This window comes from Cibotium barometz, chromosome 34 (assembly GCF_041138505.1).
Source record: "Cibotium barometz isolate CiBa-2024 chromosome 34, ASM4113850v1, whole genome shotgun sequence".
NCBI lineage: Eukaryota > Viridiplantae > Streptophyta > Polypodiopsida > Cyatheales > Cibotiaceae > Cibotium > Cibotium barometz.
Window position 1 is genome coordinate 48,014,269 of NC_141079.1, and position 72,089 is coordinate 48,086,357.

Here is a 72,089-nt window from a genome sequence, read left to right on the forward strand (position 1 = left end):
AATTTCTCAATCTTCCCCTTGGCATGGCTGAAAACCAAATCCAAATTGTTGAATTCTCAAATGATATTCAATTTTGGATTTCTTTAATTGTATAGAAAGCTTATGATGCCTGGTATCGAAGTGTGTGGTCATCTTTGACCTAGTCAAAGCTGTAATACTTTGTTTTGACTTTTCTACAAATAGTTTGGTAGTAATTTGCCCTTTTAACCCCCAAAACGATATCCGATTTGGCTCTATAGGATGGTCTAAGAGTGTACTATCCAACTATGAAGTCAATTTTGGTTTAGTCATAAAGTGGATCAAAACTGTAAAAAACAAGGCAGTTGATACAAAATGTGACCTAGCCGGTTACCCGGGTGTTCGAATGGAGAGGTTAAGGGCTAGAATTAAAGCTCAAGGGATGGGGAATCCAACCCTATATTCACTTTTGCTACAGTCCAAAACCTCTTCATAGAAATATTTATTTACTAACTTTTGGAATACACAATCTCTCTTAAAGTTAATTGCTCAAGGCTCCATGGTGGTTTGTCTCCTCACGTGTACATTCCATGTAATGAATGCTAGGATGTGTGCACTCCATCCCCATTGAGTGCAACTCTTTCTTACATTGGTATCAGAGCTAAGCCTTTGATCCATATTTTTCTTCTTTCTTTCTTTCACTTCTTGCAAAAAAACTTCAACAAAAGGTATGGGAAATCTATTCTTGATGGTGATCTCATTGAGATCACGATCATCAATGCACATACAGAATGTCCTATCTTTCTTCTTCACTAAAAGTACGAGTGAAAAAAATGGTGTTTGGCTTGTTCCACCCACAAGAAAGAGTTGCACTCAATGGGGATGGAGTGCACACATCTTAGCATTCATTGCATGGAATGCACACATGAGTAGACATACCACCATGGAACTAGAGCAAATAGATTCAAGAGAGATTGTATATTCCAAAAGTTAGTAAATGAATATGTCCATGGGCTTATATACTTAAGCCCCTTTCAACACTATACTTATTAATGTCCTTTTACACTTGACCATGGCCTTTGTCCCATAGCATTATTTACATGACATTAGTAACTTTGTTACACATCCAGTTTCATTCAATTTAGAAAACTTTAAAATTTATAGTTAAATTAAGAATTTGATAAAATCACTTTTAATTTTCTTAAAAATTGACTATATTAACACAAATTTCCCTCATTTTTGTTCATTCCTTGTTTATCATCTTTGAGATTCATGGCTCGCCAGCGGGCTTACAACTTTGTCTTTGCTCACATGCAAGGCCCAACCTCAACTTTGTCTTTGCTCACATGCAAGGCCCAGCCTTACGTTTACAGCTCACCGCAACCCCACATTAGTTGAAGGATGAGGCCAAGTCCCTGCCTCAGCCTTAGACCTCCACCTCCACCCCCACCCTAGTCCTAGCCCCATCCATAGCCACAACCACACAACCACAATAGCTAAGATAGTGCAAACGAATATGGAGGAGGCCAAGTATTGCAGCATTGCAAGACAAAGCAGGCACTATCAAAAGATAGTGCACAATTTAATTCCTAAAACATCATTCTTGCAAGATGAGTAGTATGAGAGATTCACGATGACTTAAGGTTGAGGGGTAACCATAGCTTTGGGGATCACTAAGTAGATTACTAGCTACGAGATTGCTAGTCAGCACACGCACTGGTGGATGCTTTGCAGAGGCTTACTTGGTGGATATGTTCGATGATACTTTGATAGCAGTTATACATGCAAAGTAGATTACCACCTGTGAGATCGCTAGTCAGCACATGCACTGATGGATGCTTTGCAATGGCTGCAAAGGCCTCTTAGTGGATGCTTTATAGGTGGTTGCAGAGGTCTACTTGGTGGATATGTTCAGTGATACTTTGATAGTAGTTAACATGCAAAGAGGGTCACCATCATCGAAAAGGATATGCAGCTAGTTCGTTGCTTGTGTAGATGGAGGGATGCTCCTAGAGATGACAGCTCTTTGTGAATTTATTTGTAATCGCATAACTATGAAGCCATCAATATGTAATTTCATGACTTTGATGAATATAAAGACCCATCCTTGTGTTGTGCTTTTATCAATTTTAAATCTTGTGGTAAATATTGTTTAATAATTAGTTTGTTTAAGTTATTATTACTTAATTGTGTACAATTTGATTTTACTGTATCAACCACAAATTGTCCCATCATATCAAGTTTAATTTTTAAACACTTAGACACAGAATCAAAAAGTTAAAATGTTGACCCACCAACACAACTAAGCATACAATGAAAAGACATAAAAGAAACTAGATTTTTATTATTGTAGAATTCACAAGAAACCCATGATCAAATTATAAAAGAGAGGCAATGTTCTCTGCCTCTTGCTACTTGGCTTGCTCTGCTGAAGATGAAGGAGGGGCTTTGATTTGTTGGGAGAAAAATTATATCCCTTGTAAGCTCCCTTTGGATAGCTAAGGGATCATGCATCCTTGTAATAATGTAGCCAACTGCCACAAGTGCTTGTAGTGCACCCCCCTACTTTAAGTAGAGAAACCGTAACTTCGAGCATCGTAAGAGCACAACTTTCTCCAAGCTGGATATTGTAGGGATAGTTTTGAAAGCAACAACCTTAGTTAATGCCTTCAACTTTACAAAATTGTGAGCCATTTAAGGAGCATGTCTCATGGAAGACAATGATATTGTTTCAGCTAATATATTCTTTTAAAGTTGAGTCTTAAACTCTTCCTTACATTTTGGATTTATCGGTTTGCGTGGATGAGAACTCATTAAGATACAAGACGTACTGCAAACCAAAAGTGAAAAATTATGTTAGTACATATTCCAAAATAACGTTTACACTGCCAAGTCCCAAAAAATTAGAATTTTTTTTGTTGTTGTTTGATTTAATGCAGATTTAGGGCCTCACCTGATGCTAACCTTCACTTGGGGCCCTTCTAGGGCTCTGATCAGCTTGAAAAATTTTATGGGGCCTCTACAGGTCCCAAGGATCATGCATGTCAAGTTTGGATTGAATCAAGAAAAATAAATCATGAAATTTTCCTAATTTACCTGCTCGGCTTCATCTTGCAAGATCGTTGCTGCCTAGAATAGGCCTTTTCTAGTCCCCACCATTGGTATCTAAGTACTTCTATGTCGAGGATCAAACATCTCCTCTTGTAGCCTTTCAAATTTTGCATCCGAAATCTCGTATTCACAGGAGTATCATTTTCAATAGATGTGTAGACGTGGATGATGGCTAAAACATCATCCAAGCTGGCACCATAGTAACCGACTTCATTTAACAATAGGTGGAGCATCGAAGTCAAAGAAGTCATCTCTAGTATCTTGAATAAACGTGCAGTACAAATCGTCTTCCCTCATGTAAAGGAGCTCCAAGAAATCTTGCATGAGCAAGTACTTCTCACCCTCTATGATGATGGGTGTCAGGGATTCAAGAGGTGGGGCATGAAATTCTATCTGTGTGTGTGCTATTGGATGACTATTTGTGATAGTTCCATACTTTGTTCAACCTCTACTCGAGGGTTAAGAGCTGTCTCTACTGGATCTTGATCTAGGTATGTCAAGCATGGGATGTCAGTAATAGGCTCATAGTCTTTAAGATCCGCTTGAATATCTATGGATAAGATGTAAATTGCAAGAGAAATATCTTTTTCAATTAGATTAATTAGAGTATGCTCTTCATAGAAGGTAGGAACAAAGGTTGTGAGGAGGTCTAGGGAGACATGTGACAGGGCTCTCCTGATATTCATGGAGAAGAGGAAGTTCATAGGGATCCACCTAGAAGTAGAGTTAGGGATGGAGAAGGTAATTCCATCACATCCTAAATGACACTTCGCCAAGACAGAGTTCTCAGCCCTCTAGAGTAAACGACAAGCTCTCAAGCTCTATGTTTTTGCAAAGCCTAGCATAAATTGGGTCTATGTGAGAGGTAAGCGTAACGAGTGTCACTAATCCACTCATCAAAGGCTACGTGAGGAGTAGTCATGATGATAACAAAATGCATGATAAAAAGCGAGGAATTACATGTGAGGAAGGCTAGAGAGAGTGAAAGCAAATGAAGTTATAATGATAACAAAATGCATGAGAAAAAGTTAGGAATTACATGCAAGGAAGGCTAGAGAGTGAAAGTAAGTGAAGATATAATGATAACAAAATGTGTGAGAAAAAGTGAGGAATTACATGTGCGAGGAACACTAGAGAGTGAAATCAAGTGAAGGTATAATGAAAATGAATGAACTTACTCATACTAATATGTATATGAATAACTTATAGTAATATTTAGATTTATAACTGGACTTACATTTATACTAATACCTATATATGAAACTATACTTATAATTATAATTAATTTTAAATATATACATAAGTACCTTATACACAGACGTATAATCAAATATTGAGTTAAAAAAAGCTTTATTTTCCATAACTTAAAAATTAAAATATAAACATAAATTTTACAAAATCCAAAAATTCATGTCATTACTTTGAGATGGGAAATGCTTCAACTACTCCACAATCTGAAGGATGTGAGAGGCAATGCATTTCTTGCGTATGTAATAGACTTTTCATGTCTACTAACCCTTCTACCATCTAGCTTAAAATAGAAGTTTATAAGACCATCATTTTAACTTCAACGATATCTCTTGTCTAAGAAAGGCCAGAGCCTAATTACTCTCTACATTGGATGAAATAAAGTCATGGCCCTCTCTCTCTCTCTCTCTCTCTCTCTCTCTCTCTCTCTGCTTTAGCTTCTTCCTCTACTTAGCTATGGAGCCTTTGCAAGCTGTGTGTATAGCCCCTTGTGAAGCTAGAAAACGGAAGGTTAATTTACACATTCATATTCCTGAAGAGTATGGCAGCTCTAAAAATACTCATCCTACTGATGCACAATCTGTCCAAGCTCGTAGGATAGCTAAGGAGAAAAATGTAGATCTTTGGGTTGATGGGCATCTCTATCCACTTGACCCTCCATTAAGAGCAAACCCTTTTTTTCGTAATTTATCATCTTTTATTGGTGAAGGAGAGCTTGGCTTGTTAGGATACACTGTGCAGAAGATTGACTACAACAAGTGGAGCTTGGCAAACCCATATTCTCCAATCTCAATTGCAAGCATCATAATTCAGCCTTTTACAATGTCAAGAAGGACTTAAAACATCATCAGATAAAATGAAAGAGATCCTTGCAGAGAATGTGGAGAAGGATGCAAAGATTCAAAGGCTAGAGGAACTTATCAAACAACTCAAAGCAACGCCAAATGGTGCTTGTGAACGCAAAAAGACATTGGCTGGTATAGAATCTCTTGCGTTTAAAGGTGGAGCACGGAAAAAAAGAATTCGTACAACAAAGTAACATAAACTTTAATTATGCACTTAGTAATTTAAACAAAATAGTCATGATTTGTGTTTTGCCCCAGGAATTTTTTGCAACAAGAGGTGTGTGGTTCTAATGAAGAGGGATGGAAGGATTTGGTCAAGGCCATTTTGAATACCAAGGATATTCTCTCAATTATTACTGACCCTCATCATCCTAAAATACGCCAAGCTGTTGTTAGCAATGTAGTGAGCGAGATTACCACCTCCACCATCGATTCTTCATTAATTCAACATGCTTGTGATGCGACTGGAATCAGCATGAAAGGGTACCAAGCAATCCGTCAGGTTGTAAAAGATGCATTTCTAAGACAAGGAATCACTGGCACTTTATTTCCTACACTCAAGGTGATTCACAATGTCAAGCGTATCAATAATGACGATGTGCATCGAGCCATAGGACAGTTTTATCACATTGAGGACAGACTAACATTAGACACAGGGTCGAGCAGAAAGAAAATCAAGACAACAAGTATAGAATTTCACTATGATGTTTACAATAACATCTTTGTTCATATTGAGAGACTACAACAAGCTATGGTGAAGTTCTATGGTCTTTCACCAGAGGTGAGAACTTGCAATTGCTACTATTCATGTTTTTCAGTAGAAAATGAAGACAATTATTTTGTTTTGAATATTGTAAATTATCGTTTATTTGCAGTTTTAGGGAGCACACTTTCATTTGTGCTCAAGCTAGATGAGTGCCAAATTGTGAAAGGTCGGAAACTAGAATATATGAGCATTACACTCATGAATGAGGCCATGATTTGTGCATGGGAAAAGACTACCAAACCAAGTTTTAGTGTGCAATCTGAGAAAGAGGTCTCTGGTGGCTTGGTGCATTCGAGGTGCCGAAGGAGACACATGAGGTATTGACATGGATGTTTGAAAGGACTCCCTGGATAACAGATGTAATCAAAAAGCAAATTGATGGTCAACTTTTAGATGTAGAAAACATAGGAAAGTTCAAGGTGGATTGGCATCTTGGGAGAGATTTGAAGACAATTAAATGCATGATGGGTTGTGCTCAAGGCGCGACATCAAGATGGCCTTGTCCATACTGCAATGCTCAGATTGATATTCCTAGGTAGAAAAAGACAAATGGAAAAGGTATACAAAAGGTTCTATTGGAAAGGATGCCTCAAAAGGTCCCAAGAAAGGGAAGAAGCAACAAGAAGATGCAGTAGATCCAACCGAGTCAACTGATGTGATGAAGATGAGGAACAACCAAATGCAAGATGGGTGGAAGGTGTCATGTCTCGTGATATGCTAGGAGAACCAAACAGGAATTCAAATTGGAGCCCCATCATTAATTTTCCACTAAAGAATATTCACTTTTGCACACTTCATGCATTCATGAGAATCTTTGATTGATTGCTTAAGTGCCATATCGATTATGCATTCACAATGCCTACACAAGAGAGGAAAGTTGTAGCCCTTGGTAAATTAGAGCATCTTCTGAATTCTCTGGGCTGCCATGGCAAAAACGTGAAAATTGGAGTGAATAAGAAGGCCTCTGGTATGTCATACGAGGTTGCTAAAAAGGTCTCCATGACTGGATCAAAGGCAAGGAGATTTTTGGAGAAGCCAGCAAACATAGAGAATTCAAAGAAGACTTGGGGACTCTGGAGAGACCTATGCAATCACCACAAATGTAGATTGTCCAATGCCAGCTCTTGTAAATATGCGCAAATAGCTTTGGATAAATTTCAATAACATGGTTCGCATTATGAATCAAAGTAGCACAACTGCCCAAGAACGAGCATCATTCTAACAACATATCATAGAATTCACCAAAAGTGTGCTAGGTGCTTGGGTGGGGAGAGAGTAAAGTAACACACGATGTGGTAAGTTATACAGTAAAAAAATAAACTGGTATTTTAACCTTGACTTTTTCTAATTAAATTCTATTGTCATGTGTATAGCACATAGTTTATGTGCATAGTGCATATTTCATGAACAAGTATGGATCGCTCGACATGTGGAGTACCCAAGGGATGGAGAAATCACATTATAAAGCAAGAGGGGTTTATTTTAAAAATACAAGACATGGAGGTGGAGCTTCTGTAGGAGGAACACGTACAAACTATCTACAAGAGATGTTCAATTGGTTTTATCGCACAACCTTTGGAAGGATATTGGTTAGGGAGCGGGCCCAACAATCTAAGCTTGCACAAGAGGCATGCAAGGCTGCAAAAAGTCATGCTCGGCTTGAATGGTTGCAGACCAATGCTCCCCATAGGCATGGTGCTTAGCGTGCACGAATGAGGAGACAAGGGAGGCGTTGGGTTGTGCATGCACCAGCATAAATCTAGATGTGATAAGGCTAAGAAAATAAGTTTAGTTAGGTTTTTTTTTCCCTTAAAAAAACTATTAATAGTTCCTTCTCTCATTTCATTTTCATTTCACTTTTTTGGAGAGCTTGAGCTCAAGATCTATGTAGACACCCACGTAAGTACACCAACACATCACCATGTTAGCATAGTCGTACATGGATATGGCACGCACTAAGAACACCGCACGTGTTACCATGCCTTCACAAAACACAGTGCAAGGCACCCAACAACCACATACTGGCGACACCACAAAAGAGAGTGACCCCTTGAATTCTAGGACACGCCCAATGGGATCACTAGAGTCCACCAACCCTCCTCCCCCACAGCAACACCAATGCACACACATGCAGGCCCTTCTAGTGGGAGGAAGCATGTGAAGAAGACCCCACAATGCAGCCACCCGAGAGATCAAGACAAAGAGGCCAATGATGAGTAGTTCGACTGGGTTGGTGAAAACATTCCTACATTGCGCAGCACCATAGGTGGCAAGACCCTACTACCAGGATAGGGTCTCCTACCTACTCAAGAGGAACTTGATACACAGGTACCACAACAACAAGAGGAGGAGGATTCAGACTGAGAGAGACCAAGAGGAGGTTCCTGCAAGTGCATGCAAGCGTAGAAAGGTCAAGCTCTTCAAGCCAAGGAAGTCCCAACCTCGCCAACGCACTAACACAACACAGAGAGCTCCAAGGAGAAGGATGCGCCAAGGGCATAGGGCTCTACAAGAAATCAAGTTTTATCAGAGGAACACTGAGTTGCTCATAAGAAGAGCCCCTTTTGCTCGCACAGTGAAGGAGATTCTCCAACGATATAGAACAGAGTTCCATGTGCAGGGGATTGCCCTTGAAGCATTGCAAGAAGCCTCCGAGGCTTTACCTTGTTGGGTTTCTTAAAGACACCAACCTCCTTGCAATACATGCAAAGAGGATTACCATATTTGCCAACAAGGACATGCAACTAGCTCGGCGCATTCGAGGCAAGCGAGACACGATCTAGAGATCTTAGATGTTAACCTTTTTTTTGAAGCAACTCTTTTGTTTCAAACCCCCCTTTGTAACAAGCCTATCTGGCTTTCATTTGTAACCTTTTAATGATTAAAATTTTAAGTTTCTCTTACAATGTCTTGGTGTCATCATGTTTGTTTAACATGGAGTGTCTATCATGTGCCAGTTTGTCACCCAAGGCATCAGAAATACTCTTGGAGGGCTGAGGAAGCTGTGCCAGAACAGTGCGAATTTGGCCTCTGCAAAAATGGTGATGTAGGCTCAAAATTCGCACTGTTGTGGCACTTCACCCCTAGCCACTCAGAATCATTTCTGATGCATTTATAATGAAGTTGAGCACACTAATTGTGAGAAACAGTAGTTTATAAGATAAAAATACCTTTAATCATGTGTAAAAATATAGTGTTTATCATGCAATACATCAGAATTGCTCCTGGAGGACTGGGGAAGCTATGCCAGAACAGTGCGAATTTAGGCTCTACAATGGCGGTGTAGGCTCAAAATTTGTACTGTTCTGGTACTGCTCCCCCAGCCACTCAGAATCATTTCTGATGCATTTATAATAAAGTTGAGCATTTATAATGAAGTTGAGCATTTATAATGAAGTTGAGCAACTCAGAATCATTTCTGATGCATTTAATGAAGTTGAGCATTTATAATGAAGTTGAGCCACTCAAAATCATTTTTGATGCATTTATAAATGAAGTTGAGCATTTATAATGAAGTTGAGCACACTAATTATCAAAAATAGCAGTTTATAAAATAAAAACATCTTAAATCATGTGTAAAAATATAGTATTTATCATCTAATGCATCAGAATTGCTCCTGGAGGACTGGGGAAGCTATGCCAGAACAGTGCAAATTTAGGCTCTACAACGGCGGTGCAGGCTCAAAATTCGCATTGTTCTGGCACTGCTCCCCCAGCCACTCAGGATCATTTATGATGCATTTATAATGAAGTTGAGCACAATAATTGTGAGAAATAGCAGTTTTTTATAAGATAAAAATATCTTAAATCATGTGTAAAAATATAGTATTTATCATCTAATGCATCAGAATTACTCTTGGAGGACTGGGGAAGCTATGCCAGAATGTGCGAATTTAGGCTCTGCAGTGGTGCATGCTAAAAATTCGCACTGTTCTGGCACTGCTCCCCCAACCACTCAGGATCATTTCTGATGCATTTATAATGAAGTTGAGCACACTAATTGTGAGAAATATTAGTTTATAAGATAAAAACACCTTTAATTATGTGTAAAAATATAGTGTTTATCATCCAATGCATAAGAATTGCTCCTAGGAAGCTGTGCCAGAACAATGCGAATTTAGGCTTTGCATTGACAGTGTAGGCTCAAAATTCGCACTGTTCCGACACTGCTCTCCCAGCCACTCAGGATCATTTCTGATGCATTTATTATAAAGTTGATGAGTACATTAATTGTAAGAAATAATAGTTTATAAGATAAAAACAACTTTAATCATGTGTAAAATTATATTGTTTGTCATCCAATGCATCAAAATTGCTCCTGGAGGACTAGGGAAGCTATGCCAGAATAGTGCGAATTTAGGCTCTGCAGCGACGGTGCAGACTCAAAATTCGCACTGTTCTGGCACTACTCCCCCAGCCACTCAAGATCATTTCTGATGCATTTATAATAAAGATGAGTACAGCAGTAATTGTGAGAAACAATAGTTTATAAGATAAAAACAGCTTTAATCATGTGTAAAATTACATTATTTATCATCCAATGCATCAGAATTTCTCCTGGAGGATTGAGGAAGCTATGCCAGAACAGTGCAAATTTAGGCTATGCAGCGGCGGTGCAGGCTCCAAATTCGCACTGTTCTAGCACTGCTTCTCCATCCACTCAGGATCATTTCTGATGCATTTATAATGAAGTTGAGTACACTAATTGTGAGAAACAATAGTTTATAAGATAAAAATAGCTTTAATCATGTGTAAAATTACATTGTTTGTCATCCAATGCATGAGAATTGCTCTTGGAGGACTGGGGAAACTTATGCCAGAACAGTGTGAATTTATGCTATGCAATGGTGGTGCAGGCTCAAAATTTGCACTGTTCTGGCACTGCTCCCCTAGCCACTCAGGATCATTTCTAATGCATTTATAAATAAAGTTGAGTACACTAATTGTGAGAAACAATAGTTTATAAGATAAAAATAGCTTTAATCATGTGTAAAATTACATTGTTTGTCATCTAATGCATCAAAATTGCTCCTGGAGGATTGGGGAAGCTATGCCAAAACAGTGCGAATTTAGGCTATGCAGCGGCGGTGCAGGCTTAAAATTCGCACTATTCTGGCACTGCTCTCCCAGCCACTCACGATCATTTCTGATGCATTTAAAATGAAGTTGAGTACATTAATTATAAAAATAATAATTTACAAAATAAAAATACCTTTAATCATGTATAAAAATACATTATTTTGAAAAGATGCAGGAGAGAAGAGAGCTTGAGCTCTTGCAAGCACACACACACTCACAAAACCCTAAAAGAGAACACACAAGAAGGTGAGAGGCTGAAAATCTTCTTCTTCTTCACTCAACACTCAACACACCATATACAAAGATAAGAGTACACACCATATGAAATGGTACTCAACCAAATACATAGTAGGGTTCTCTATAGTATGAACCCAACTAAATGAACTAGCGCTATAACTATGCCAGTCTCTAGAATGGCTATCACACAGCGTGTCATCCCACTGGCCGCATATCACCCATGATCTCACCAACCATGCCAGTGGTGTAAGTGTGGAGCCTATCCCCCATGCGGGTCATCAATGTCCACCGCCTCACTAGATAAGCTCGATATCTCAACATATTTGTCATCCAATGCATCAAAATTGCTCCTGGAGAGCTTGGGAAGCTATGCCAGAACAATGCAAATTTGAGCTCTACAACAGCGGTGTTGTAGGCTCAAAATTCGTACTATTCTGGCACTGCTCCCCCAGTCACTCATCAGAATCATTTTTGATGCATTTATAATCAAGTTGAGTATAATCATTTTTGATGCATTTATAATCAAGTTGAGTATATTAATTATGAGAAGTAGTAATTTACAAGATAAAAATACCTTTAATCATGTGTAAAAATACATTATTTGTCATCCAATGCATCAGAATTGCTCCTGAAGGCGTGGGGAAGCTGTGCCAAAACAGTGCGAATTTGGGCTCTACAGCAGCGGTGCAGGCTCAAAATTCGCACTGTTCTGGTACTACTCCGTCCCAGGCTCCCAGGGTCATTTCTGATGCATTCACAAAAACATTGATGGTACAAAATAAAAAAAACAATGATATACTTGATGAAAATAAGTTTGTAAAAATTGTATTGTATTCATAATAAGAAATGATACATCATCTTTACAAAAGCTTTCTTACAATATTGAGCTTCCTTCTCTTGTTATTGGGCAAAGTGTGCTCAAGGAGTGATTGGGCTATTTCTTAAGGATCCTCTATGCCTATGCTTTTCGCTATACCTATACGAGCAAGAAACTTACTCCTAAATCTAGAACCAAAAACATCAAAGGCAAGGGATTTTTTAATTAGAACTATACATTTGGTGCTCTGTGCGCCATAGAGGCTACACAGAGCACCTTAGAGAGGGCTTTCAAAAAGAAGAGAGTGAAGGCAGATTGAGGGGTGTAGTCCCTATGGATAATGGTGATGCCATCCACAGGAAGTCGACCAAGATAATGCGCTAACGCAGCATCATGTCCATGGACCTTGGCCTGGTCTCTGCTGTGCCGCTGCCTCTCCCAGCAGCAAATGCGTCAATTTCAACCACCCTCTGCAATCAAAGGAAAAATCAAAATACTTTCCTATACATAATTACAAATGTTTCTAGGTTGTAAAAGGTCAATTATTACCTCTTGCTCAATGTCTTCTTTTGCCAAAGTGCTGGTGGGGGGGACGGAGAGGTCAATCGAGGACTTAGCCTCATCCTTTTTTGATGCTTTAGTCTCCTCCATTGCTCCAGCAACAGCAAGGGTATCCTTTTCAGCCTCTAGCTTGTCTTGTAAGGTTGTGAATTCCTCCTCTGGAACTAGGGCTTGCTCCATAGTCTCAACCACAGTTTCCTTGACCAAAGCAACTATCTAGGGCTTGCTCCATAGTCTCAACCACAGTTTCCTTGACCAAAGCAACTATCCGTGTGATAGATTCTCCAAGGGCTAATATAGCACTATCTAGGTGAGGACCGAGGCTGGATGTATCAAGGTCCACCTCACATCGCGTGTAATGCCCAGGCATTCATCCATTCTCAAGCCAGCTATCTTTTCAAGGTCATGAAGAAATAAGTATTCTTCACCTTCCACCACAATGGTGCTCAAGAGATTGATCTAAAGCTCTGGTAGCACCACCTTGCTCTCCTAGTGTGGGGAAGATGGCCCCGCATCTTTTTACTACAGTGGGCTATTCAACTGTAGATTGTGCACCCTCTGGAAAGTGCTCTGATGCAAGCTGCTCTTCTACACACTAGCACTCGTTCCTACTGCCTGCACTTCCTTGTCATCCCTCAAATACCCTGCCAACTGCAATGCAAGCATCTCTACCTCCTCATCCGAATCCTCATTCTCGTTGATGAGGAATGCAAAAGTGGCAAGCCACGAAAGGAACCTGGTTTCTAAATTGCCCTTCCCCAACCTCTTCACCTCCTGCTTATTGAAGGTACAGTAAGCTCCTGCGGGGATGCAGATGTCGATGAAGTATTCAAGGCGCTGGATGTAGGGGCGGGCATGTTGTTGAATGTACTTAAGCAGCTCAATAGGCACCCATCGATCATTGGGGCAACGGGGAAAGGAGATGGAGTGGAGGGCCAAGTATTGCTCCATGTATGCAATCTGCGTCTCATAATGTTGGGACGCAAAGGCAAGCGACTTTTCAAAGTCAATTTCATGAGAGAACATGACAAAGAGCTCGCTCTTGCCCGCCCACGGAGTGGTGGAGAGGAACTCACAGAAGTTTTCAAAGTGGGTAGCCATGTGAATGCAAAGAGATAGTGTGAGCTCGTGCTTGGTTTCTATCGCGTGAAAATGAGAAAGAAGGCACCTTTGGCTATTTATAGTTAAAATTTAAAGTTTGGCCTTTTCACACTAGACCGCTAGACAAAAAAATTATAGTTTGCAAGAATATTAAAATTTTAATTAAATAAAGATTAGTTAAAAAAGAGCCTGCTACAAAATTACAAGCATGTCATCTAATATAAAATTGTTATAATGTCTTCATTTTTTGCCCCTCTTGTGACATTTACTTCATGTTGATCTCCGTCTCCTTGTTGACTTGAAAGCTTGTCATTGCCTTCACCTCAATCCTGAAACTCTTGCCCCTCACGTGCATTAGAACAGAGGCTATTTTCCCATATACTCAGTTCATCTTCAAGCTCTTCCACATGCCTACTATGTGTTGGTAGGGCTATGTACCTTGCTGCTGGAAAATTCAAGGTCCCCCATTTGCCATGATTCTGAGACCATGGTTGTCCCCTCCTTACGCTTCCCAATCTATAAAAATATAGAAAGTGGCACAATAACCAGAAAGTGTAAGGGTTAACTCTAGACATGTAGTGGAATCAGATATACCTTTCTTCTCATCAACTTGAAACTTGACTCTTCCACATTGTCAAAGCCCATGATGCTAAAGGGTTGATGCAGGTCCGCTAGGCTCCAATGCTTGCTTGTTGCTGCCACTCGCTCAATCCATCCATTTTGCATCATCACAGCTACCTCAATAGGCATAATTTCTTCTTCTAAGGCTTGAAGTGGGATCCATGTCCCGTGCTTTTGCATCCATCTTTGGTAATGCAGACGCATGTACAAAATAGAGCGTGCCTTCAAGAACCTGAAAGACACACTGACAATTTGAAGGAAACCTTGGTCGTTGGCCTTGAATGTATAGGTCTCCAAGGGTATACACATGTTGCACTATGGCAACCAGTCCTTTCTTCTTAGTATGCTTGAAGCCTTGTAGTAGCCGCCCCTTCCAACGATGTAGCATATTCCCCAGTTGATGCACTCGTCGATGTGGTCCCTTAGAGCTTGGCTGCATGTAGACCCAAGCCCCAACCCTGAATCTTGTTGGAGCCCAAACTCCATTCTCATCTCTTGTGTTATGCAGCACAAGCTCTTCCACCTTCTCCCTAGGTCTCCTCACATTATTGGGTGGAAGAGGCCATGGTGGTAAGAAAAGAGAAGAAGGGAAAAGAAAAGCTTGTTTTACAACAGAAGAGTGGAGAGGAGAGAAAGTTCAAGGTTTTCAGTGCAGCGATGGAAAGCTTAAACGAGTGTTGTTTCTTCAACCTCTTGATCCTTACCCTCACCAAAGTTTCCTATAGCATGTGGGTCAACCATGACAACCTCTTTTTCAACCTCACAAAGGTCCCACATTCCATCAACAACAATTAGAGATCTACGACAAAGTCTTATGATAAAGTCATGCATTTCCATGGTCATAGAGTAAGGAACACTACTAGTCTTCTAACAAGCCAACACATTGCTCACCCAAACTGGTTTCCTCACATGTCAAGGCTTCATGACCATGTTATCTAAAAATGCAATTGTAAGTGATATAGGGACATGATTGCCTATTGGAAGGGGCTATGTTAACCAAAGTGGTTAACATGATCCACTCTTCACCATTCTCTACAATTTAGTGATCTTTATATCTATTGTATCATACCAGTCCATGGAATCTCACTCGTAGTTTTACTTTGGATTTGTTTTAGTCTTTCTTCAACCTATGGTTAGGCACCCATTGTTTTGTGACATTTATTGTTAAATTTGCATCTATTCAATTGTAAGCGGGTGCCAAAAAGGCAACATGCTTCATGCTCAAGTATTATGTTCACGTAGGAGATAACCTAGACACATGCTTGTCTCAAGGAGGTCGGGGTACTCAAAAAAGGCAACATGCTTCATGCTTCATGCTTCATGCTCAAGTACTATGTTCAAGTAGGAGATAACCTAGACACATGCTTTTCTCAAGAAGGTCGGGGTACTCTTTTATGAGGTGTGGACACACAATCTTAGATATAAGTGACTTTTTGCTCGTAATGAAAGACACAGGCTTCTCGAGCATGAAGATCTTGTGTTCTTATCACTATACCCTCTACTCATCCTCTATTACATGTGTGTCCTAGTGTGTGTGTGTGTGTGTGTGTGTGTGTGTGTGCGTGTGTGTGTGTGTGTGTGTGTGTGTGAGAGAGAGAGAGAGAGAGAGAGAGAGTTTTGGAGAGGAGAAGAGAGTGTGAGGAGGGAAATCCAACAATATTCTTCATGGTGGTGGAGGCCCTTGGTGGTGGAGCTCTCTCTAACCATTGGTGATCTCTACAGTTGACAATTATAGGAGGAGTGCAGTTACAAGGCTAATCCTCGTGATGCCATTAACAAGGAGGTGAGTGGAAAAATCCCTCTACACCCTTCATCATCTAGTTATTCCTCCTAGATAGGATCTTCTATGGTAGAGCTCATCCTAAAGTACCTGAGGGCTACAAGCCTGTTAAATGTTCCGATTGGTAAGGGTTGTATATTCAAATCAATAGTAGTTTCTTCCATGTTTACTGCATTCCCATAATTTCAATAAACTCTTTCGTCCCTCTAATCCTACTGGATGTTGTATCAAAGGATTCTTGGTGAATGATAAGACCAACAAAATAACACTTTCTTGTGTTGTGAACCTTAGCTTAATTGTGATACGGGGATCTTTGATTATTAGCTACACTATCATCTGGGAACATCTTCTCTCCAATAATTCTTCCCAATCTCAAGTGCATTAAATGGTTCTGTTTGAACCTCTTAAGTCAAGATTTTAGAGCACTTGGAAGATACTCTAAACCCCAAAAAAGTTAAAAATTTTAATATGTACATACATGTTGAAAAATATATATGTGTTTTGTTTTAGTTTCTAGACATTATAAATGTATTTGTATGCATACAAATACAAGTTTATCTTATATGCATACAAGACAAACTAATATAATGGACTAATGGAATTATATGGACTACTTGTTTTTGTGAACTTATTCAACATACAAGTTGAAATGTCTGACTAGCATCATGGATTAAGAAAAGTGTACTAACTTGTTTTGTGGGCAATTGTAATTATCTACGTACCAATACATACATCATCCCTTTTTGAAGTGTCCACATATAACTTAATAGGTATGGATAAGAATGACATGTGTGACACATTGTGATCAGTCTGTATGATTTGCCACATGTCAAAATCTAAGGTCATGGATTAGATGCAATACACAAAAGACACACTAACAATTGCCAAGTGGACACACAAACAACTATAGCATTAGGTGATTTATAGACTCACAAAGGGCCCTTTAAGGATGTTGCCATATATATATAGGCAGTGATGTGTGTGAACACACTTAGGACCGTCGGGCACTTTTTCCCTCTTTAGGAGGTTTTTTCCCCCGGCTTGTATATACGCCCATCCTTCTAGGGCTAACTTATCTTTTGTACATTGACACAATCTAATACTTTGTGTTGTGTGCATTCTTGCTCCTTCTTCTCTAAGCTTTGTGTGCTTTCCTGCAACCCTAATTCCAACAATTGGTATCAAAGCAGGCATCGGCTCCCAGGGCTACGCCGCCAGCACCCTCTGACTCACGTTCTCCGATTGAGGTGAGCTTTCACGAGCGCTTCCAGGTCCCTATACTGTGCAAATAAGGCCCGTAGGGCTTTGTGTTCTCAGAAATCGCATCTGAGGTCGTTTCGGGAGAGAGAGAGAGAGAGAGAGAGAGACTGTTAAAACTTTGCTATTGCAGGTTTAACACAAATCCGCTTTTCTAAGTAGAAAATGATCTTTTTGATATACAAATATACTAACATGGAGTTTTTCATCAATAAATTACAATTATGAAAAAAAATTAAAAAATAATAATTTTTGGGGTCCCCACAATTTTGGGATTTGACAGTTAATTATGTTTATGGGGTTGTGGGGACCTGACACTTAGTTATGGATGTACAGGCTTCTAACAGGCTTCTGACGTGACCCTTGAATTACAAGCTTTTGGAAGAAAAATTTTATTTTCATCATACATATTGGTTGGGTGGTGTTTGTTCCACCTCAAAATGTAAAAAAATAAAAAATAAAAAATTTTCACTTTTTGGGGCCCACCTAAATGCGAGAATGTTTTGCTGATGTGGAAGGGAGATATGGTGGGAGTTAATGAGAAAGGAGATTTCAAACTGACAAGAAAGATTCAATTTATAGAGAGTGAAGATAAAAAATTCAAAAAGTATGAGAAAAGTCAAAAAGTAAGAGAGAGAGGATAAAGAAAGATCGAAAGAAGAGAAGAAATAGAAGGATGCGGGGGGTACTCTCACTAATGTTGCAGCGGAGTCACAAAGACTCGCGGAAGAGGTGGCCACCAAAATCCGAACTTACCAGGAGGCACTGAAGGAGAATATCCTAACTCATATAACACAGGAACCCCAGCAACATCTCACTCCCCTAGCCAACCCTGCCCAAATGATATTTACTGACTTATCTCCTCTCAAGGATTCCAGTCTAACAGACACACCCATAGAAAGAGTTCCAGAGGCAGCAACACTCGTACAAGTTGAAGAAACAAGAGAAGAAGAGGCAGCACCAACCCAAGTACAAGAACCTGAGAGGCCCATGGGAGCCATCAAATGACAAAGAACTCCAGAGCCGTCAAGTCCAAGGAAGAGGAGGAGATTGGAAGAAGATGAGGAGGGACTACCACAGCTTGCCTCCCTGCAAAACATCGATTACCAACAGTTCTTGCTGCAGGAGACTATAGAGGGACTTGACGAGCTACTTAAACAACCACCAACTAGGCTGGAGACAGGAATAGGAGTTGACTTAGTGTTGGATATTTAGAGGGATCACCTTATGCACCCTTGCCTTTTGGATCACTAGAAGTTCCTTGATCCCTCTGAGAGCTTTGTTTGATTGGCTACTCAATAGGATCACTTGGTCTAGCTTGTCCACCTCCTCTTTATTGAGATATCAAGCTCAACTAGTGCTACGGAAACAATGATGACCCGCCTAAGTGATAGCTTTCACACTTATGCCACTGGCATGGTTGGTGGGATTATGGTTGATATGCCGCCAATGGATGACAGGCTATGTGGTGACAACCACTTTGGAGTATTAGAGTTATGGCATAGTTATAAAACTAGCTCATATAGTCGGGTTCACACTATAGACCAACCTTTATATGTTGTAGGAGAGTACTTTCCCTTTATGTATTTACTCTTATCTTTTAGTTATAGGGTTGTAGAGAAGAGAAGAAGATAGAAAAAAACTCAGTCATCCATCTCTCTCTTATGTCTTGCTCTCTTGTGTGTGTGTGTGTGTTTTGTAGGCCACCATAATCCAGCTTGAAATATTTTCTGGCCTGTTACTTCTCTAGAAAAATGGCCACCACTTACACCTTGGTGTGCTTCCATTAATACGGCTTGTTGCTTATGTGCTTGTACACATCGACGTATTATTTGATCAATGCCCATTTTGTATAATTGGCCCGCACTTACCAAATTTTTTTTTAACCATGGAGAGCTAAATGCTTCTGATGATCTCTAGTCATATCTTCTAGAAAATTTCCTTCTGTTAAGAACATAAGCATTTCGTCATACCAATCTGGAGCTACTGCAATCCAGAACAAATTCGCATACGATAATTGATTTGATACACCTTCTGGAGCTTCTCCAATGTCAATGTGGGATAGAAAATCAGTACTGCATGTTGATTGCCTGGTGTATGATGAATAATGAATTCAAACTCTTGCAATATCAGCATCCATTTGGCTAGTTTGCCTGATAAATTAGGTTTAGTGACCAAAAACACCAGAGCCTGATGATCCACATGAAAAGTAAACTTGTTGCCCATAAGATAATGTCGGAACTTCTTCACTAAATAAATCATTCCGAGTGCTTCTCGGTCCATAGTAGAATAATTCTTTTAAGCTCTGGGCAGCATCTGGTTGGCATAAAAAACAATGGACCGAGTGCTTCTCGGTCCATAGTAGAATAATTCTTTTAAGCTTTGGACAACATCCAACTGGCATGGTAAATTGGTGCATCAGCAGATTCTTGCATAACTACACTTCCAATTGCCACATCTAAAGCATCAACAAAGACATGGAATGGTCTATACCAATCTAGTTGTTGAACAATTGGAGCGACTACCAACATCAATTGTAAATATCGAAAAGCTTGCTTACAGGTATCCGCCATACATACGGAACATTTTCCTTCATAAGAAGATACATCAGATAAGCCACATTTCAAGAGTTTATCAATTTCTTTCTTAACTTGCTTTGCATAATTAGGGTTCATTCTGTACCATTGTTGGTTGATTGGAATGGTATCCTCCTTAAGATTAATATGATGTTGATAAAAATGAGGATCAACTCCCTTCATATCTTATAACTCCAAGCAAATACATCCACATATGATTTCAATAATTTCTTGAGATTTTGTTTAAACTCTGCATCAAGCTTACTCCTGATCCAAACCATCTTTGGATCCTTTGCATCACCCAAATTCATGTCCTTGAGATCATCTATTGTGACCCATTGGATATGTTTCATGTCTCTCTCATGATTTTCTTCTTCCTAGATGAGAGCTTGAACTTCCTCTGGTAGACCCGTGTCATCCAAGATGGTGCTCTAGGATGTTGGGGACTTAAACATATCCATAGTCGGCGGACTATAATGGGAAACAATTTTATCCACATCCACTTCAAAGAGTGACACTAAATCTGGATTTTGGTTAAGGATTTCTTCCTCTTCATCCGCCATCAATTCCTTCCAACGAGTTCAATCCTTTAGCACAAATTGGGTAGATAGATTGTTGTAACATATCACAGGACAACACTTGTACACAGACTTGCTTCTTCCGGTTCTAGATTGTAATCTGATTAGTTGCTCTTTGCTTGTCTCAGCCATGGCCTTCCCAAAAGCATGGGATAGGATCCGACAACTCCTTCCATTTTCAACACAATGAAAGCTATTGGGAAATCACATCCTACTATTTGGATTTAGGATTAACCCAGGCAGCCTCACTCTACGCTGATCTGCTATTCGGATGAGAAATGGAGCCAATTCCAAGTTTTGCTCCAAGATCCCCAGTTCTCAGTGGATTTTATCCATGATAATATTTACTCTAGATCCGCCATCAAGAACCACACCTTCGATAGTCATCTCATGTATCTAAATTGTTACTTTTGGAACTAGCTCATCCTAATCCACAGCTGGTTGGACTTTGAAAATGGATTGATCCTCTTTGTCTTCCTGAATATGGACCATTGTGGTTGGAACCTTAGTAAGGTAGTCTTCTCCCACAAGCTTCTGGATTAATTGTGTACGGTAACTAGGTACTAGACACAACAGCTAATATTCCACACATCTTCCCAGAGGTTGTACTCAAAACCTGCTATCTTTCCACATCCCAATTATTTTTTCTTTCTAGATTGCCAGATAGTATCATTTTGCTTGACTAACTTATCTTCACCGGGGTTTGTTTCCCCATTTGATCAAAGCTTTCCGCTTCATGTGACTTGTATATAACTTCACAGCTCTTTGGCGGAGTATATACAAGTCACAAGAAGCTTTCCGCTTCTTGTGACTTGTATATAACTTCATGCCTCTTTTGTGGAGTATGGTCCAATTGGACATCTTTCCTGCATCTTGTGTAGACTGGCACTTTTCGGCCTCCTTTGTTTCACGCATCCCCAGTGCATACTGGCACTTTCCAGTCTCCTTCGTTTCACGCATCCAGTGCATACTGGCACTTTTCGACCTCCTTCGTTTCACGCATCCACAGTGCGTACTGGCACTTTCCGGCCTCCTTTGTCTATTGTAAGTTCCTCTCGGATGTCAGATTCTTCCCACGCCATCTGCAACTGCTTCTTACTTTGACCTTCATCGGGCTTCCTAGAAGAAGGAACGACAAGCGTACTTGCCTTACAATGTGTTACTGACTACAAAGTGGGACTTGCCATAGGGATCTGGGAAGGAACCTGCTGATTGCTCTAGACCCCGCCCCTTGTGCTTCTTGCACAAACTTGGCAACCTGGTCCTAGAAATTCGTTTGGTCTACCCAATTCGTGGGCTTGTCCTTTGCCCTTAGCAAATCATGCTTTTCTTTTGACATTGGCTCATGTGAACGTGTCATTATTAGTACATCTATTGGTGGACTGTCTCCCACTAGAAGAGGCTCAATCTAGACCATATTAATTGCCAGAGCTTGAGAAGTAGAGCCCTTCGCCTGATTTTGTTGTAACTCCCCTTGATGGCGCTTCCAGATTGGACATTCAGACTTCCGTGACATGGGACTTTACAATAGTAACACTAAAAAGTGCCTCTGGGTACACCTCCAAATATGGTGGGCCCATAAGGACGATACGATGGTGCACTAACATTCATTGGATAAACAGGTTCCACTTGTTGGATGGAAACATTGGGTTGCCTTGGACCTGTAGCTCATGGCGGCAGAACGGACGATGAACACGACTATTGTATCGGAAAGCTTCTGTGCTGTGTGTATTGGTCATTCTCCCTTCCTTAGAGCACTTGTTGGCACACCAAACTCTAGGACAAAATCCAGATCCAGTCCCTCCCACACTTCCTTCGGTGAACTTTGCCAATACGGCCCAACACTTCCTTCGGTGAACTTTGCCAATACGGCCCAACAACCGTTTATCGAGTTCCTTATCCGACTTCTGGCTCTGCTTCTTCCGGTTCTGGTGCTTGAAATCTACATCCAAATGCAAATCTGGGTCTGCGTATAAAGTCTCCTCTGCTTCCTAGTCATCATCCTGAGGAATCCAAGTTGTGCTTATGCTTTCCCTTCTTAGAAGTGCAACTCGTCAAATTGTGCTCATCATCAGCACGTTGGGCGGCTTCCACCAATGCATCAAAGCCCCCAATCGTAAGATCTACCAAAGAGACAGCTAGCTTCTTGCACAATCCAGGAGTAAACCATTCCCCTGTCAAATAAATTTGGTCATATGGCACGTGATTGTTTCCACAAACAAAATGATTTGAGAGGGGGTAGAGCACAACATGGTGGACATTTTGCACAACATGGTGGAAATTATGCAAATGATAGAAATTTTGCATTAAGCAGTAATGATGGCAGCGCAAATCACTTGTTTGCCATGAAACATGCTATGGGATCTATGATGACAAATGGTGAAAGTGATGACACTTGGTATATGGACTGTGGAGCATCAAACCATATGACTTGTCATGGCGAATGGTTTGAGCATATGAAGCCTATGGATGTGAAAGGCTATGTGGAGACAGGAGATGATACCCAACATGCTATCACACATGTTGGAAGTGTACCATTGGTTATGCACAATGGTGAAACAAAGTCTATGGCACTTGTATGTGCCTTCTATTACAAAAAGTTTGGTTAAATGGTCGAACAGGGTTTACAGGTTCGTTTTTTCAATGAGCATGGTTGCTTCCTTGAGGATTTCAAAAATGGATGTAGAGTCATTGCCAACAAAGACAAGAAAGAAGGCAGGTTATTTAAGTTGGATGTTGGGATTCCTGAGTTGAAATCAGCCATGTTCTCTAAAAGCTGAAATGTGGTACAAGACATTAACATGTGGCATAAAAGGATTGGACATGTGAACATACAAAGGTTAAAGAACATGCAGGCAAGAGGCATTGTTAGTGGGCTGCCTAGATTCAAGTATGATGGGAATATGCATGTCTGTGATGCTTTGCCAGTTTGGAAAGTAAGCAAGGTTGCCATTTCCTAAAGAAGGCAATATGAGTAGCAGGCCACTTGAGATAGTTCATAGCGATGTATGGGGTCTTGCACAAAACCCATCCATTAAAGGCAACTTGTATTATGTGACATTCATTGATTATTTCAGTAGAATGACTTAGATTTACTTTCTCAGAGAGAAAAGTGAAGTGTTGGGAAAGTTTATGGACTTCAAAGCTTATGTAGAGAAGCAATATGGCTCTTGGATAAAATGTTTGAGGACAGATGGAGGTGGTGAATACACCTCACATGCTTTTGAGAATTTCTTGAGAAAGCATGGCATAAGAAGGCAGTTAACTTGCACGTACACACCTCAGCAAAATGGTGTTGCTGAGAGAAAGAATAGTCATTTGTGATGTGGCCAGGGCGATGCTCAATGAAAAGAGAAGAGCATGCAAGACTATTATTGGGCAGAAGCGTGTGCCACAGCGGTGTATGTACTTAATAAGACACCCACAGTAGCCATACATGGAAGTACGCCACCAGAGATGCGGCTTACAGGTTTTAGGCCAGACATTGGACACCTCAAAGTGTTTGGTTGCATAGCTTATGTACATGTGCCTGATGAGAGAAAGTTGGATCCTAAGGCAGAAAAGTGTATTTTTGTTGGGTATGCACAGGATCGCAAGGCATATAAATGTTACAATCCACATACTAGGCAAGTGGTCATCTCACAAGATGTGGTGTTTGATGAACTTGCTAGTTGGTACAAGGCAAAGGATGAGGGTGTCATTGATTCCATTGATGCTGATGTGCATGTGAACTTGCTACAAGCAAGTTCTATTTCTATGTCTGGGGGGCCAGCAGAGTCTGAGAGTAGCACTGTACGTTCATTGTCAGGACGCTTGAGGCATGAGAGTGTGAGCACTGGGAGTAGTGCTGTGGATAAAGGGAAAAAGAAGGTTAAAGGAATTGGCATTACAGGTTATGAGTCATCAAGTTCAGAAAGTTTGGATGAGGAACTTGGCATACCAGTTTTACGCACACCAGGTGCAAGGCAAGATAGATATGTGCCTCCACATGCTAGAGTGATAGGTGTTCAGAGTGACCCGCATTCATTGCGAAGATCCCAAAGGGTAAGGTATCTAGTTGACAGGTTGACATATCATGACTTTGCTATGCATTACGCATATATGACCTCTTTGGTAAAGCATGTGGAACCTACATGCTATACAGAAGCTATTGGGAAGCATGTATGGGAGAAGGCAATGGATGTTGAGATGGATGCATTGGTTCTTAATGAAACATGGGATTTGGTTGCCTTACCCACAAGGAAAAAATATCATTGGTTGCAAATGGGTTTACAAGGTGAAATGCAAGTTAGATGGTTCCATTGAGTGCCATAAAGCGCGATTGGTAGCTAAGGGTTATGCACAAACCCAAGGCTTGGACTATGATGAAACATTTAGTCCAGTTGCAAAGATGGGAACAGTGAGAGCAGTCATTGCTATGGCTGCAGCAAATGGTTGGGAAATGCATCAAATGGATGTGAAAAATGCATTTCTAAATGGTGATCTACAAGAGGAAGTTTATATGGCACAGCCAGAAGGATATGTACACCCGAGGTATCCCACTTATGTATGCAGATTAAAGAAAGCATTATATGGCTTGAAGCAAGCACCTCGTGCTTGGAGTGATAAGATAAGCCGATATCTTATCTCCCTTGGATTTTAGGTTTCTTTAGCAGATTCTTCACTCTATGTGAAGAAAACAGATCATGGGATTGTCTTGCTTTTCATCTATGTGGATGACTTGATTGTCTCACAGGAGATCATGCTACAGATGTTATGCATGTTAAAAAGGCATTGAGTGGGCAGTTTGACATGAAAGACTTGGGTGAATTGAAATATTTTCTTGGGATTGAAGTGATCAAAGACCATGCAGGGACATGGTTAGTGCAACGCCAATATGCATTGGATATGTTGGCAAAATATGGGATGACAGGGTGTAAGCCAATGAGTACACCTTTGGAGCAGAATGTGAAGCTATGGACTGATTTTGGTGAAGAGTTGGATGATCCATCTATGTATAGAAAGATGGTTGGCAGTCTTATTTACATGACTATCACACGCCCGGATCTCGATTACACTGTGGGGCTAGTAAGCCAATTTATGCAGAGCCCCAGAAAACCTCATTTGGATGCGGTGAGACGCATTATGTGATATGTAAAGACCACTGCACATTATGGTCTTCTTTATGAGCATGGTAAAGGCTTGGATGTACATGGCTACAAAGATGTAGATTAGGCAGGTAGCTCGTATGACATGAGGTCTACTAGTGGTTATGCCTTTACATTTGGAAGTGCAGTGGTGAGTTGGAGCAGCAAGAAGCAACCTACTGTTGCTTTATCTAGTACAGAGGATGAATACAGGGGTGCAGCCATTGCTACATGTGAAGGAGTATGGTTAAAGAGTCTCTTGGCTGATTTGGGTGAGCATATTGATGGTGGCAAGGTTTTCATTCATTGTGACAACATGAGCAGCAGTTGGCCAAGCATCTAGTTTTTCATGCACGGACCAAACACATAGAGGTCCACTATCATTTTATCAGAGAGAAGGTGTTGGATGGTACAGTGGATTTGCAGTATGTGAAGACTGAAGAGCAGGTGGCCGACATCTTTACAAAGCCACTTAGCAGGGAGAAGTTTGAGTACTTCCGTGCTATGTTGGGAGTACATGGAATGAGCTTGAGGGGGAGTGTTGAGAGCTTTGATAGCCCAAGTTCATCTACATCTTCATCTATGGTAGTACATCTCATGAGCTTGAGAGGGGCTGTTGAGATTCAAGCTCGATGTCAGCTTGTGCCAGTTGCACTATGTGCTGGCATGTTAGCTAGTAACATGTGTGAAACATAAATGACCACGCCCAGCTGGTCATAGTGTGTGGACATTAGCTAGGGTTAGCAGTTTGTGGACACAACACAGTGTGTGTGTTGTAGATTATGGATTATGGCTTTATGCATTGTGTGAGAAGGGAGATGGCTTCCCTCTATGGTTAGGGTTTGCAATATACATTAGGGTTTTCCCCTGTGTGTGTGTCTCCTCTCCCTCTACCTGTTTTTCATCACCTTAGCCATCATTACATTAGGACTAGGAGATATAGTTTCATCCATCATATTGCATAGAAAGAAAACTCAAAAGAAGCATGGGATGAACTAGAAAAGTTGTTTGGTGCCAACAAACAAAAGAACTCTAAAATTAGTTTGAAAATTAAGGTTTTTGGATGGACCCCTAGTGTGTGGTGGATATCATGGAAGCTTGAGCGGTGGCCCCAGATCCTTCTTCGATGGGATTACTTTACTTCTTGTTTGATCAAGGCTTGGGGCCACCTCAAGCTAGCTATCACCAAGTTACTCCCATCCTTGGAGAGACTTTGTGAGCCCCTGATTTGGAGCCCCTTCTTTACGATGTTGAGTGGTCACCCCATGGGCACTCACTCTCACATTGTATGGGGGCTCGTAAGCACTAACCCCATTTAGTCATTGGTGGGAGAGTGGATCTGATGGGGGTCTCGCACTCATTTTCTTAGTTGGTCCCTATGGTTGAATGACCCTCTCCTCCTTGTGAGGACTCTTGGCCTTCATGATTATTAGTGGCACATAGACCCTCCTCAAATATTCCTAGCACCAATGACTATGGGAGAACTTCGACCTCTGACTCATGTAGGTGAGTGGGAGTGGCAGGACCCCTTCGGCCGGACAACCCAACCACCCCCCTTTTTTCATTACTCGATGAAGGATCCAAAAAATTATGCGATTAATGGTGCCCTAGTATAACGGCAGTGGCAAACCACTGGGCATCCCAAGGATCTAGATTCATGAGATTAATGGCACCTCAATCAGACCATTGGGTATCCCAAGGAATCTCTTCCCGCTTCCACAAGGTCTAAATCTTCCTCTAGAAGTTAGTCCATCACAACCTACTATCGGCACCACTTGGTTGATTGGAGAGCGGTTGACGTAGTGCATGCAATTGCAGCCACCCCACAAAGTTGTAGGCACTGCCTTTCGGACTATTCCAAAGTAGAACATGCCGGGCAAAGGATCTTTTGCCTTTACACCTTGATGCAGACCGCCATGCACTATCATTCAGGGGTAGTAGAGCCGGTTCTTGAATAACATTCATTGCTCGATCTCATGGGGGGAAAAAATATAGTTGACGAGCAAGAATTAATGGACATTTTTGTTCATAAGCACAAAACTAATGTGAAGTGACCTCACAAGAAATTAGGATTAAGTGTGCTAAGAGCTGGTGTGGATTCAAACATAAGATCACATTGAGAGAGTGCACCATTTCAAATCATGGCATTTGTAAAGCTAGAAGATGGCTTATCATTGTTGCTAGGGATCTCTGCTGAGCCATTAAATTGACAGAAGTATAGCTCCTCCAACATGCATGAGTTTGCATTGCATTGGTACAACTACATTATAGTTCAGTTTTAGCACATAGGAGTACCTCTTTCAAAGTTGATGGCACACCCGTGCCTCGAATGCTTTGTTGTGATCTCACTCTCAAAGAGTCTGACATCTTTTCTTTTTTTGTTTCATTTGGCTGTGGAAGATACAAAGTCTTGTTAAGGTTTAGTGAGTATATTAGAATGTGGATCAACACTCTTATCTCTATTTACACACTCTAAATTTAGATGCTTGACACAACCATAACATCATTAGGGTATAATATACTTGATGGTCAGTACTACTATGGTCATCCATCTAGCTAGAGGTAGGAAGGATCACTACTCGGCAATAGATATATGATAAGTTTCGTTTACATACTTCGTATTCATATATGCATCTTTTGAAACAATAATTATTAAAAATTTGATGTGCGTGATTGTTCCAATGGTTTGGATAGCATGACATTACATGTGGAGACTTCAACTTAAAGTTCTACAACAACACACATTATGTTTTTGCATGTTGGTATATCAGAATGACTGTTTGTGAAGATTTTCCTTCATAATTCATGTATATTGTAGGAATTTAGGGCAGGTTAGTAATCGTTGTTGGTTATTCTGTAGATCATGGCTATGTTGAGGACACCTTGGTTCATTTGACAAACACTATGCCCATGTCAAATCTAGTTTTTCTCAATGTTGATGGAGGATTGTTGCTTCTCGCTTTGTAAGTGATGATGCCACATTTCAGAACATGTCAAATGTGACCATGATGTTGATCACACACGTCATGACTTGATAGTAAAGCTGATCACACCTTGTGCGCATTAATGATGCTACATTTCAAAATATGTCAGATGTGACCATGTTGATCACACACATCATGACTTGATAGTAATGTTGATCACACCTAGTGAGTAAACATTGAACACAAAAGCTCACGAGAATTACTATGTGTCTCTAAGGAATATGAAAGTCATAAATAATATAAGGACCATAATCTACATCCTAATAGTGAAAGGTGATATGATATAGTGCATTAAAAAAAACTAGAATGCTTGGGTAGCCTTATCCTCTTGATTGTTTGCACTTGTGCGTTGTCAACATACTTTGAAAGAATGTGTGTCCTTTCGTTCACGTATAAACATCTTGAAACACTTGAATGAAGATGGATAATGCAACCCATACCATTTCTGCAGCATGTCCTCTTTGTATATGCGTGCCTTTCTCAAGTTTATATGAACAACTTATAGAGCTCGAATGAGCATGAACATCAAGGTTATGATTATATTCGACGTGAGGAATTGATGGACATCGACATAGATCTTAGGGTACATCGCAAGGTTGATAATTCCAAATTCATTACCACATTTGAATCTGAGTTACATGTCATTCATCAAGTCATAGGATTTTCATGCTCGTTTGTGTGAGTGAAGTAAAAAAACAACCATACATAAAGTATGGCGGGGAGTTGGCATAGTTCTCCCTAAAATTTTATAAACATAGGAGAAAAAGCCCTTCCCCCATTTCCCAAATAGCACTTTTCGATATCGAAAGTGGACCAAAACACCTTCATGTTGAAGGTGGCCATTAGTCCTACGTATTGATTCATGATACAAAACTCATTTTCAAATGTGGTAATGCATTTGTAATTTTCTAATTTGTAGGGTACTTTTGAATCCCCATCGAACATAAGAACAAGCTTTATGCTCATCAATTGCGGATGTCAGTCTAGCATTGCTTCCAACAAGTACACTTTCAAATTCATGTTCATTTGAGCATTTCAAATATGCTTTACACTACACGAAGTATGCTACCCAAGCACTTACACAAAACATAAAATAATTAAATAATAATAATCTTGTTTTGCAAGCTTCAAAGCATGGAGTGCACCTGGTTTTGATGATGATGATGATGATGTGTGTGTGTGTGTGTGTGTGTGTGTGAGAGAGAGAGAGAGAGAGAGAGAGAGAGAGAGAGAGAGAGATTCTTTACAACATCATAAAACAAGAAAAATTAACACAGAGTGAGAGAGGTAGAAAAATCTTAGCCGTTTGCTCTCCTTTGGCAACGCCTAGTGTGGCCGTGTCCAAACGTTATGCGCCTCTTGTCCCATGTCTTGCACACGACCACCCTCATGCGACCTGTTTGCTGTTGTTGCCGCCTCTGCCTAATGGCCAGCATTGTTGTTGCCTCTAGTGCTAGGCCTTATGGCCACTAACGCTCTGCTGTCACCTTTGCCTCCTTAAGGCTAGCCATAGCACAAGGCCTTAGCGTCTACTGCCACCTCTACCTTATGGCTAGCTTGTGCTATGCAACAGCAGTTGCTTCCTTTTGGCACCTTGCTACACCTGGTGGCCAATGCTTTTTTTTTTCTCCACTTGCTTGATCGCTTAGTTGCCTCTTGCCTTGTAGTGCCTATGGTGGCTCGGCCTTTAACACTCACACACCACCTAGTACTGAGATCTCCACATCGTCTTTTGCTAGCGCCTTCCTCCTCCTCTCTTTGTGGGCATTGTTGTCGCCTTGTTCTCTTTTTGCTACTCTAGCCCTAGCCTAATTTAGAGTAATTTGGGGAGCTTGTTATTTAACGAAATTTAAAAAAATTAATATTTTATTTTTATTACATGCTAGGTGGATTGTTATTTAACGAGTCTATATGACATCTTCTTCCCTAGGCGTTTCTTCTTCTTCCCAATTTCGGTTTGCCAAAGTTACCTATAGCAAATGTTTGGCGGTTTTGATTAACATATCTTGAAGGCAAAGTTAAAAATTAACAAACATACAACCGTGTAGTTTTACTTATAAATATCTTAAAGTGATCGAATAAACATAAATCTGTAAACATACTTGGAAAGGCTGCTAGAGGCATGTCCGCTCTCTATCGATGAACCGCACACCTACGCTTATGATCAATGGAAATCTTGAACCGCACACCTACGCTTATGAACCGCACACCTACGCTTATGATCAATGGAAATCTTGAAGTACCTTTGCAAAAAGGATAGTTACAAATTGGTTAGCACATCTAAATCTGAGTCGCATGTCGTTGTTCAAGTCATACGAATTTTGTGCTTGTTTGTGTGAGTGAAAAAAAAACCATACATAAAGTATGCCGGAGAGTTGGCATAGTCCTCCCCAAAATTTTATAAACAAAGGGAAATATGCCCTTCCTCCATTTTCCAAATAACACTCTCGGTATCGAAAGTGGACCAAAGATACACCTTCAGTGTTGAAAGTGGCCATTAGTTTGTTCAAATATAAAGGAGAGAAAAATACGAATACCTTTTTTAGTATGCGATATTGAAGTCGATGATGCGACGAGTCTCATTATTTGATATTGTTTCGCAATCGCTGATTAATATAAACCTATAACTGCTACCGATGTGCATGAGTTATCTTTGACCTCATAGCCAAAGCTGCAATATGCAAAAAAACATCCAAATCAGGAACAAAATTAAGATGCAGGCAAAGCTTCTCTTGCAAGTGGCTATCGAGATAGCTTTCAGTCAAATAGCTAAGCATAAAGAGGGCATGCTTGAGGAGCTTCTTTCTCGAGATATCATCCCTTGGAGTGCACTGATTACCTTTGGCACTATGGGTACGTATGCCCAATGTGCACGAATGTTAGTCGGGGCACTAGTGGTGTATGAATGAGTCGATTGACTTGATAGTATATTTAACTGACAAATACTAGGTGGCACTTGTGGTTATGGCAACATATACGACAACAGTTACGGGACCAACATGATGGCATTGAGCACAACGTTGTTCAACTACCTAGAGCGTGCTTCGAGATAAAGTAAACCTGAGCAACGTGGAATGACACCCTTGCTAAGATAATAATCCGCCGGGCGCCCACAATGAAGAGTCAAGACTGAAGTTAAGCTCTCAGTAGCACTAAGCAAACTTAAGCTAATAATTATATATATTTATATTATTTATATATAGTAAAAATTAAAATCCTTCTCCTTTTAAAATGAATCGGCCATATTCCTTCTCAAAAAAAAACGAGAAGGAAGCTTTTCCTTCTCAAATTTTTTTGAGCCGACTCGTATTCAATTTGAGCCGGCTTTAGGCTAAGTTGAACCTATTTTTTCCCGAACACTGCTCATAATAATCCGCCGGGCGCCCACAATGAAGAGTCAAGACTGAAGTTAAGCTCTCAGTAGCACTAAGCAAACTTAAGCTAATAATTATATATATTTATATTATTTATATATAGTAAAAATTAAAATCCTTCTCCTTTTAAAATGAATCGGCCATATTCCTTCTCAAAAAAAAACGAGAAGGAAGCTTTTTCTTCTCAAATTTTTTTGAGCCGACTCGTATTCAATTTGAGCCGGCTTTAGGCTAAGTTGAACCTATTTTTTCCCGAACACTGCTCATAATAATCCGCCGGGCGCCCACAATGAAGAGTCAAGACTGAAGTTAAGCTCTCAGTAGCACTAAGCAAACTTAAGCTAATAATTATATATATTTATATTATTTATATATAGTAAAAATTAAAATCCTTCTCCTTTTAAAATGAATCGGCCATATTCCTTCTCAAAAAAAAAACGAGAAGGAAGCTTTTCCTTCTCAAATTTTTTTAGCGACTCGTATTCAATTTGAGCCAGCTTTAGGCTAAGTTGAACCTATTTTTTCCCGAACACTGCAGGCTTGCTTGCTTTTGTGCAAGGGGCTACCCAAGATAAAAATTGTATTTATAGAGTATAAAAGGAGCCAATTCATTGTGACGTTCCGATCAGCCACAATGAACCTCTGCGTGGAGATGACTTGGTGCCCCAAGGCACGCACCGAGCGCTTATGGAAGAGGGACAACCCAAAGAGCAAAGTAAGTGAAACTCCATTTCATCGCCGCAGAGAAAGAAAGCTGCTCTTCTTTGCGTGTTACAGACAAACACAAGGGCCTCAGATCTCCGGCATAAGCTCACCAATTACACCTTCTGGATGGACGGCTGGTAGGGTGCAAGCTGAGTCGAGGCACAAGAAGAAGAAGAAGAAGAAGAAGCGAACAACAATACAAACAGCTGTGATGGTGCTGGTGCTGGGGAGATGCTAAGCGTAGAGGATGCACTCTCTTTCTTGGAAGAAGTGATGCCTCCCCTGCATGCTTCTGTTGAAGACTTTGCATTCCTCTTGCAGAAGTGCAGAAAGGAGAGAAACCTAGCACAGGCGTTGAGCTTGCATGCTTGCATGTGCCAAAGTGGGCTGGATACCCATCCATCACTTGGCAACCACCTTGTCTCTGTGCTGGTGGAAGTAGGAAGCATGTGCTATGCTCAGCAGGTTTTTGATAGACTGGCGTATCGAGATGAGTCTTCGTGGAATTCACTCATCACGGCTTATGTTAGAGGAGGTGAGCCACGACATGCTTTCACACTGTACCAGAAAATGCAGGAATTTGATGCTTTACATCCTGGTTGGTACACTTTTGTGGCCTTACTGAAGGCTTGTGCTGCACTGAAAGATCTGCAAAGAGGCAGCGAATTACATGCTGTGATTGCGAAGAAGGGTTTTCTGGAAAGTGAAGTTTTTGTTGGCAGCACCTTGGTTTATATGTATGCCAAGTGTGGCTCGCTTGCAAAAGCACATGAAGTGCTTGACAAGCTCCTTCTTCGGGATGTGGTCTCATGGACTGCACTCATTGGTGGTTATGTGGAACATGGGCATGGCAGTGAAGCACTCAATTGTGTCAAACAGATGCAACATGAGGGCATCCCTCCAAATGCCTTTACATTTGTCTGTAGCTTGAAAGTATGTGGTAGCATGGGAGCTCGAGACAAAGGCAGAGAAGTACATGCTGATATTACTAGGAAAGGGTTGGAAAGAGACCTCCTTGTTGGCAACACCCTGGTTGATATGTATGCTAAATGTGGCTTGCTTGCAACAGCACAAGAAGTGTTTGACAAGATTTTAGTTCGAACGGTAGTCTCTTGGACTGCGCTTATCACAGCATACACCGAACACGGTCACGGTGAGAAGGCACTTGACTGTTTCCAACATATGCAACTCGAGGGTATCTCTCCTGATGCTTTCACATTTGTTTGCAGTTTGAAAGCTTGTGGCAGCATAGGAGCCATAGTCAAGGGCCAAGAGCTACATGCTGAGATTGCCAGCAAAGGGTTGGAAAGGGAGCTTCTCGTTGGGAGTACCTTGGTCGATATGTATGCTAAATGTGGCTCGCTTGTAGAAGCTCAAGATGTGTTCGACAGGATTCCAGTTCGAGATGTAGTCTTGTGGACTGCACTAATGGCAGGATATGCTGAACACGGGTGTGGTGAGGAGGCACTCAATTGTTTGGAACAGATGCAACATGATGGTTTTTCACTGAATGCTGTTACGTTTGTTTGCATCTTGCAACCTTGTGCCAGCATAGGAGCCAGAGTCAAGGGCCAAGAAATGCATGCTGAGATCACCAGAAAAGGGTTGGGAAAAGAGCTCCTCATTGGCAGCACCCTGGTCGATATGTATGCTAAATGTGGCTTGCTTGCAGAAGCACAGAAGGTGTTTGACAAGCTTCCTGCTCAACAAGTGGTCTTGTGGACTGCACTAATTGCAGGATATGTTGAACATGGGCGTGGTGAGAAAGCACTTGACTGTTTCGAACAGATGCATCATAATGGTATCTCTCCAAATGCTGTAACATTTGTCTGCAGCTTGAAAGCTTGTGGGAGTATAGGAGCCACAGTCAAGGGACAAGAACTACATGCTGAGATTGCCAAAAAAGGCTTGGAAAGAGAGCTCCTTGTTGGCAACACCTTGGTCGATATGTATGCTAAATGTGGCTTGCTTGCAACAGCACAGAAAGTGTTTGACAAGCTTCCAATTCGAGATGTGGTTTCATGGAATGCACTAATTGGAGGATATGTGGAACATGGGCATGGTGAGGAGGCACTCCGCTGTTTTGAACAGATGCAAAGCGAGGGCATCTATCTGAATGCTGTCACATTTGTTGGCAGCTTGAAAGCTTGTGGCAGCATAGGAGCTACTGTTAGGGGCCAAGAAATGCATGCTGAGATTGCCAGAAAAGGGTTGGAAAGAGAACTCCTCGTTGGCAACATCTTGATGGATATGTATGCTAAATGTGGCTTACTTGCAGAAGCACAAGAAGTTTTTGACGAACTTCTAGTTCGAGATGCAATCTCGTGGAATGCACTAATTGCAGCTTATGCCCAGTTTGGAGAAAGTGAAAATGTTGTCCGTATCTTTGACAGAATGATAGGAGAAAGTATAAAGCCATATCTGGTCACATTTGTCAGTGTTCTTAATGCATGCAGTCATGCAGGTTTAGTGAAACAAGGCCTGATGTTCTTTCAGGCCATTAGTAATGACTATGGTTTTATTCCAACTCTTGAGCATTACAGTTGCATGGTTGATCTCCTTGGCCGTGCAGGTCATATAGACAAGGCAGTAGCGATGATCAGGAAGATGCCTTTACATCCTGATATTGTGGTGTGGCATACTGTGTTGGGGGCTTGTCGAAAGTGGGGCAATGTGGAGCTTGGAAGACATGCGTTTGAACATGCAGTTGGATATGATGAAAAAGATGCCGCAGTTTATATATGTATGTATAACATGTATGCAAATGCTGCCATGCCAGCGGAAGCCAACAAGGTTGAGGCAATGAGAATTGAAAAACAAGCATCGAGAAAGCAATAGCCATTATCGCCTTATTCTTGATACCTGGGTGCCAGAATGATGGAGAAAGAGATGAGGTGGAGGAGCATGAAAATGAGTCGGATGAGGTTTGCATGTGTTATTAATGTGAGAGTTTGTTGCTTTAAGCAAGATGGTGATACTAGAAGAAAAGTTAAAGATTGGTCAAGTTTCAAACCTAGGGAGAATTTCTCATGGAAGTGAAAATGAAGTCCAATATTGCACATGAGGACTTGCATGCAAACAAGGAGAATCTCTCAATAAGGAGGACTTTCATGCAGACCAGTGCACTAGCAAGGTTGCTACACACCAACAGGTATGTAGCCCAACAGGCTCTTGTTGGTATTGTTGTTGCTTTATGGCCACAAGTTGTAATTCCTTTGGGTGGAAGAGAAAGTTGCCTTCAGGCAGGTACCAAATTGCAACTACATAAGGTTCTACTTGAGAAAAAAAATGCAGGGGTTGTTACAAAGTATCCTTGAGTAGACAATGAACTTGGACTGAGTGAGTCGAATGATGTGTTTCCATCTCTCTTCATTGCCATGGTTGCACAAGGAGGAGTTACACATTCATTTATCACTGTAAGCAGTGCATCTGTTCAGAAGTGTGTGTTGATGGGAGCAGTTTCCTTGTCCTATCTTGTGGTATAGTTAGGGGAGCTTGCTTCTTGGTTGGGCGTTGAGTTTGATGTGCCTTCTGGGGTGGTTTGAGAGTTGGCTTTTGCTCTGTGTGGGTTTTCTTTGGTAGCCGTGTTGTCCATAAGTTTACCTGCCAGACAACAGTACTGAAGGTTTGTAAAGGACAAACAAATCCATCGGAGAGAGAGAGAGAGAGAGAGAGAGAGAGAGACCTAGTGCTGTGTCTTGGGACAATCCCGAAGGCAATGACATTGAGACTCATGTGGATGTGAGGTTTAGAATTCCAATAACGCTCCCTCCCTATTGAGATAACTAGTGCTACGACAAACATTGATGACCCGCCAAGGTGATAGCTTGCGCACTTATGTCACTGGTATGGTTGGGGAAATTATGATTGATATACCACCAGTGGATGACAGGCTGTGTGACAGTTACTTTGGAGTACTAGAGTTATGGTATAGTTATAGTGTCAGCTCATATAGTCGGATTCACACTATTAACCGACCATTGTATGTTATTGTAGGAGAAAACTTTCCCTTTATGTATGTTCTCTTATCTTTTAGTTATAAGGTTGTAGAGAAGAGAAGAAGATAGAAGAAAATTCAGTTAGTTATCCATCTCTCTTGTGTCTTGCACTCTCTTGGGTATGTGTGTTTGCTTGCAAGGAACTCAAGCTCTCTCTCTCATTCAGATTCTCTTTATGGTATCAGAGCTCCAGTTCGTGTGAGAGCTAAGGAGGCAAGAACAAGCAAGGAAGGAAGCGGTACACGGTTAAGAGCATCATCATCTCTTTTTTTTCTTGGTTTAGGTACAACACTCCCTCGGTAGCTCCGAGACCTACACATCTCCGATTGAGGAGTTGTCTTTGCAGGCTTGAAGATGCTTACGTGGTACACAATACTCTGTACTACAGTTTTACGGTTAGATTCGCATTTTGGACATGTTTCGGTCTTTGTTTTGTTATTGCAAGGTATTTTATCTAATGATTCATCTTATCGTGCAAGGCTTGTTCACCAAGTATAGCAATGCTTGCTGGGTTGACAAAAAATACAAACTTGTTAGCTATCAAGGTAAAGCACTTTATACACTAAATACGTATACACACACACACACACACACACACACACACACACACATTATCGCATTTCAAGTTGTTGGAGAGCTTTGGTACACTCTCTCTAGAAAAATTTCAAGACCAAGGAATTCTTCCTTGGAAAAACATGTCTTCCTAGTGATACAAATTTAAGAAATCATAACTTCGATTTTTGTACTTCAGCACTTTATAACATGTTAAAGCTCTAAGCATCTCGATATTTCATGTATATCACTTTCATACTGACTACATAGCATCTTACACTTTCATACTGACTACATAGCATCTTACACTTATATAGCAACATGAAAATGTTTAGCAACTTGTTAAAGGTCTAAGCATCATGATATTGAATGTATAGCACTTTCATATTGAACACCATATTAAAGTTCTAAGCTTCCGGATTTTGAGTATATAGCAACATGAAAATGTTCAACATGTTAAAGCTTTAAGCATCCTGATATTGAATGTATTGCACTTTCATAATACTGAGTGCATAGCATCTTGCACTTTCATATTGTGTACATAACATCTTGCACTTTCATTGAGTACATAGCATTCTCTGCATAGCAAAATAGACTACTCTAATTGAAATGCTAACCCAAATGTTGTTGGCTTTGCCCATACATAGTTCTCTCTTTGAGACTTTGCATCCCAACCAGCTAATGTTGTCCTTGCAATCTTTCAAGGATCTTCACTGCTTTCTCAGGCGTATATATAAGTCATTACCGATCCCAAAATGCAAGTTTTTTGACAAATGCTTATATAGATGACACAAACTTCAACTACAAGACCTCTTGCTTTGAAACTTCGAAATCTATTATGATGGGAAGATCCTAAAGATGATGACTATACCAATCTAAAGCCCAAGGTTAAGAAACAACCAAAACACATAACAATCATCACTAAAAATGCTACTACCATTCCAAGAGAAACATGATGCTTTCATTGTGTTATAGGCATAATTATTTGAGTGAACTGCATACACTATGGTCTCCCATGTCCCTAGCCACCAACAACCCATTGTCTTTAAGTGTTTGTCAGATGTTGGAAGTTAACAAAGAAATGTTCACTGTAAGGGGTTTTGGGGTCTAAACTAAAGGGGCTTTCACATAAACATCTACCACATGATTGGCTTTAGAATAGAGTTACCTGTCTAAAACCTTTCCAACACATGCAACCCATCTACCACTCGATAAATGGGTTGGCGACCCCTTTCAAGCACATGAAACCCTTCAGGACATGGACCATTCTAAACCCTTTCCAACATGCATCCCAAGAACCACATGATTGGCTCTAAAATGAGTTTCTTTTCTAAAACATTTCCAACATAGAATAGAGTTGCATTTCTAAAACCTTTCCACAACACATGCAACCCATCTACCACTATTAGAGAAATGGGTTGTGACTGCCTACGGGCGCATAGGCGAGTTGGTAGAACTATTGGGTCTCATTGTGGGGACCCGAGTTCAATGCCATCAAGCTATGTGGCAGGGATACTGTGTTGACGGTATATATATATCTACCCGCAAACAAAGAAAAGTGTTGTGCCCACCACGAGGACTGTTGCCACCCACCATGAAGCCCTTGAGGACGGTTGCCATTCTAAACCCTTTCCAACCTTTGCCCTGATAAATGAAGGCTTGCCCAATGCCAGCATCTAAACCCTTGGATGGATAACATAAGGTATTAACAAAGAGATGATCCAGACGAGCATATAAAACCTACTCCACCGAAAACACACAAGACCCATGGATGGTTAATACACTCGACTTGCACAATGCAAGATCATTTACAGTAGTGATTGCATTTCTGTTCGAACCCAACATTTAGATCTTTTTCTCTGGTCAGGGTTTCTCCATCACAAGGTGAGCTCTTGCTCTTTGTAGTGCTTGCTTTTCTTCTTGTCGGATGCGTGGTCACCTGGAATCGCACAAAGCAATTGGGAAGTCTAGTTTATAGGCAGACAGGCATAGTTAGGGTTTCAGAAAACTCTACATAAGTAGAGCAGGCATCATTTCCGGAAAACCCTCACTCCATTTCTTTCTATGCAAATTAGGGTCTCATCTAAAATTTCGAAGTGATTTAAATACACAAGAACGGATGCTCTTCTCACCAAGGGCTTTTTGAAAACCTAAATGCAGAACCAGACAAGGTATCTCAACACGAATGAAGCTAAATTGCGTGCTCTTTTCATCTAGGATTCAAAACCCTAAATTCAGGATCAAGTATATTAGGTTTCATCCCGGGTTTCCGAATGAATTAAAACAGGAAGCCTGCGCATCTAGAGTCTTTCGAAACTGATTAGGGTTTAGGAGAACACTACCGTGTCAACAATGGGATGATTGCACCTTGGATTTGGTGTTTTTGAATCGGAAAGCTTGGATTTCATGGCTGATGATGATGCAGATTCTGTTGCTCTGCGAGGGCGATCTGACGATTGCGCATTCATTGTGTGGAGAAGAAACCTATGGCTCATGGACGGCCTGTAACGCGTAGCTTCGTTTTTTTAAAAGCAAACGAAGGGGTCTTTGGAGCTCTGGGCCAAGGAGCACGAAGGCCTACAAAGAAGGGCTTAAAGCCCGTGAAGAGAAGGCGCAGCAGAAAGGTCAGAGCTTTGGAAAGCGAGAGGGAAAGCAATAAAAGAAAGCCCCTGCCGCAGATTGCACACTCTGCAGAGTGTTTCAGGAGTCCCCTTCCTGACTTTGGGGGCACGTGGGGGAGATGGCTTCTTGTCCCAAGGCATATAACAAGCGTTTAAGGAAGGAAGATTCTTCCCAATTGTCGGACAAGTCAAAGATCAAAGAAAGTAAAATCTCATTCGATCTTTGCAGAGAAAGAAAGCTGCTCTGCGTTGGTTCCTTTACTCGTTACAGACAAATCCGACGGCCCCAAATCTCCGGCAGAAACTCAACAGGGAGTTGTCTTGAATGCACAGCACAGGTAGAGCCTTGTGCGATGGAGGCACAGGAAGATAAAGAAGAAGTGAACAAGAGCAGTGGTGGTGGTAAGGCGCTCGCTTCAAGTTGGGTTCAAGACCTTGTGTGATGGGGGCACAAATAGAAGGACAAAGTGAACAATCACAAGAGCAGCAGTGGTGGATGCTAAACTCTCTTGTTTGGAAGGAGGGATGCTGCCCCTGCAACCTTCTGTTGAGGACTTTGCTTCCCTCTTGATCAAGTGCAGAAAGGAGAGGAACCTATTACAGGCACTCCGCTTGCATGCCTACATGCACCAAAAGGGACTGGACACCCATGCATCACTTGGGAACCACCTCATCTTGCTGCTGTTGGAAGTTGTAAGCATGTGCCATGCCCAGCAGGTTTTTGACAGGCTGGTGTCTCGGAATGAGTGGTCGTGGAATTCGGTCATTGTAGGTTATATTAAACAAGGTGAGTCACGGCATGCGCTCACCTTGTACCAGAAAATGCAGGAGGATGATTCTCTACATCCTAGTGGATATGCTTTTGTGTCCTTATTGAAGGCTTGCACTGCGCTGAAAGATCTGGAAGGAGGCTGCGAATTACATGCTGAGATTGCGAGAAAGGGGTTGCTGGAAAGAAACATTTTCATTGGCAGCACCTTGGTTGATATGTATGCCAAATGTGGTTCCCTTGTAAAAGCACAGGAAGTGTTTGACAAGCTACCTGTGCGAGATGTGGTTTCATGGAATGCACTAATTGCAGGATATGCTGAACATGGGTGTGGCGAGGAGGCACTCTACTGTTTTGAAGAGATGCAACTTGCGGGCATCTCTTGGAATGCTGTCACACTTGTTTGTGGCTTGAAAGCTTGTAGCAGCATAGGAGCTGCAACCAAGGGGCAAGAAATGCATGCTGAGATTGCTAGACTAGGGTTGGAAAGAGACCATGCCATTGGCAACACCTTGGTTGATATGTATGCGAAATGTGGCTCGCTTGTGACAGCACAAGAAGTGTTTGACAAGCTTCCATTTCGAGATGTGGTTTCTTGGAATGCACTAATGGCAGGATATACGGAACAAGGTCGCAGTGAGGAGGCACTCTACTGTTTCGAACAGATGCAACAGGAAGGTCTCTCTCTGAGTACTGTTACATCTGTTTGCGTGTTGAAAGCTTGTAGCAGAGAAGGAGCTACAGTCAAAGGCCGACAAATACATGCTGAGATTGTCAAAAAAGGGTTGGAAAGTGAGCTCCTCATTGGCAGCACCTTGGTTGATATGTATTCTAAATGTGGCTTGGTTACAACAGCACAGGAAGTGTTCAACAAGCTTTCAGTTCGAGATGTGGTCTCATGGACTGCACTAATGTCAGGATATGCCGAATATGGGTGTGGTGAGGAGGCATTGGATTGTTTGGAACAGATGCAACACGAGGGTATATCTTTGAATGTCGTCACGTTTGTTTGCAGCTTGAAGGCTTGTGGCAGCATAGGTGCCACAATTAAGGGCCAAGAAATGCATGCTGAGATTGCCAAAAAAGGGTTGGAAAGGGAACTCCTCATTGGCAACACCTTGGTCGATGTGTATGCTAAATGTGGCTTGCTTGCAACGGCACAGGAAGTGTTTGACAAGCTTCCAGTTCGAGACATTATCTCATGGAATGCACTAATCATAGGATATGTGGATCACGGGCATGGTGATGAGGCACTTCATTGTTTTGAACAGATGCAACATGAAAGCATCTATCCAAACGCTGTAACATTTTTTTCCAGCTTGAAGGCTTGTGGCAGCATAGGAGTCTTTCTCAAGGGCCAAGAAATGCATGCTGAGATTGCCAAAAAGGGGCTAGAAACAGAGCTCCTGGTTGGCAATATGTTGATTGATATGTATGCTAAATGTAGCTTGCTTGCAGAAGCACAAGAAGTGTTTGATAAACTTCCAGTTCGAGATGTGATTTCGTGGAATGCACTTATTGCAGGATATGTTGAACACGGACGTGGTGAGCAGGCACTTGACTGTTTTGAACAGATGCAACATGAGGGGACCTCTCCAAATGCTTTCACGCTTGTTTGCAGCTTGAGAGTTTGTGGTAGCATAGGAGCCCCTGACAAGGGCAGAGAAGTACATGCTGAGATTGCTAGAAAAGGCCTGGAAAGAGAGCTGCTCATTGGCAACACCTTGGTCGATATGTATGCCAAATGTGACTGTTTTGCAACAGCGCAGGAAGTTTTTAACAAGCTTCCAGTTCGAGATGTCGTCTCTTGGACTGCACTACTAGCAGGATATGCAGAACACGAGCGTGGTGAGGAGGCACTCTACTGTTTCAAACAGATGCAACATGATGGCATCTCTTTGAATGCTGTCACATTTGTTTGCAGCTTGAAAGCCTGTGGCAGCTTAGGAGCCACATTCAAGGGCCAAGAAATACATGCTGAGATTGCCAGAAAAGGTTTGGAAAGAGACCTCCTCATTGGTAACACCTTGGTTGATATGTATGCTAAATGTGGCTGGCTTGCAACAGCACAAGAAGTGTTTGACAAGCTTCCAGTTCAAGACGTGGTCTCGTGGAATGCACTAATTGCAGGATATGCAGAACATGGGTGTGGTGAGGAGGCACTCTTTTGTCTGGAGCAGTTGCAATGTGAGGGCATCCATCTGAATGCTGTCACATTTGTTTGCAGCTTGAAAGCTTGTGGCAGCATAGGCGCCACTGTCAAGGGCCGAGAAACACATACTGAGATTGCCACAAAAGGGTTGGAAAGAGAGCTCCTTGTTGGCAACATCTTAATTGATATGTATGCGAAATGTGGCTTGCTTGCAGAAGCGCAAGAAGTGTTTGACAAGCTTCAAGTTCGAGACTTGATCTCATGGAATGCTCTAATTGCAGGATATGCCCAGCTTGGAGAGAGTGAAAAAGTTTTTCATATCTTTGAAAGTATGAGAGGAGAACATAAGAAGCCAAATCTGGTCACATTCCTCAGTGTTCTCAATGCATGCAGTCATGCAGGTCTAGTGGATAAGGGCCAGATGTACTTTGAGGCCATTAGCAATGACTATGGTATCATCCAAACTCCTGAGCACTACTCTTGCATGGTTGATCTTCTTGGCCGAGCAGGTCATATAGACAAGGCGGTAGCCATGATCAGGAAAATGCCGTCGCATCCTGGTATTGTGGCATGGCATACTGTGTTGGGGGCTTGTCGAAAGTGGGGCAACGTGGAGCTTGGAAGACTTGCCTTCGAACATGCAATGCGATTGGATGAGAAGGGCACAGCAGCTTATCTATGCATGTTTAATATCTATGCAGATGCCTCCATGCAGGAGGAAGCGAACAAGGTTGAGGTAATGAGAGTAGAAAATGACGCATTGAGAAGCCATGACATAATTAGGGATCAGATGCCCGTGGAGTCGTGCATTCCTTTTTGGTTGGGAATAAAAGACATTTCAAAAGGGCAAACATGTATGCAAACCTAGGAATTTTTCCCCTTAAAATGTTGAAGGAAAGTTATGCCTGAGGATTGGTCTGAGGTTTGCATTGAGTCTGCATGACGCGTGAGCTACCTTAGAGGCACTCCCAACAGCCACGAAAGAGTATATATGAGGTCTGCCAACAGCCTTGAAGAGTGTATATGGATATGATAAACTTTGCTGGGGGAGTGGCAATGCTCTCAATGGCCTGCTTACATCCCGTGGATAAGCTCCTACTTCAGATTGGTGGAAGTCAAAGGAGTCCAAGGAGGCTGGCCACAAAGTCCAGTGGTGCGTTGGTCGGAGTGTAAGGCTGGTGTCATTCTCCTCATTATAAGCTGATGGTTCCACTTCCATCGCCCAAGCAACTATGCCCTAGGTAATGAAATGGGACTCATGGTGATCCAACATGACAGCGGAAGGATTTGCTACCAAACATGCTGGGCCTTCGGCTAGTCCTAAAGCCCATATCCGCTTGTCTCCTCCTATGCCCCGTAGTGGTAGCATATGCTGCTGCCATGAGTGGTCCGTGATCCCAAGCAAGACAAGTTCTGCCCCAAGTCATCTTGGGCGGTGAGCCACGAGAAAGAGATCTTACGGGGGTGAAAGTGTTGGTGATCAGGCAACTAGAGAGACTCCAGCTATGGAGGGTGAAAAACATCCATTGTGGTGAATGGATGAGAGAGAGAGAGACAGAGATGTGACAATGCTCAAATGATAGAGACAATGGTTGCAGCATGTACAATGATAATAGATTGGTATGACTCAAGGTACAATGCTTCTTTTGTAGGCTAGAGAACAGTGTTATCTTTTAACACATGCAAAGGTCGGGTGACACATGGCACACTTACCTTATCCACTCATAAGTGTGGTTTCACACACATACACATATAGATGAGTGTTCACACCCTTTTAGGGGATGTTCACACATAGATGCAAGTAGGTTCACAAACGAGATGAACACTCACGTGAAGCTCATAATACCCCCAACAAACCCCCCTAGTTGGAGGTGCTTTAAGATTATTTGCCTCTATGACAATTTTTTCTCTAAACCAAAACTCATGACAAGGATGAGACCTATGATAGGTATGACGACCATGTAGGTGTGCAAGAAAGGTTTGCACTCATAATGGAGTACACACATGGTTTGCACTCCTGATGGAGTACACACACAGCTTCTCAAGAGAGAGAGCTCACCATGAAAGTTTGCTCTAGGCAAGAAGATAACCAAAATGGTAAATAATATGTCAAAAAGATACAATGTTCATGAGCCCTATGCCTAATATAGACCAAAGCTCCCAAACATACACATGTGAATGATCCCAAGCTTCAAGTGTAAGTTCCATCTCCCATGTTATGTGCATACCAAATCACCTTCATTACAAACCATCCCCTCTTATAATGATTTCGTCCTCGAAATCAAAAGGTGGTTGTGCAAAAAGAAAATTTAAAAAAATAATAAATACAAAGGCTATATACAAAATCCCAATACATAAACAAGTGTCACGATCACAGAGAACCAATACAAATACATGAATCTTATGATCCCTAGGATCAAATGTAAAAGATAAAGGACTCTTGTCGATCATGAGGCTAGGCGGGTATCTTCCATGATTAAATGGAAAAGATATGAGCATCGCTCTGAAGATGAGGTAATCCATACAACTGCGACCGCATGAATGAAATGTAAATCCAAGCCATGTAGACTCCAAAGCAATGGCTCTCGAACCGCCTAGATCGAATGGGAAATATAGAGCCAATGTTGGTGACGCAACTGGTCAATCTCCTTGGATCAAATGGATAGCCACTCATTTAGATGCCATAACTTGCTATATATTCAAATGGATAGCCAAATAGATAGCCAAAGTGTAGATCATCCAACCATGGAACAAATGTGTGACCACCTGGAAGTATCCAAGCTCCTTATCCAAGGTGAAATGACCACCAAAAATACCATCAAATCTATGGTCCAAATAACTACATATAATCCACATAATGCGTCACATAATCAAATATCATGCATCCCAAATGACATATACTGCATTCAAAAGTAAATGTCTTGGCTCCAAAGAAAATAAGATCGTGTCGACGTCTGTAGGATCCAAAATAACATCTCTCAAGGTTGGCATCATACAAGGATAAGAGTGAACCAATGTCGTCATTTGTGCTTTTTTTTGGCGAGCAATTACGGGCGAGCAATTTTGCAAAACTGGTGAGCGGTTGAAATCATAACACATAGGTACCTCTAACATTACTCTCTCTCTCTCTCTCTCTCTCTCTCTCTCTCTCTCTCTCGGAATATTGACACATGTACACACCAACACATTTCACACTTTTGCAAGATATTGAATTTTAAAACAAGTTGTAGACCAATCCAAATGGGAAAGACATTAACTTGCTATCAAGTAGACCACCATTGCAATGTTTCCACTATGAGGAACCTCACTATATTTGTGTTTTTTTTTTGGAGAACCCTTCTAAAAATTTATAACCAAATCTTACGATCTTTTTCTCTTTTTAGGCTCCGTTTCCCATAAGACTCTCTAGGCTCAATTTTCATTTATTAACAAACTCTATATATTCCCTTTGAAAAGTCCTATTTTTGGTGACCATCTCTCCCCCCACCAAAAAGAATGACCACTTTTTAGGTGATCATTATATGTAGCAAGAGTGGGGATCTTAGCCAAAATTACTAAGAATATTCTTTTAAAAGTTTTCGACACCTTTTTTTTCTAAGTTTTTTCAAATTAAAAAACATTGCTTACCATGTAGCTAAGTGTATGATCATAAAGATGCTTGCCACACTCCTACATTGTTGACCCCAGTGTGTAGTGGTTGTGGGATTTGACCATATGTATAAAGGTTTCCTAATGAGAGCCTCCACATCTAGCCTGACATTTATAACTTGCTAAGTGTGTAAGATGGATTCATCTAGACGATCCCTTTAAATGTAGTTACTAGAATAATGTGGGCGAGCCACGCACACGTGGAAGCCTACCTAGCAACTTGGCCTTTGGTTTCATGGGGGCAACCTTCACTAGTCATGACATTACTTGTTATTCTTGGCTTTACATCTTAAAGCACATGTGGATGGCATTCCTACCCCTGTGTATGGCCTGCATCATATCAATTAATGCCATGCTTGATAATAAGAGATGATGCGTAAAACACTACTGCAAAATGACATCACAGTGATAAGATAGAGACGATACACAAGAACAACAAATTGGGTCCCAATAAGGCCAGTGTATTTGCTTGTTGTAGTGCAAGAAAATGAAGCTATACAATGATGCTACACAATGAAGATACACAAGAACACCAAATTAAGTCCAATACCAAAAAGATTTAATAGTTTCATTATTAAAATATATAAACCGACGTATTTTTTTAAAAAATTAATATACTATATGGAATGATCTTGAGAACACTGATCTAATGCATATCAACTCTTTGAGTTTGAATGATCATAAAAATATTGAGATTAAAAGGTTCAATCATCGTTCTTACTCTTATCTTTTTTTTTTTTTCATGCATGTGAGTATGAGAATACGTGTGTGTGTGTCTATGTATCTGTGTGCAGGTTTCTACTTAGCAAATAAAAAATTAATGTTGTTTATTTGGAATACCACAAGGTTGTGAGAACTATCATTTGTGCATTGGGACATCCGTTTGCAACAACAAAGCTAATGAAGTTGAGGTGGAAGTACTTAGAGGTAGAAGGCATACTATTAGAAATTTGAGTCAACACCACTTAGTGGAGGAAGACCAACGAAATTGCTGATGTGGCAGTTAGCTGCCATGTCATGCGTGGCAGCCGCGAGCCACGTCACTACCGTTATTGCCGTCTTCGACCTTGCTACAATCGCCATATTTGCCATCTTCGCCGTCTACTTCCCAACGTCTACGATTGCTATGGTTGCCGTCTTCGATGTCTCCAATGAGAACCACCTTAAATAGGTAATCGTAGTCGTCGTCCGATCTATAAGCCATGGAAATAAAACCCCGGTAGATCTGCAAGAGTCCATGGGAGAAAACAAGAAGCTAGGGTTTGCAGCGCAGGCCATGGAGGCAAAAGGAGACCGAGATTAAGACTTTGTAGGGCTAGCTATGGTGACAAGTGTTAGGGTTTGCAGGGCTACCTATGGTGGGAAACACAAAGTTCACAGGGCTAGCTAAGAGAGACGATGGGGTTTAACGGGCTGGTTACGGGCAGGTGCCAGGGTTTAGGATTGTTGGCCCATCTTCGTTGTTGCAACATGACGTGGCTAGCGTGTCATATTGCCGAAGCTCAACAATATGACGTGGCAAATGTGGCTGCCATGTTATCATGTCACGTCATGTTTCCACATGGGCATGCATACACTCAAAGCTTAGTGAGTAATCAAGAAACAAAGCGACAAGCATATGCATGCATGATCATCAATGAAAGTCGTGAAGTACAAGTGTTTACCAAATGACAGAGTTTGCATAGGTCCACATACATCATTATGTACAAGTTGAAATTTGCGAGTGGCCCGCACAGAACCATCCTTTGGAAACGCAAAACGCTGTATTTTGCCCAAAATACAGCCTTCTCACAAACATGTTTCAATGGTGCCTCAAGAGGAGGCAATGAAGCAACCATATCAAATTTCTACAAACGCAGCAAACTAGCAAAGTTCAGATGACCAAAACGAGCATGCCATAGTTTTGCATTTGAAACAGCCTTTTCATCAGAAACTGCATTTGCTGAATCTTCCACACACTTGTCATAAGAATTGAGCCTATACAGCCCATGAAACAAGGTGCCAGATGTAATAATCGTATCACCAAAAGTCAAATCATGAATAGTACATCTATCATCCACAAATTTGACTACAAGTCCAAGTCTAGCTAGCGCAGAGACAGACAATAGATTCTTGTTTATCCCTAGCACATACAAAGCATCTGAAAGTGTGAAAGCGCTGCCATTTGCAGCCGTAAGCATAATTTTACCAATGCCCTTCACTGGGTAAGAAGCATTATTATGGCACATGTGACAGTATTCCCATTAGAGTATTCCTATTAGAGGGACAACCTCAAGACAAGTGAACATATCACGATGCGAGGTAATGTGCTTTGTAGCACCACTGTCAAAATATCATACATCAGAGTCAACAGAAACTGCCAAACATGCATCATGTACAGATGGGTCATACTGGCAATACACGCTAAACGCCCATTCTAAATCCTGCACAACATTTGCAAAATCTGCATTTGTAGAAGCATCCACTATTGTGGCTGCATTTGACTCTTTCTTCTTTGCCTCTTTAGGGTAATTCTTAATGACATGATTAGTTGCCTTACAATAGTTGCACCTGATCTTTTTCTTGCCTTTATCAAGAGCCTTCTCAGATCTATTGTTGCTACCTGTGGAAGGAGAAGAAGTTGCAGACCTACTAATAGGAGAAGAAACAGTGGAAGGGGCTGCCTTACCACTTCTTCTCTGCTGGGCAGCAACAAATGCCTGATCAACTGCACGCTGCCTTTAAACTAGCCCTGTTTTACCTGGACTGCGCTTCTTGCAAGAGCTTGTTAACTAAAGTATCATACTTAACAACATCAAGTGTATCCGCAATAAAAACAAGTCTCCACGTGGAAGCAAAAGTCTGATATGACTCAGGTAAAGCATCAAGAACAGTCTGCACAAGAGAATAATCAGGAATAATCTCACCTGTAGAAATCAACTGTTCCTTGAGATCTTTAATCTCAGCAAGAAAAATATTTATGTCATCATCTTCTAGCATAATCTTCGATTCTAGCTCTTTACGCAGGTAAGAGATTTTTGCCTCGTTATTACGACCTGCATACAAACCAGCTAGAATATCCCAAGCCTGTTTTACTATTTTAGCTGAACGAATATGTGGAGTGATGTTACGTTTGATAGAAAGTGCAATCAAGGGGCATGAGCCTGCGCATCTTTACCATCCCAAACGAGCTTGTTCAACAGTGGGTAAAACAGCAGCAAACAGTAGAGCTGCTAGAACCTGCAACATCCTCAACAGATCCTACATCCACAAAAAACCTGGACGTACATCCATACTGTGCAAAATGTTCCACATTCCTTTTGCAACCAAAACATGCTGCATCATGTATGCCCAAAGTGGGTAGTTGCTGTCTCCATCCAGTTTGTCACTCATCAGCAACAATAGGTAGACAACATGCAAAATACATCATTGCTATTATCAGCCATGGCCACTAACTGAAACTAATGCAAAAGCTACCTATAATGAAGCAAAGAACAAAAAACAACTCGTGCTATGTAGCATGATCCACAATAGAATACGTATGCATGTTTTGCAGAAAACTGCACTGTCAAAATTTCTGCACAAAATGACGAAAACACATGTACAGAACTTGTAATGCAAAAACAGAGCCCGAAACGACCTCAGATGCAATTTCTGAGAACGCAAAGCCTTATGGTCCTATCTGCAGAGTATAGGGACCTGCAAGCGCTCATGAAAGCTCACCTCAATTGGAGAACGTGAATCGGAGGGTGCTAGCAACGTAGCCCTAAGAGAGTCGCATTAGAAAACTAAAAAGAGAGAGTCGCATTAGAAAACTAAAAAGAATAATAAAAAATAACATTTTCTCATAAAATTAAAAAATTAAAATTTTTACTTTTTAAAACACTGAAGTAAAACTAGTTAACACTAATCCTAACCCTAATACAAATGTAACATAAATGATATTCATTTATTTAAGACCTCCTAATAAGTGCAGGGTATAACTTATAGAGTGAGCCATTGGGAAGGGAGCAACAAACTCCATTGAGTTCAAGAGAGATTGAGAGACATAGATAAGAGAGATAGTATCTTTTTATTGGAGTAATTTTATTTTGCTATTCAGAGAGATTGAGAGAGATAGATAAGAGAGACAAAAATAGAGAGAGAGAGAGAGAGAGAGAGAGAGAGAGAGTCTTTTCCATGGATTTTGTATTCAATGTCTCATGTAAATGACTTTTATCAATATCTCACAAAAGTGTGTAATAGAGAGAGACATATAAATTAGAGAGAGAGAGAGAGAGAGAGAGAGAGAGAGAGAGAGAGAGAGCCCCATTATTAAAAAACTACTCGCCATATTTAGGCTTATGCTTGCCTGAATTTGCTCGCAAAAAAAAAATTCCCCTGTCGTCATCCCATGTAGCATCACTCGAAAAGTCAAAGACATGATTCACTGCATCAATAGGTATATGGGCATGAGCTAAACCATCGACCATCTCCTCATGTGCAAACCCTCTATGTGTGTATGATGATCCATGATAACAATATGATTAATCAGCATCATCATATTCTTCACTGAACATAGAAGAAATATTCTCACGTGAAAGATAAATGGTATTATCTCCTAAATCATCATCTATGGCATCCCTAAGGTCTCCAAGGTCATTCTCATAAATATGGTCTACCTCTATTAATGATGTCCCTATGTAACCTATATTCCATGACAAATCTATCTACAAGAATATAAGATCTAAGGAGATGTCTAAATCAAATGTAAATCTCTTAAGATCTATGTCATATGATCTACTATGGATATGATCAATACGGATAATCCTACTATGATATCTCACCTTAATGAAGTCATCACTACTCTCATGTACTATCCTTGACTACTCAAACATATGAACTCTATCCACACAAACGCTACCGGGAATGCTATGAATACTAGGAGTAATGGTTGTATCAATGATATCTCTACAAATAGAAATCCTAGAAGAATAGCTTGACACATCTAACACTAGGAACTCAGGTTTATGCTCATAGGTCTCTGTCATTTGTATACAGAGTATTACTAGCCTCAAGTGTGTTAATGGATATAGTAATCCCGAGTGTGCTAATAGATGTATCACTAATCAAATCACCCTATCTGCTAGAATGTCACCACGATCAACTAGAGTGTCTACACGATCCATATGAAAGGAAATAGGCATAGAAGTGTCAATGCTCGATGTGCTCGTCTCGCTGCCATCTCTACCCTCGAGATCATGCACACATGATATGACTCACACACATCACTATCACATACATCATCATCATGTGCATATGTGTTAGTGGCATCATGTGCAAAACCGTAGCATTATATGTGTGAACACACTTAGGACCACCGAGGTACTTTTTCCCTCACTAGGTTTTTTCTCCCATGCGTATGTATACCCTCTTATCTACTCATTTTGGAATGTGTACTTATCTTTTGTATCTGGCACACATTTTTTCATTCTAATCTAGTGAGTTTGTGTGCTCTCAAGCTTCTCTATCTTATATGTGTGCATTGTTGCAACCCTAAGCCTAATTCTAACAATTGGTATCAGAGCTAGCTTCCTTGACACTTGATCTAGTAGTTTGTCTCCCTCCTCACTCACGACCCTATTTTTCTGTCTCCGATTGAGATACCCACTTAGGAGAAGAAGATATATAATGTAGCGTGCTGTATACAATGTATACAACATTTTCAGGGTCCGCGGCGGCGAGTTTCGGGCGTGTTTTGGGCACCGCAAGGTTTCTGTAGACGTTCTGGAGAGATGTCATTTTAGATTGGTTCTGCTGTTGCCATATATATAGGCAGTGATGTGTGTGAACACACTTAGGACCGTCGGGGCACTTTTTCTCTCTTTAGGAGGTTTTTTCCCCCTGCTTGTATATACACCCATAATTCTAGGACTATCTTATCTTTGTACATTGACACAATCTAATACACTGTGTGTTGTGTGCATTCTTGCTTCTTCTTCTCTCCAAGCTTTGTGTGCTTTCCTGCAACCCTAATTCCAACAATTGGTATCAGAGCAGTAGGCATCTGCTCCCAGGGCTACGCTGCTAGCACCCTTCGACTCACGTTCTCCGATTGAGGTGAGCTTTCACGAGCGCTTGTTACAGGTCCCTATACTACTTTGCAGACAAGCCCGAAGGCCGAAGGGCTTAGCATTCTTAGAAATTGCATCTAAGGTCGTTTCGGGCTCCGTTTTTGCATTACAAGTTCTGTACAGGTATTTTCGTCATTTTGTGCAAAAATTTTGACAGTGTAATTTTCTGCAAAACAGGCATACGTATTCTATTGTGGACCGTGCTACATAGCACGAGTTGTTTTCGGTTCAGTCTTTGCTTCATTACACGTAGCTTTTGCATCCGTTTCAGTCAGTGGCCATGGCTGATAACAGCAATGTGTATTTCGCATGTTGTCCTGATGATAAATTGGATGGAGACAGCAACTACCCACTTTGGGCATACATGATGCAGCATGTTTTGGTTGCAAAAGGAGTGTGGAACATTGTGCAGGGTATGGATGTACGTCCAGGTTCTGTGGATGTAGGATCTATTGAGGATGTTGCAGGTTCTAGCAGCTCTACTGTTGCTGCTGTTTTACCCACTGCTGAACAAGTTCGTTGGGATGGTAAAGATGCGCAGGCTCATGCCTTGATTGTACTTTCTGTCAAACGTAACATCACTCCACATATTCGTTCAGCTAAAACAGCAAAACAGGCTTGGAATATTCTAGCTAGTTTTGTATGCAGGTTATAACGAGGCAAAAATCTCTTACCTGCGTAAAGAGCTAGAATCGAAGATTATGCAAGAAGATGATGACATGAATGTTTTTCTTGCTGAGATTAAAGATCTCAAGAAACAGTTGATTTCTGTAGGTGAGATTATTCCTGATCATTCTCTTGTGCAGACTGTTCTTGATGCTTCACCTGAATCATTTCAGACTTTTGCTTCCACGTGGAGACTTGTTACTGAGGACAGACCTGATGTTATCAAGTATGATACTTTAGTCAACAAGCTCTTGCAAGAAGCGCAGTCTAGGCGAAACACGGCTAAGTAGCGTGCAGTTGATCATGCATTTATTGCTGCCCAGCAGGGAAGAAGTGGTAAGGCAGTCCCTTCCACTATTTCTTCTCTTATTAGTAGGTCTGCAACTTCTTCTCCTTCCACAAGTAGCAACAATAGGTCTGAGAAGGTTCTTGATAAAGGTAAGAAAAAGATCAGGTGCAACTATTGCTGCAAGGCAACTAATCATGTCATTAAGAATTGCCCTAAGCTAAAGGCTAAAGAGGCAAAGAGGAAAGAGTCAAATGCAGCCACAATAGCGGATGCTTCTACAAATGCAGATTTTGCAAATGTTGTGCAGGATACAGAATGGGCATTTAGCGTGTATTGCCAGTATGACCCATCTGTACATGATGCATGTTTGGCAGTTTCTGTTGACTCTAATGTATGGTATTTTGATAGTGGTGCTACAAAGCACATTACCTTGCATCGTGATATGTTCACTTGACTTGAGGTTGTTCTTAATGGAAATACTGTCATATGTGCCAATAATGCGTCTTACCCAGTGATGAAGGGCATTGGTAAAATTATGCTTATACTGCTGCAAATGGCAGCGCTTTCACACTTTCAGATGCTTTGTATGTGCCAGGGATAAACAAGAATCTATTGTCTATCTCTGCGCTTGCTAGACTTGGACTTGTATCAAATTTGCGCGGATGACAGATGTATTGTTCATGATTTGACTTTTGGTGATACGATTATTGCTCCTGGCACCTTGTTTCGTGGGCTGTATAGGCTCAATTCTTATGACAAGTCTGTGGAAGATTTAGCAAATGTAGTTTTTGATGAAAAGGCAGTTTCAGATGCAAAACTATGGCATGCTCGTTTTGGTCATTTGAACTTTGCTAGTTTGCTGGGTTTGCAGAAATTTGATATGGTTGCTTCATTGCCTCCTCTTGAGGCACCATTAAAACATGTTTGTGAAGTTTGTATTTTGGGCAAAATGCAGCGTTCTGCGTTCCCAAAGGATGGTTCTGTGCGGGCCACTCACAAATTGCAACTTGTATATAGTGATGTATGTGGGCCTATGCAAACTTCGTCATTTGGTAAACACTTGTACTTTGTGACTTTCATTGATGATTACTCAAGGCATGCATGGGTATATCCACTGAAGGCAAAGTCCGAAGTGTTTTTGTGCTTCAAACTGTTTTTACTTATGGTTGAAAATGTATCCAATTGTACTGTGGGCACCCTCCTTCTGATCGAGGGAGGGAGTACATGTCTAAAGAGTGATGCATTTCTGGCTAGTCGTGGGATAAAACACCAATGTACAGTGCCGTATACCCCTCAGCAAAATGGTATTACTGAGTGGAAAAACAGGTCACTTATGGAAATGGCACGATGTATGGTCAAGAGCCAAGCTTTGCCACATGCGTTTTGACTTGAGGCTGTCATGTGTGCTGCATATGTACTCAACAGGTGTCCCACTAAGGCCTTGCAGTCTATTACTCCATACGAAGCTTGGCATGGCAAGAAGCCTTCTATTGGTCACTTGCGTGTCTTTGGTTGCTTGGCCTATGCTTTAGTGCCTATGCAACAACGTAGAAAATTGGATGATAAGGCTGTCAAATGCATTTTTGTTGGTTACAGCAAGGGTTACAGATTGTATCATCCGCAGTCAAAGCGTATCTTGATTAGTCGAGATGTTGTTTTTGTGGAAGATGTGCAGCCTTTGTTATCATGTACCAAAGAGACAGGGGTGAGCTCAGGGGATGTATTTGATACGTTGTTGCCTTTGTTTACAGGTGAGAATTCAAATGTAAGTCCTAATGAGGTAAATATTCAGCCTATCTAGATTTCAAACGACATCATAGATTAGCCTATTTCTGATGATGCAGATTTACAGGATGTAATTTATGAGGATAGGGCTGAAAATGAGCAGGCTAGAGGTATGCCTAAATGGCTGGTGCAAACCTTGCGTGATAGTAAAATTGATGCACCTATTTCTAGTCGTACTCGTTCAGGTTTTCAGCATGCCTCTTATGCATCAAATTGTTATGCTTTGGCTGTGTCTAGTATGTGTGAAGAGGAAGAACCTCTTTCATTTGATGAGGCACAAAATTCAGAAAATTGGTTGGCTGCAATGCAAAGTGAATATGATGCTATAATGAAGAATGGTACATGGTCTTTGTGTGATTTTCCTATTGGTAAAAAGGTCGTTGGATGTAAGTGGGTTTTTTAGTTGAAATGAAAGCTAGATGGTAGTGTTGATCGCTGTAAAGCTAGACTTGTTTGTAAAGGGTTATGCTCAAGAAAAGGGCATTGATTTTGATGAGACCTTTGCTCCCACTTGTCGTATGACTACCATTCGTAGCATTTGTGCATTGGCAGCTCATAATGGTTGGAATGTACATCAGTTGGACATAAAGACTGCGTTCTTGAATGGAGATTTGCATGAGGAGGTGTATGTATCGCAGCCTCGTGGTTTTGTTCAAAGAGGGCAGGAAAACAAAGTGTGCAGGTTGAAAAAGGCTTTATATGATGCAACTGATTCACTCTCTACACATAGGCAATCACGATCGAGGTGCCATGTCATAAAAAATCGCAATCCAAGAACCTCGATCGTGTGCTCACGTTTTCATGACAATTCTATTTTTCAGATGATCCAACTTCTTTAGTCATCGATCTCACTTCTAAGATCACGATCCAACCTCACTGATCTCACACCTTTGTCGATTCTTGGATCATGGCAATTCGACTCCTAGATTATTCAACTTCTTTCATTGTTTAATCTAAGGGAAAAAGGGGTAAGGTGGTGGTTGAAGGAGAGAAACTGGTAGTCCAACAGAAAGCACTTTGTATGTTAAACGTGTGGATGATGTACATCTAATCATTGCTCTCTATGTCGATGACATGCTGCTCACAGGACCAAATGAGAGTCATATTGCTGATTTTAAGGCTGACTTGAATGCCTCTTTTGAGATGTCAGATTTGGGGCATTTGCATCATTATTTGGGAGTACAATTTAAGCAGTGTGATGGAGGTATTGCTTTGTGTCAGACAAAGTATATTGAGACATTATTGCGGAGATTTGGCCTTGAAGACTGCAAGCCTATTGCTACTCCAATGAAGACTGCAAGCCTATTGCTACTCCAATGAAGACAGGTTTGAAGTTGAGTCTTCATGATGCTGGAGATCACTTTGATGTCACACTCTATCAGACAGCTGTTGGTTGCCTCATTTATGTATGCATTACGAGGCCGGACATTCAATTTGCAGTCTCACAGGTGAGTAAGTTTATGCATAGCCGAGGGTCTCAGCATTGGAAGGCAGTTAAACGCATCTTTCACTACTTGAGTGGCACTATACATCTTGGGTTGTTTTATCCCAAGGGAGGATCATTGCCGCCGGATTTACATGCTTTTTCGGACTCAGATTGGGATGGTTGCTATGACATAAGAGTGTCCACAAGTGGTTTTTTTTTCATGCTTGGTAGCTCATGCATATCTTGGTTGAGAAAGAAGTAACCTAATGTGGCCACTTCTAGTTGTGAAGCTGAGTACCGGGTAGCTTTCACAGCTACGGTTGAGTGTGTGTTACATGAGTACATGAGTGCCAGCTCTCGTTCACACCATCACTCCCAGGGGAGATTTGTTGCCATATATATAGATAGTGATGTGTGTGAACACACTTAGGACCGCTAGGGTACTTTTTTCCTCTTTAGGAGGTTTTTCCCCCCAACTTGTATATACGCCCATCATTCTAGGGCTAACTTATCTTTGTACATTGACACAATCTAATGCATTGTGTGTTGTGTGCATTCTTGCTTCTTCTTCTCCAAGCTTTGTGTGCTTTCCTGCAACCCTAATTCCAACATCTGCTCGATTTTGGGTGTTTGGGTTGTGTAGCGGAAAAGATTTAGTATGCAGCAGCATCTACAGTATCTTCATCAACAACATCGACCATCATACTTTTGCTAGTAATACTCTATTCTCTACTCTGTGTTATTTTTCATACACTTTGCAGAGCAGGTGATTCAGTCAATTAGCAGCATCCAGGGTTGCATTCAATGAATACTGAGTACTTTCAGTGTGTTGAAAGATTTTGAATTTGGTAGAAAGTTATGGCTGGCAGTAGTGATGTATTCAACTTGTTGTTTGCTGAGGACAAACTTGATGGGACTAACTACCCATTGTGGTCCTATATGATGAGGCATGTACTGGTTGCTAAAGGCCTTTAGAATGTGGTCAGTGGTAGTGAAACTCGTTCTGTTTCACAACTACCAGTGCAACCAGGTGCTGTATGTACATCTGAGTGAAGTAGAATCTGATACAGATGTAGCTCCTCCACATGCACCACCAGTATCTCCCATTGCTACTCAAACAAGATGGGATGGAAGAGATGCATAGGCACATGCATTGCTTGCACTTTTTGTGAAGCGAAGCATTATTCCTCATATTCAGTCATGTCAGACTTTAAACATGCATGGGATGCACTTGCTGCATTATACCAGGTGCGCAATGAAGCACGTGTTGAATATCTGCGCAAACAGTTAGAGTCTGAGTACATGAATGAGGGAGACTCAATGGACAGCTTCTTGACCAAGATCAAAGATTTTAAGGAATAGCTTGCTAGTGTGGATGAGATATATCCTGATAGTACATTGGTGTGCCCATAGTTTTCGATGCATTGTCGGATTCTTATCAGAGTTTTTCCTCTAGCCTTAGATTCATGATGAAGGAAATCCAAATGCCCTTACATTTGATGAGCTGGTTTCAGTACTCTTGCAAGAAGAGCAGTCTAGGCAAAACAGATCTAATATGTGAGTTAGTGACTAAGCTTTTGTTGCCAATCAGAAAGAAGGCAAAGGTAAAGCTTCTTCGCATGTTGGCTATAAGCCAAAATCAGAATCCTCAGGTAAGGATGCAGAGAAAGAAGGTGATAAGCCTAAAAATAAGGGCAAGTGTCACTAGTGCAGGAAACTAGGGCACTACATACCTGAGTGCAAGAAAAGACTAGAGAAGGAGAAAAAGAAAGAATCGGGCATGGCTGTGGTGGCTGATGCATCTGCACCAAGTAGTGTAGAGAAGAAGGAATCTGCAAGTTTTTCTCACGATGATTGGGCATGGATTGTACATTGCAGTTATGACCCTTCTGTTCATGATGTATGCATATGTTATTGGTAGAATCGGATGCGTAGTACTTTGACAGTGGTGCTAGTAATCACATTACTTCACAAAAAAAATTCGTTCTCATCTCTAGAATCTGTCCCAAGTGTAGGAATCATCACATGTGCAAATGGTTCCTCATATCCTGTCAGAGGAGTTGGTAGAGTTATGCTCACTACTGCAAATGGAGGCGCATTTACTCTTTCTAAAGTTTCATATGTGCCAGGCATTAAGAAGAACTTGCTGTTAGTTTCAGCCTTGGCCTTGTCAGGCTTGACGGTGAAATTTATGGATGACAGATGTACAGTTCAGGATATAAATGATGGTTATTCTATCATTGCCTCCTCAGGTACCTTGTTTCATGGCCTATATAAGATGGATGTATTTGAGAAGTTGCAACGTGATGCTTGCTTAGTGTCTACGATTCGTGCTATGAGTGATGCAGAATTATGGCATGCACAATTTGGCCATCTACATTATGGCAGTTTGTTACGCCTTCAAAGGCACAATATGGTGTCTGAGTGCCAACTCTTGAGACCTCTACTAGACATGTATGTGAGGGGTGTATTCTTGGTAAAATGCATTAGGCATTATTTCCAAAGGATGGATATGTGAGAGCTATTAAGAAATTATAGCTTATACATAGTGATGTATGTGGTCCTATATGAGGACACCATCTATTGGGGGATATCTCTACTTTGTCACATTTATGGATGATTACTCTAGATATAGCTGGGTGTACCTATTAAAGCAGAAGTCAGAGGTTTTTATGTGCCTTAGGCACTTCGTATCCATGGTTGAAAATGCATGTGAATGTAAAGTTGGCACCCTTCGTTCAAATCGAGGGGGGGGAGTATATGTCCAAGGAATTTCATGCATGTATGGTTGAAAAAGGCATAAGGCATCAATGTACAGTGCCATACACACCTCAGCAAAATGGTGTGGCTGAGAGGAAGAACAGATCTCTCATGGAGATGGCACGATGTATGGTGAAAGCCCAAGATTTACCTCATGGTTTTTGGTTAGAGGCAACTATGTGCGCAAACTATGTGTTGAACAAATACCCTGGCATGGCAAGAAGCCTTCTGTGGCTCATTTGCATGTTTTTGGTTGTCTTTCTTATGCTCTTGTGCCTGAGCAACGATGCAGCAAGCTTGATGATAAGGTAGTTAAATGCATATTTGTGGGATACAGTTCAGAAAACAAGGAATATACACTCTATCAATATGGATCCTCCCACTTCCACGGAGGTCACCCATCCCAGTTGTGGCCCTGCACAAGTGCGCTTAACTGAGGTGTTCCACAAATTGGTCTAGCCATCCAAACCCCAAAACCTTAAGGTGTTAGGTTACCTCTGGTAATCCAATTTGTAGAAACACCAAGATTCAAACCTAGTCTTACCATATGAGTTGGTTCTCTCTACTAGAAGTGTGGATTGCATCTCCAACACCCCCCCTCAAGCCACACTTTAGTTGAGGTGTTAGCTTCCAACATCACAATCTAGGCTTTGATACCATGTTGAAAACATGCATCCTTATCGAGGCCCATGTGAACACCATTGCGATGGCAGCATACATCGAACATGCCCTGGAAGGACTCCATCCTGTCACACCATACTCATAGGATGCTTCTGATGAATAACAATCATGATCATCATTTTTCATCATGTAGCCATCTATATCAACATATGCATTATCAACATAGCTATGCATCATCCATCCATGCCGAAACTCATTATAAGTCATGCCTTTGGTGAAATCATAAGGCAATCTCACCCATATCCCAAGACATCTCCATGATGCATCAAAATCCATACTCTCAAGCAAGTCTCACAAAGACTAAATGTGTGGATCACACTTCACAGAAGGCATGTGAACCAAAAATGACACAATAAGTGTGGATTGGGGCAAGTGTAAATGGTCAAAAATCAAACTAGTAGTACATGTAGAATGACCATCTAAGTAGGGCTATGGATGGGTAAAAATAGTTAAGGTGTGGATGGGCCAAAAGATACAGAGGACAAAGAATGGGTAAGGGTGTGGAAGGAGCTAATGTGGAAGATCACAAAGTGTGAAAAGTCTAGAAATGAATTTTTCAAAGTTTTCTTTTGTTGTTGGCGGCCACTCTTGTAAGCTAAAATCTTGCTTGAGCTTAGTGATGCTGTAGCACTTCTCTACGCTTTGAAGTTCTACGCTCTTCTTCACATATGATCACGTCGGCTAAGCCTTTAGTAAACAAGATGATGAAGCCTTGGCCGCTTGAGCTTGGTGATGCTGTAGATGTTGTAGAATGACAAGTTGGCCAAGGATCTTTTTTGGTTTTTTTTTGGGATTGCCTTGCTAACATCCAGATTCAGTCTAGAGGACGCGAATATACTACGTTTGGGAACCACATTCACCAAATGTTGAAGTTGGGGCTAAGTATTGATGATGATTCTAAAGCCTCCATTGAAGTTGATGAGGATACCTAGGGTATTTCTCTAAGGTTCAAGCAAAAGATCATTTTAACTATGTATTCTCAGTATCCAGAGTTATAAGCCAAAGGAGTTCGCTGCTTAGATCAATTTGAACACTTTGAACATGTGGGGTATAGTGAAGTCCATTCTGGATTTGTGCTTGAAGCTTGGAGAAGGTAAGCATGTTTTTGGTGAAAGATCCATCTCAAAGAGTATTGTTGTTGGCTGAGCCTTTAACCAAAGGTAATGATGCATGTGCCCTTACAAATCTGTTGCCATATATATATATAGGCAGTGATGTGTGTGAACACACTTAGGACCGTCGGGGCACTTTTTCCCTCTTTAGGAGGTTTTTTCCCCCGGCTTGTATATACGCCCATCCTTCTAGGGCTAACTTATCTTTTGTACATTGACACAATCTAATACATTGTGTGTTGTGTGCATTCTTGCTCCTTCTTCTCCAAGCTTTGTGTGCTTTCCTGCAACCCTAATTCCAACAATTGGTATCAGAGCAGGCATCGGCTCCCAGGGCTATGCCGCCAGCACCCTCCGACTCATGTTCTCCGATTGAGGTGAGCTTTCACGATCGCTTGCAGGTCCCTATACTCTACAAATCAGTCCTTAGGGCTATGAGGTCGTTTCGGGCTCCGTTTTTGCATTGCAGTTTTGCACAGGTGTTTTCGTCATTTTTTGCAGAAATTTCGACAGTGTAGTTTTCTGTAAAACAGGCATACGTATTCTATTGTGGACCGTGCTACATAGCACGAGTTGTTTTCTGTTCAGTCTTTGCTTCATTACAGGCAGCTTTTGCATCAGTTTCAGTCAGTGGCCATGGTGGCTGGTAACAGCAATGATGTATTTCGCATGTTGTCTACTAAAGACAAACTGGATGGAGACAGCAACTACCCACTTTGGGCATACATGATGCAACATGTTTTGGTTGCAAAAGGAGTGTGGAACATTGTGCAGGGTATGGATATACGTCTAGGTTCTGTGGATGTAAGATCTGTTGAGGATGTTGCAGGTTCTAGCAGCTCTACTATTGCTGCTGTTTTACCCACTGCTGAACAAGCTCGTTGGGATGGTAAAGATGCGCAGGATCATGCCTTGATTACTTTCTGTCAAACGTAACATCACCCCACATATTCGTTTAGCTAAAACAGCAAAACAGGCTTGGGATATTCTAGCTGGTTTGTATGCAAGTCGTAACGAGGTAAAAATCTCTTACCTGTGTAAAGAGCTAGAATTGAAGATTATGCAGGAAGATGATGACATGAATGTTTTTCTTGTTGAGATTAAAGATCTCAAAGAACATTTGATTTCTGCAGGTGAGATTATTCCTGATCATTCTCTTGTGCAGACTATTCTTGATGCTTTACCTGCTGAGACATATCAGACTTTTGCTTCCACGTGGAGACTTCTTACTGAGGACAGACCTGATGCTGTCAAGTATGATACTTTAGTCAATAAGCTCTTGCAAGAAGCGCAGTCCAGGCAAAACAGGGCCAGGCAGCATGCAGTTGATCAAGCATTTATTACTGCCCAACAGCAGAGAAGAAGTGGTAAGGCAGCCCCTTCCACTATTTCTTCTCCTATTAGTAGGTCTGCAACTTCTTCTCCTTCCCACAAGTAGCAACAATAAGTCTGAGAAGGCTCTTGATAAAGGCAAGAAAAAGACCAGGTGCAACTATTGTAAGGCAAATGATCATGTCATTAAGAATTGCCCTAAGCTAAAGGCTAAAGAGGCAAAGAAGAAAGAGTCAAATGCAGCCACAATAGCGAATGCTTCTACAAATGCAGATTCTACAAATGTTGTGCAGGATACAGAATGGGCGTTTAGCATGTATTGCCAGTATGACCCATCTGTACATGATGCATGTTTGGCAGTTTCTGTTGACTCTAATGTATGGTATTTTGACAGTGGTGCTACAAAGCACATTACCTCACATCGTGATATGTTCACTTGTCTTGAGGCTGTCTCTAATGGGAATACTGTCACATGTGCCAATAATGCTTCTTACCCAGTGAAGGGCGTTGGTAAAATTATGCTTACTGTTGCAAATGGCAGCGCTTTCACACTTTCAGATGCTTTGTATGTGCCAGGGATAAAGAAGAATCTATTGTCTGTCTCTACGCTTACTAGACTTGGATTTGTAGTCAAATTTGTGGATGACAGATGTACTATTCATGATTTGACTTCTGGTGATACGATTATTGCATCTGGCACCTTGTTTCGTGGGCTGTATAGGCTCAATTCTAATGTCAAGTGTGTGGAAGATTCAGCAAATGCAGTTTCTGATGAAAAGGCAGTTTCAGATGCAAAACTATGGCATGCTCGTTTTGGTCATCTGAACTTTGCTAGTTTGCTGCGTTTGCAGAAATTTGATATGGTTGCTTCATTGCCTCCTCTTGAGACACCATTGAAACATGTTTGTGAAGGCTATATTTTGGGCAAAATGCAGCGTTCTGCATTTCCAAAGGATGGTTCTGTGCGGGCCACTCGCAAATTGTAACTTGTACATAGTGATGTATGTGCGCCTATGCAAACACTTGTACTTCGTGACTTTCATTGATGATAACTCAAGGCATGCATGGGTATATCCACTGAAGGCAAAGTCCGAAGTGTTTTTGTGCTTCAAATAGTTTTTTCTTATGGTTGAAAATGTATCCAATTGTACTGTGGGCACCCTCCGTTCTGATCGAGGGGGGGGAGTACTTGTCTAAAGAGTTTGATGCATTTCTGGCTAGTCGTGGGATAAAACACCAATGTACAGTGCCGTATACCCCTCAGGAAAATGGTGTTGCTGAGAGGAAAAACAGGTCACTTATGGAGATGGCACGATGTATGGTCAAGAGCCAAGCTTTGCCATATGCGTTTTGGCTTGAGGCTATCATGTGTGCTGCATATGTACTCAACAGGTGTCCCACTAAGGCCTTGCAGTCTATTACTCCATACGAAGCTTGGCATGGCAAGAAGCCTTCTATTGGTCACTTGCGTGTCTTTGGTTGCTTGGCCTATGCTTTAGTGCCTGTGCAACAACGTAGAAAATTGGATGATAAGGCTGTCAAATGCATTTTTGTTGGTTACAGTGCTAAGAGCAAGGGTTACAGATTGTATCATCCGCAGTCAAAGCGTATCTTGATTAGTCGAGATGTTGTTTTTGTGGAAGATGCTCTGCAGCATTTGTTATCATGTACCAAAGAGACAGGTGTGAGCTCACGGGATGTATTTGATACATTGTTGCCTCTGTTTACAGGTGGGAATTTAAATGTAAGTCCTAATGAGGCAAATATTCAGCCTATGCAGATTTCAAACGACATCATAGATCAGCCTATTTCTGATGCAGATTTACACGATGTAATTTCTGAGGATAGGGCTGAAAATGAGCAGGCTAGAGGTATGCCTAAATGGCTAGTGCAAACCTTGCATGATAGTAAAATTGATGCACCTATATCTAGTCGTACTCGTTCAGGTTTTCAGCATGCCTCTTATGCATCAGATTGTTATGCTTTGGCTCTGTCTAGTATGTGTGAAGAAGACGAACCTCTTTCATTTGATGAGGCACAAAAATCAAAAAATTGGTTGGCTGCAATGCAAAGTGAATATGATGCTATAATCAAGAATGGTACATGGTCTTTGTGTGATTTGCCTATTGGTAAAAAGGCCATTGGATGTAAGTGGGTTTTTAAGTTGAAACGAAAGCCAGATGGCAGTGTTGATCGCTATAAGGCTAGACTTGTTGCAAAGGGTTATGCTCAAGAAAAGGGCATTGATTTTGATGAGACCTTTGCTCCCACTTGTCGTATGACTACCATTCATAGCATTTGTGCATTGGTAGCTCATAATGGTTGGAATGTACATCAGTTGGACATAAAGACTGCGTTCTTGAATGGAGATTTGCATGAGGAGGTGTATGTATCGCAGCCTCGTGGTTTTGTTCAAAAAGGGCAGGAAAACAAAGTGTGCCGGTTGAAAAAGGCTTTATATGGTTTAAAGCAAGCTCCACGAGCTTGGTAAGAAAAGATACATGCATATTTGACTGCACATGGTTTTCAGAATAGTCCAATAGAAAGCACTTTATATGTTAAATGTGTGAATGATGTACATCTAATCATTGCTCTCTATGTCGATGACATGCTGCTCACAGGACCAAATGAAAGTCATATTGCTGATTTTAAGGCTGATTTGAATGCCTCTTTTGAGATGTCAGATTTGGGGCATTTGCATCATTATTTGGGAATACAATTTAAGCAGTGTGATGGAGGTATTGCTTTATGTCAGACAAAGTATATTGAGACATTGTTGCGGAGATTTGGCCTTGAAGACTGCAAGCCTATTGCTACTCCAATGGAGACAGGTTTGAAGTTGAGTCTTCATGATGCTGGAGATCACTTTGATATCACACTCTATCAGATAGCTGTTGGTTGCCTCATTTATGTATGCATTACGAGGCCGGACATTCAGTTTGCAGTCTCACAGGTGAGCAGGTTTATGCATAGCCCAGGGTCTCAGCATTGGAAGGCAGTTAAACGCATCTTTCACTACTTGAGTGGCACCATACATCTTGGGTTGTTTTATCCCAAGGGGGGATCGTTGCCGCCAGACTTACATGCTTTTTCGGACTCAGATTGGGCTGGTTGCTATGACACAAGAGTGTCCACAAGTGGTTTTTGTTTCATGCTCGGTAGCTCATGCATACCTTGGTTGAACAAGAAGCAACCTACTGTGGCCACTTCTAGTTGTGAAGCTGAGTACAGGGCAGCTTTCACAGGTATGGTTGAGTGTGTGTGGCTCAGACGGCTTATGGCTGACTTGGGTGTTGCTGCCACCTCTATCTTCATTGACAGTCAGAGTGCATTGGCAGTTGCGAGAAACCCAGTTTTTCATGCTCGCACAAAGCACATTGAGGTGCATTATCACTATGTCAGGGAGAGACTCTCAGCAGGAGAGATCAGCTTGGCCTATGTACCAACACAGGACAACCTCGCCGATCTTTTTACAAAGGCGCTTCCTCGTGAGAAGTTCGAAGCTTTCCGCAAAGCTTTGGGCTTGCTTCCCTTTGTGGACTGATCTACTTCAGGCATGGCACTCCCCTATACATGAGTGCCAGCTCTCGTTCACACCATTGCTCCCAGGGGGGATTTGTTGCCATATATATATAGGCAATGATGTGTATGAACACACTTAGGACCACCGGGGCACTTTTTCCCTCTTTAGGAGGTTTTTTCCCCCGGCTTGTATATACGCCCATCCTTTTAGGGCTAACTTATCTTTTGTACATTGATACAATCTAATACATTGTGTGTTGTGTGCATTCTTGCTCCTTCTTCTCCAAGCTTTGTGTGCTTTCCTGCAACCCTAATTCCAACAAAATCTATGTCTTTCTAAAGGAAGTTGTTACAATTGCTTTAATCACTAATCTTTTGTAAGATCCACCCTAAGAACTTCTTAATCATCTTGATTAAGTTAGAATCCTCTTACTCTTGCAACAATTATGTCCAAATGGCTTGCTGTTAAACAATTTTCTTCTTCCTCAAGTAATTTTTGTTTTCTTATCAAATTGTTTGAAACCTTATCGTATATGGTGCATACAGGCCTAAACTTGTAGATTGGATTCAATTCCCAGTAGGGTTGAACTTGCAAATCAGTTATTAGGCCTAGACTTGATTTCAACTTACTTTTTGTTTTATTTTTTCCCTATTTTGCACGTAAAACTATTAAGACTGCACACTTTTGCATCAAGAATTCATCCATATGTCCTTTGCATAACATTGATGCATAATTCTGTAATAGAACTTCCTTGAATTGATGAAAATGCATTAAAGACATTGTTGTCCACTATGTGTGCTACAAGCAATGTTTTCTCAACACTATTCTGGTTCTCTTTCCTTGGCAATACATCAACACTGATTAAACATTACCAAGAATGCACTAGATTGCACTCTTCTCAAGTATTCTTTTCACTTTCTTTGTCAATCTTACTTGTTGAGCAAGGTTCTTGCATAATACTTCAAGGAAATGCAAAAATGAACCAAGAGTAGGGTAATTAGCTCTTATTGTTGTAAGTTTGCATAGTTATGCACTAAGCTCTTATTCTTGCACCAAGAAACTCTGCATAGCTCTATCTGCAAACTCTTCTTGAATCTACAAACTGTAACACTCTGCACCAATAATTTTGCTATAACGAAGGCGCCAATCCAATTTGGGTGTCTCGATCATCAAAGCTTCTTCCTTAACACAAAACTTAAAGGCCAAAGAAGAAAAAAAGTACTCCACAACATCGTCCACAAAAGCCTATGCGATTTCTTGAAAGAACTCCAACAACTCAATAAGTGTGGGTACCAAAAAGATTACTGCTGCAAGCTCAAGGATACTACTAAGGTAATACCAAAGCTTGGATTCCCAACAAGCGCATCAAGAGAAGACACCTAAGCTTGCACAAAGAAAGAAACCTTAGGACCAACCACATCAGTCCCACCAATTCATAATGTTTATAAAAGATGGGTGCATGTGCATGTGCATGTGCATGTGCATGTGCATGTGCTTCAAAACAAGGATATTCTTATAGAAATCCCATCATATGGTTGCTAAGATCAAACAAAGTGAAGAAAGCCTCACCTCTAACTTCAATTCCAAGAACTTCACCTAAAGTTTGACAAAAATGGAGGCCCAAGCAACACCAAGCAAGCCACTCAACCCCTCTTGTGCATACAACATATACACAAGAGCTTGCTTATTTAGTCAACACCAATGGCAACTAACCAGACGTTGTACCTACCACATCGACAATAATTGAGCCACAAATTCAAGAATCAATCCCCAAACATTGTATCTACCACCTCGACAACAATTGAGCCACAAATTCAAGAATCAATCCCCACGTCTGTAAAACAGAGACTTATGAGCGCATCAAGGGAAAACTCACAATGCTCTTTTCACTCCTTTGGATAGAAGTATGCGTGCAAATGCTACACGTGCGGTAGACATAAAAACCTATTCTCTCAAAAAGGAGAGTAGCCACAAGAACCTGTTGCTCTCGTAAAGGTGAAACAAAAAAAGAGGAAAAAAACACAAGGGAATCACACAAATGGCCTACCTAAAAATGGTAGAATATCACAATAAACTCCCAACGATCTTCAATAAGCTAATACATTTTTGTTAAGCTTATAGCTTAGTATTCTTTTGGCTAAGTTAATGTAGCAGTTATTCCATGAGTACATATCCATACTTATGCACTAGAGGACATTTGGACCAGAGCCTCACCATCAACAACTTTCCAGGTACATCTCTAGAGGGGGGGGCCATGGTGGGCAAAAGTGAAAAGATGCAGGGGAGAAGAGAGCTTGAGCTCTTGCAAGCACACACACTCACAAAACCCTAGAAGAGAACACACAAGGTGAGAGGCTGAAAATCTTCTTCTTCTTCACTCAACACACCATATACAAAGATAAGAGTACACACATATGAAAAGGTACTCAACCAAATACATACTAGGGTTCTCTATAGTGTGAACCCAACTAAATGAGCTGGTGCTATGACTATGCCAGTCTCTAGAATGGCTGTCACATAGCCTGTCATCCCATTGACCGCATATCACCCATGATCTCACCAACCATGCCAGTGGTGTAAGTGTGGGGCCTATCCCCCAAGCGGGTCATCAGTGTCCACCGCCTCACTAGATGAGCTCGATATCTCAACAAAAAGCTTGGTCAATGGTACAACCCATCGCATGGAATTTTCCTTTAAAATGGAAACCTCTCCAAACGAAGCTAAAGTCTTCACAACAAATTGATCTCTAATCCCTAGTAAAGATGTCTATATTAGCCTTGCAAGTCAACGTAATTCTTTCATGCCTTGCTAACAATTGGCTACTTTAACAAGCAGCAACTCAATAAGAGTCCACAACAAGTAGCGACTCAATATAAGAGTATTTTTTACTCAATTCTTATACTTCATGTATATCTACTTCATAAAACACAATAATGTACATAAAAGCATAAAAAACACATGGGATGTAAGATCCCTGTCCCCACCGTGCAATGGATTTGGGGTGCTAATAGTGAAAGTAGCACATCTTGCGCGAGGTAGGGTCCCACACTCGAGGCCTCGCCCACGGATATCCGGACAGGTGACTAATTCCTCGGTTCTTCCAAAACCGAACTCGGAAAAACTTCTCTTGCCCGGAAAGCATAGGCGGTTCCTCCAGGGTAAAATTTTACTCTAACGTAGTCAAGATCATTACTGACCAAACTGATCCGACCGTACCTATAAAGATACTCGGCCAGATCAAGGAAGAAACTTGCACTTGGATCATAGAGATCAATGCTTTTTTCCCCATCAAGAGGCACAGCCATTGATTCCTATCCATAGAACAATTACTATCCGTTACTTCATCTATCGTAATAATAGAAAGGAGTCTCATTTTACGGATCCATCAGTCCAGCCTAACCCCAGTCCCATGGGTTAGCCAACCGCCCAACCACTGTAGTGATGGGATCCAAATTAGAATTTGGTTAGGTTTTGTCCCGGGTACCAGGGAAAAGAGTTCCCAGGCCCCCCTAGCCGGATACTCATGCAAATTTAACACCAGTCATGCCACACCCATACCCAATATGAAATTGCATGTTTCATAGATTCAGCCATCTTTAAAATAATCATTTAATGAAACCATAGTATCACTGATCACAATCCTCCAAAATATCCGGTTGAATCTCAATTTCCAATCATTCCTTCATCGGAGTATCTATGGCATCATTGGCAGCCAAAACGCTCACCACCTGTCCACTCAGGGGCCTTTTCAATAGTTCCTAGCTCATAGTACTCGGCAATATAATCACTTAAAAAAATCAAGATGGAATCTCCGTTGAAGATCAACAAGATCAACCAACAGATCCATATAAAAGAGCCATGGACTCATCCGTTGAGGACCAGCAAGGTCAATCAACTAGATCCATGCCCGGTTTCATAAAACAACTCTTACTCCCTTATCCAATATCTTCCACGATGACGCACGTGTGGGTATCTTCGCGGCGGCGACCCAAAGCCCGAGCACCGTATGGTCAGCACCCTCTAGGATCCTTCGCAGGTCACCTAGCGATTCACTCATAGGCCGCTTCCTTGGTCCCTCATCCACCGTACCAGAAGCTCACCATTTAAATCGAACCAGGCTGGTCAAGACCTCGGCCGACCATGCTACGCGAGACGTCCTCCATTGACTCTCCGTCAGCTGTTGCAACTTTATCAGTTAGGTCTCCACGACCTTAATCACAAGAAAATCAAAATGCTTCCCCAGCATTCTTGACATAAAACAGTCAAGTACAAACAGGTCACAAATACAGTTTCTATAAATGAACTCTTGTCTTTCCACATTATCCCTCATCAGTCCACATTACTTATTCCACATTCCATTCATATGTGTACTCATTCTCATCCAATCATATCATTTTCCATCTCATCACATCAGATTCATTCACGTCACATATCATTTATTCACATCCCTCATCAATCCACATTACTTACTCCCCACATTCCATTCATATGTGTACTCATTCTCATCCAATCATATCATTTTCCATCTCATCACATCAGATTCATTCACGTCACATATCATTTATTCACATCCCAATTCACATGTCATCACATCTCATCCATTCACTCATATCGACGTCACATCATTTCACATACACATTCGCATTCATTATTCCACATACACATCCACATTCGTACATCCACATCCATACATCCACTTTCACATCCGCATTCATACATATATATCCATATCCACATCCATACATCCACATCCACATTCATACATCCACATCCACATCCGCATTCATACATATATATCCATATCCACATCCATACATCCACATCCACATCCACATCCATACATCCATTTCTACATCCACATCCACATCCATACATCCATTTTCACATCCACATTCATACATCCATATCCACATCTACATCCATACATCCACATCCACATCCACATCTACATCCACATTCATACATCCACATCCACATTCATACATCCACATCCACATCCACATCCATACATCCATTTCCACATCCACATTCATACATCCACATCCATACATCCATTTCCACATCCACATCCACATTCATACATCCACATCCACATCCACATCCACATCACATCCACATCCACATCCATACATCCACATCCACATCCACATCCATACATCCATTTTCACATCCACATCCATACATCCATTTTCACATCCACATTCATACATCCACTCCACATCCATATATCCATTTCCACATCCACATTCATACATCCACATCCACATCCATACATCCATTTCCACATCCACATCCACATCCACATTCATTTTCAAATATAAAAAGGGTCCCCTTCTTATGAGAAATCCACAAAATTTTTTCTAGGGAGGATATTACTTTTGGCCTTGTTTTCAATATTGCACATGCCCATTTGTCATATGTTAGTGTTACCAAATTACCTAGGCTGTAAGCAACCATTTGAGTGTAAGAGAGTGATCATTGGAGTTGTACAAGCACCAAGGGATCTACAAAAAAACTCGTGGGTTATTGGAGAGGTGGGAACAATTAAGACCTTTTCTTAAATTATACATTTCTTCTTTTTTTGAAATTTATTTGTCTATTCCATGGTGATTATAATTCAAATTAAATTAGAATAATAATTTCCTATTCTCTGCACAATTCCTAAAACCAGAGACCTTAAAAGTGTAAATTTGACCCTTTACCCTTAGTTTAGTACATAACCCTTATAGAAACCAAAGACCTTAAAAGTGTAAATTTGACCCTTTACCCTTAGTTTAGTACATAACCCTTATAGAAACCAAAGACCTTTAAAGTCTAAATTTGATAAGTCTAAATTTGACTCTTTGTTTAGTATATAACCCTTATAGAAACCCTAATAAATTGAGGGAACCTTATTGTTTCTTAGAACCATAGGAAAATTTAAGGATTGGGATATGCTACTAAACCTAGAGAAAAAAGT

The 72,089-nt window shown here is 41.1% G+C and overlaps 2 protein-coding genes across 3 annotated transcripts; both read left to right on the top strand.

The window, feature by feature from the left end:
* The first annotated feature begins 32,653 nt into the window (after positions 1-32,653).
* LOC147619124 (pentatricopeptide repeat-containing protein At1g03540-like) lies at positions 32,654-36,041 on the top strand. Its single transcript, XM_086774419.1, has 8 exons — positions 32,654-32,944; positions 33,046-33,764; positions 33,954-34,175; positions 34,275-34,370; positions 34,560-34,654; positions 34,703-35,457; positions 35,598-35,648; positions 35,742-36,041. Exons 1-8 carry the CDS (start codon positions 32,654-32,656, stop codon positions 36,039-36,041), a joined length of 2,529 nt encoding a protein of 842 aa, XP_086630545.1.
* A 2,990-nt stretch (positions 36,042-39,031) lies between these two features.
* Positions 39,032-44,848, top strand: LOC147619125 (pentatricopeptide repeat-containing protein At2g39620-like). Of its 2 annotated transcripts, none has more exons than XM_086774313.1 (2): positions 39,032-39,158; positions 39,700-44,848. In XM_086774313.1, exon 2 carries the CDS (start codon positions 40,421-40,423, stop codon positions 43,682-43,684), a length of 3,264 nt encoding a protein of 1,087 aa, XP_086630439.1. In that variant the 5' UTR covers positions 39,032-39,158; positions 39,700-40,420; the 3' UTR covers positions 43,685-44,848. The 2 variants fall into 2 exon arrangements, with proteins under 2 accessions (XP_086630439.1, XP_086630440.1); XM_086774314.1 differs by lacking the exon at positions 39,032-39,158 and adding an exon at positions 39,348-39,445.
* The last annotated feature ends 27,241 nt before the right edge of the window (positions 44,849-72,089 follow it).

Coding starts and splice junctions, on each gene's coding strand:
- LOC147619124 (XM_086774419.1), top strand. CDS start 32,654: ATGAACCTCTGCGTGGAGATGACTTGGTGCCCCAAGGCACGCACCGAG. Junction 33,765..33,953: donor GGCAACACCCTGGTTGATAT/GTATGCTAAATG, acceptor ATTTGTTTGCAG/TTTGAAAGCTTGTGGCAGCA. Junction 35,649..35,741: donor ATGAAAATGAGTCGGATGAG/GTTTGCATGTGT, acceptor TTTCAAACCTAG/GGAGAATTTCTCATGGAAGT.
- LOC147619125 (XM_086774313.1), top strand. CDS start 40,421: ATGCTGCCCCTGCAACCTTCTGTTGAGGACTTTGCTTCCCTCTTGATC.